This window comes from Carassius carassius, chromosome 7 (assembly GCF_963082965.1).
Source record: "Carassius carassius chromosome 7, fCarCar2.1, whole genome shotgun sequence".
Lineage (NCBI taxonomy): Eukaryota > Metazoa > Chordata > Actinopteri > Cypriniformes > Cyprinidae > Carassius > Carassius carassius.
Genome location: NC_081761.1, coordinates 37,304,274 through 37,365,221, shown reverse-complemented (window position 1 = coordinate 37,365,221; position 60,948 = coordinate 37,304,274). Strand labels below are relative to the sequence as shown.

The following is a 60,948-nucleotide window of genomic DNA, read 5'->3' as shown; positions in this document are numbered from 1 at the left end:
GGTCCTTCTATGCCTATGAGGCATCTCTGAACAAACACAGTGCAGTTAGAACTAATAAATAAACAGTTGCAGTAAGTACATTCATAATGAAAATACATATGTTATGGTTCCTTTTTCTTCCTTCATTTTTACGCATCAGTTGTTTGCAGATGCTTTTGGGTGCAAGGTTGTGTCGTGTGTGTAAAACAAATGTCCAGTCGAGTTGTTTTCTTGTACATTTCCAGCAGATGCTCTCCTCCTGTGTTTAATTTGTTTATCTACAGTTTTGTTATCTGTAATTTCATGTTAGTGTGATAAAATGACTAACAATAGTAAACTGAACGGAGCAGATCAAGTTATAAATGCTACTAGTTTTTTTCATCAATTATGAATTTCTTTCACATTTATGAGTGTACAGAAGGGCAGTTCACTGTGAATATGTTACACTAATCACAAACAAACACAAAGCCACGTAATACTTCTTATTTTGGGATAAAAAAATAAGAGAAAAAAAGTACTTTTTCTGCCTTTCTTTACAATAAATGGTATTTGATTTGTTGTACAGTATTTATTTATAATTTTGTATCTAATGAAATGCTTTTTTAAGTGTCACTGAAGTGTAAATAATGTTAGGAGTCACTGTACACATTAAAAGTTCACTACACTCATCAGCCTTGACAGTTCAATGAAGAGCCTTTAACATCAGTGGAATCTTCACAATGCACAAGCATTAGCTGAAAAAATTCTTTAGAATGTAAGAATGTTCTCTACACTAAGAAAAACACAGCTCTTTTAAGAACAGTTTATAGAAAGGTTCTTTGGGGAACCAAAAAGAGTTCTTCTTTGGCATCACTGCAGAAAAAAAAACACCCTTCTGAACCCTTTATTTTTAAAGAGTGGAATTAGTTGAGTGACATGCGGGGACTGACCGTGGTGTAATTACAGTAAAAATCCTCTTTATTGGAGGATACTTTAGCATCGCTGAGAGACTCATGCTTCTGGAAGTGGACTGAAGCATACAGAAGCCCATCAGAGGGGTTTGTGGGTAACTGTAATTTAGAATACAGTATGTTGTGTGGATCAGACGAGTCTGTGGGACGCGTGGCGGTGGAATATAATACAGTTTCCTCAGTTCCCACGAAAACGCACTGTCTGACGTCTCTGATATTCTCATAGTCACATGCAGCATGAAAGGCCTGAAAATAGATGAGAGAAATAAACTAGAGTGATTAGGAGGGTTGTGTGATTAATTTATTTATTATATATATATATATATATATATATATATATATATATATATATATATATATATATATGTATATATATATAATAGTAATAATAACAGTTTATTATTATTTTTTATTATTTTACATGTATATTTATAATAACAAAAGTTTGACCAAATTGTGCAGCCCTGCAAACAAGCACGGCAAACATTGTAGCTCAGGAGTTAAGTATTAAGTTTTTGTTTTGCATCACACATTTACTAGTGATTTTCTTTGGCACTGCTGGTCAGTCATTTCTCATGTTCTGGAATTCATTAGATTGGTTCTAGTCCTGCATCATCTGCAAATGAAATTCAACAAAATGTTCAATAAACAAGAAACTAAAGCCCCCTCACCTCTCCACCGCTCATCTCTATCCTGTCTGGGGAAGGGTGCTGATCTGTGGATTATAACCAGAGTACAAATGCTCACAACAAAACTTACTTAATACTTTAATATTCAAAAATATACTAATGTTGCTTTAAGAGAACATAATTTGACCCGTATAGTCAATTAGGGCCTGTGTGTGTAGTATTACAGTGTCTTCAGGTATAAGATTGGAAAAAAAAGTCAAATAATTGGTTACAGATAACAATGCAGGCCCATTTTCCAATGAATCAGATGAGAACTGGCTAAACTGCTCATGTTATTTCAATTCAAAACAAATTTGTCTGGCAGGTCACACAAGGCCCGTAGACCATTAAATCGTGTGTGATTTTGATCATCACCTTGTGTCTTGATGTATCCTAATTTGTAAAGTAACAGGACAAACGCTCCCATCAGCAGCAGAGTCCCAAAGATGCAAGAGGTGATGATTCTGTCAGAAGCCCCTGGAGAACAGGTGCCAGTAATACCAGTAAAGTTAAAAAAAACCACATTATGTGCATTAAACCATATTTTACATAATAAACACAGCACCCATATCTTAGCGTTTAGTGTTTTAGTTTTGATATTATGTGATATAATTTGCATCTGTAAATTTCCTAAAATCTATTTGTGGCTGCTGAGTTCTTTCACTTCTGCTTTCATAACCTGAGGAAATCCCAAAGCTATTTAATCTCTAAATCTACCACGTCAAGACAATAACTGATGCTAATCACCTTTTAATAGAAACAATGTAGTTCAAGTAAAGGTAAAACATACTTTTGTTGACTTCTAGAATGACTTTAGTGATGACGTGATCTCCACACCAGTATATCCCAGAATCCTCTTCTCTCAGATCAGTGATGTTCACAGTAAAGACTCCAGCAGATGCTTCATCACTGAAAGAGAATCGATCATCTCTGATTGTCTCCAATGAAACTCCATCCTTCACACACATGGAGGCTTCATGTGCTTTGCAGAAGCTTTTCTGATCTTCATCATGATGTTTGCACTGGATTGACACATCGTCTCCTTCATACTTAGTCAAGTTCAGCTCTGGAAATGATTACAAACACAAGAAGATCAATTCACAGCCGGAGTTTGACATACTCAGATGAAGAAACCTTCCTCACCCTCGTTCATGATGACCATCAGATGAGTGTGAAGATAATTGAGCTCTGTTTCTAATGTCACTGCACACCAGTATTTCCCAGCATCCTCTGCTGTCAGTGCAGTGATGGTCCCAGTGAAGACACTTACTGTGACGTCATCTTTCAGAGTCAATCTGTCAGTCTTGGTCTCTTTCTCTTCTCTCACAGTCTCACTGAGAGGATTTCTGTCTCTAGTGGAGCACTTCCCCTTACAGAGAGACTTTAGCTTTGATTTATAGATTGAATCATAAGGGCAGAAGATCTCAGCAGATTCTCCTTCATGTCTCACTACTGGAGCCACTAAAAACAAACATAATACAATCATTGAACACAAATTATTCTGAATATGTTGCATTAACCATTGGCATGCACAGTGTCTACACTCTATTGCTAGTTGGCACAGAATTGTGGCTGTAGTAAGTGCACAGCGAAGAAATAGAAAACAAAACAGCATTTTTATAACCCAAATGGAAAACACAGATAATCGCTGGATAAAAACAATACTACATATAACACTGATGAGAAGGAAAAACTGAACAGGTCTGGAGAATAATTAACAACCACTGAAACTATAGAAAACCAGCAGGCAACACAGGGGATATAAAACAAAAACAGACTACATGTGACATTACACCCATCTCCCAGAAGGCACGTCTCCTTGCTCCTTAGAAGAGTCCAACTGAGAAGGGACTGAGGGGCTCTAGAGGTGGGCATTGAGCAGGCAAAGGACAGGAACCAAGAGAAGGATATGGTGGAAGAAATCGGGGTGGCATGACAGAGGAAAGAGCCAGGGAAGAGCCTGGAGCAGGAGGAGCCAGATGCGGACTGAGAGTCCAGCCAGGAAGGAGGCCCATGGTGGGGTTGAGGGAGGGAGAAGGCAAGGAGGAGATTTAGATGACGACACCAAGGGGACAACTGACGGAGAAGTGAAATCTCGGGTGATACTGGAGACTGGAGGCTTGGTAGGCCGGGACGAAGCTAGTGCGACTGAGGACCAAGGTGGGAGGAGGAGCCCTATAGGTCTTGAGAAACAAGATGAAACTTGTAAAAGACTGTGGTGGAGGCAGGTTGACGATTCACAGAGTCTGAGTCAGAGGGACGAGGAGGCACGTCAGAGACCAAGGATTGACGGACCCTGGTGGAGCCAAGGGAGTATGGAGGAGCTGAAGGGTTTGAAGGTGGATTCCTGTGACCTGGGAATGGTGGACGAATGAGACTCAGGGCTGAGCCGAACCAGTGGAAATGCAGGAAATACATGGCTGGGAGGAACCAGTGGAGATGGGAGAAACAGGGAAAAATCATCCATTGCATCCAATAAAAAAACAACAAAACCCTATCAGAAGCGGGTGTGTGGGCGGGGCTTTATTTCATACCCTCAATCTCTGCAAGGATTCCTATGGCATCCCATGATAGGCTCAGCCACATCCTCTTGTGCAGGATTATGCTCTCAGTCTGCAGTGGGCATAGCAAATGTTTTTATGCAGGGGGGTGATGGCAGGCTGGGCCCTGGATCAAGAGTGGGGCTGGTGATATCCTCTACCGGGCAGATGGTGAAAGTCAATATATTGTTCTCCAGCACTCACTCCACATAAGCAGCGAAGATCCCTTGAGGTCCTTCCCTTGACAGCTTAATCTTTGACAAGGTGATCAGTCCAACAAAATTAAAAAAATCCATAGGCAGCTGCCCAGGTAGCAAGTCAGGTATGCCATATCTAAATAATCCTTAGTGTGGTTCTTGAGGGAATGATCGTCCTGCTATAGACCAGGAAAGTAAAAAGTGTAAAGGGGCAGGTGGTGCTGCAACAAAATAATCTTATCTAGGTTTGGTCTTCTTTGACAGGACATTGGCTGTAGTAAGTGCATGTTGAAGGAGTATATATATACAATCACAAATAACACTGATGAGACCTAACAATGAACAGGGCTTAAATACATAGGGAACGAAAAAATGGAACAAGAGTGGGGACTGATTAACAACCAAAGAAATTGAGAAAACAAACAGGAATCACAGGGGGAACAAAACCAATGCATACTGCACATGACACACAGCAAAAAATCCAGAGTGAAATGAACTCTGCTGGGAGTACATGTGAGACCACACTCAAGAATGTGAAAGTGTTAAAATAGGAGTGTTAAATTAACACTGAAGCAGAGTTAAAGTTAATGAGATAATTAAGTGATTAATTGAGGGATGATTGACCACTATTGACGAGACCTGATGTTAACATGAAGAATCAACAAAGATGCAAATCACTATTTTTATGTCACCATTATAGTGGTCAGTGTTTGCTTTAGTTGGGTTCTTGAGCCTTACGTTTTTAAAGTCAGATTTGGTTTGGCTATTACAAATAGCAATGAACAGACAAGAAAAAACATCTAAATATGGGCTTTTGACCTTAATCACCCAGCTCAATTAAAGCCTAAACAGATTTGATTGATCTCATTGATTATAACAACCCTGTGATTGTACAGTACCCGCTAATTAAAAGGATTTCTTGAAAGTTGTTCTGATAATAAAAAAAAAAGCTTGTATTAGACACACACATACATCAAAAATTAGTGTAGGAATCTCAACAACGGTGACAAACAGCATATTCAGAAAAACAGAAGAACTCTAAACATTAGAAAACAAACTACTAAAAGTAACATAAAAAACAAAACAAAAATAGATTAGTAAGAATAAAGGAAATTACTAAAACAATTCAGCTAATAATTTATTCATGCCGCAATGCATCATGGGAGCCATGAATGAATTTTGTTAGGTGGCATCCAGAATGCACTGCAACATGCTTTTTGGATTTTCACTATTGTTGAGATTCACAGGTTGATTCTTGATGTTTGCAACTTTTAAGAAATTCTTCAGATTGTATTTGAAATGCTGGAAATACTTTTTTGAAGAATCATAGGGCTGCAATAATCAACAATGTAACTTTAACTCAGTAATTCAGGGATAACAATAGACTTTGCTTGTCCACCAGTTTTTATAACTCAGTTATAACAGCCAATTAAAACCTGATGTTAACATTTTAGGGGTCAAGAGCCCAACAAAAGCAAACACTGACCACTATAATGGTGACAGCATTAAAATAGTGATTTTTGTCTTTGTTGATTATGCATGTTAACATCAGGTCTCGTCAATAATAGTCAATCATCACTCAATGAATCACTTAATTATCTTATTAACTTTAACTCAGCTTCAGTGTTAATTTAACACTCCTATTTTAATACTTTCACACTCTTGAGTGTGGTCTCACATGTACTCCCAGCAGAGTTAATTTCACTCAGATTTCTTTGCTGTGTACAGGGTAATTGGGACATTTTTTCCCAGTCATCTCAGTGGCAAAAATTGGCCAAACGTATATAAATTTACCCTATTCCTATATAAGTTTGACATATATAAAGCATGCATCATCTGGTCACTTCATTATTTACTGCAGTGGAATCATCTGAAGGGACTCACTGATGAGGTTGAGCTGAATTTGAGTGTTCAGGGAGATGAAAGTCAGATCTGTGTCTCTGGTTTCTGCTCCACACCAGTAAACTCCAGCATCTCTCACACTCACATTACTGATGCTCACTGTAACAACTCTCTCTTCATTTCTCTCTGATGAACCACTCATTTCTGTCACTTTAGATGAGCTGATGTTCTGGCAGATGTGATTATCATCCTCTTTACAGAAATGAAATTTATGTTTCTCTGGGATCTGACAGGTGATGTTGACTTCTCCACCGAGATACACAGATTCTGTCACTCTATTTGGATATTTTGCATCTATAAACCAAGACAACTTTAGAAACTGAACAAATAATTTACATATACAATATAAAGTATTCTCTGTTCCTCACCGTGTTTGACGCTCAGCTGTAGTTCAGTGAAGCTCTCAGTATAGTCAGATACTTTCACTCCACACCTGTATGTTCCTGCATCTGCAGCTTTCAGCTCTCTAAAAAACACCATCAAGACTCCTGCTCTGGTGTCGTCATATAAAGAAACATCTCCATTCTCCATCCATTCATCCTGAACTCCTGGACTCTTCCTCTCTGAACATTCGTCTGATTCTTTACAGATGTATTTTGGTTTGGTTTTGTATTGAGGATGTTCACACTTGATCATCAGACCACCTCCAGAGTAGCCGCTCACACTAGACACGCCCACTTTAGCTGTCAAAGTAGATGTTTAAATCATTTAAAATAAACCTTAGTAACTCAACATCCATAGCTGAGTTTCCAACACCCTGCATGTATGTGCATTTTGAAGTATCACATCAAAATCAAGTGATGCATTGCAAAAAGAGATGTGTTTAAAATGAAGTGTAGAATTTTAACACGTGTTGAGTGTGCTCAGGGACAACACATGTTGTGTTGAATTTATCAACAGATGTGTTAGCCATGTTAACACACATTGTGTCAGGTAATTAAATACTTAGAGGTGTTATGTTACAATGAAACAGACAGTTGTAAAAATATTAACCATTTAATCAATAGTTGAGTACAGAATGCATGTGCACAAAAAGTACAATAAAACGTTTCAAATTTGCTCAAAGGCTGGCCAGACTCAATGTGCTGTAAATTATCTAATTAATCATTCCTGAACACCTAATTCACAACACTGCTTTTGCAAAAAGGTCATGAAAAGTGAACAGTTATTCAAATTTGCATTTTACTTTAAATTAAAATGTAGCAATTGGAAAAATATTGTATGCAAATAAGGTATGTTTATATAGGTCTGCTTTTTTGAGAACATAGCAAACAATGCATACAATGCATAATGATGGTGAGTGCATGTTGGCACTTAATTTCAAATAAAAATGCCTTTCTCATTCCACAGCATCTGAAATGTTGTTCTATGTTCATTCAGAAATGCCAGGGCAAAGTCTGTCATCAAAGTATTTGTGTATAATTGCCTCCCAGAACTGTTAAACGACTGCGTTCCCAAACAGCAGCATCCACCTCCGAAAGCAATGACAGCATTTATTGTTTCGTCTGCTCATTCTGAGGAGGAAATTTATTATATATGAAAATTATTATATTCAGTAGCTACTACTTTTCTCAATGATGTGTAGTGGCAGTTTATCAGGAAGGGATGATTTTGTTCTCTTTCACTCGTTGGATGGAAACGGTGCTTTTTCACAAATGTTTTGTGCAATATTCCAATTTTGCGCATAAGTAAAATTTGCAACTTTAAAAGGAAACCTGGCTGCTGTGAATCTGCATAGAAATGTTTGATAGCTACATTGTGATTCATCTGAATGGACTCACTGATGAGGTTGAGCTGAATTTGAGTGTTCAGGGAGATGAAAGTCAGATCTGTGTCTCTGGTTTCTGCTCCACACCAGTAAACTCCAGCATCTCTCACACTCACATTACTGATGCTCACTGTAACAACTCTCTCTTCATTTCTCTCTGATGAACCACTCATTTCTGTCACTTTAGATGAGCTGATGTTCTGGCAGATGTGATTATCATCCTCTTTACAGAAATTAACTTTATGTTCCTCTGGGATCTGACAGGTGATGATGACTTCACCAAGAAATTCAGTTTTATTGACAACCATTGGATATTTTGCATCTACAAACCAAGACAAGTAAACATAAAGATGAGAAAAAATACTTTATATATACAAGATACAGTATTTTATGTCCCTCACCGTGTTTGACGCTTAGCTGTAGTTCAGTGAAGCTCTCAGTATAGTCAGATTCTTTCACTCCACACCTGTATGTTCCTGCATCTGCAGCTTTCAGCTCTCTAAAAAACACCATCAAGACTCCTGCTCTGGTGTCGTCATATAAAGAAACATCTCCATTCTCCATCCATTCATCCTGAACTCCTAGACTCTTCCTCTCTGAACATTCGTCTGATTCTTTACAGATGTATTTTGGTTTGGTTTTATATTGAGGATGTTCACACTTGATCATCAAACCACCTCCTGAGTAGCCGTTCACTCTAGACACGCCCACTTTAGCTGTCAATCACAAATATCACTTCTAATTATAATCAAATTTGACACAAACACAGACTGTAAAAATCTTGATTCAATTTAGTTTTACTCACTAATAATATGTAGATGAACAGTATTAATAATGGAGTAACTGTACGAGTGTCTGTCGATCCAAACTCCACACAAATAAACTCCTCCATCATCTGGTCTCACAGCAGTGATTCTCACACTAAAGAGGTTTTGTCTGTTATCGTAGATGCTCAATCTTTCTTTCTGATACCATTTGTCATTAGTGGATATCATCTCATCAATGATGTCATTTCTTGTTTTGAATATGATCTTTCTAAGATACTTTTGATCCTTCGAGTATTCACAGCTGAAAGCAGCAGTTTCTCCACTATTTACTCTCACTGTCTCTGATGCTCCACAACATGAATCTGTCAACATTCAAAGTTATATTTGTGATCTGAGAAAACTACATAAAAATATGAATCAAAGCATTGAAAAACTGATCTGATTGATAGCTTGTATTACTCACCAATAATATGTAGATGAACAGTATTAATAATGTAGTAACTGTACGAGTGTCTGTCTATCCAAACTCCACACAAATAAACTCCTCCATCATCTGGTGTCACAGCAGTGATTCTCACACTCAAGATGTTTTTATGTTTGTCATCAGAAATACTGAATCTTTCTTTCTTCTTCCATCCATTGTAAATCATCTCAATGGAGTCTTTTCCTTCTTTGAATATGATCTCAGGATCATGTATATGATTGTATGAATATTCACAGCTGAAGGTGGCAGATTCTCCAATATTCACCATCACACTCTTTGACACTTTACAACATGAATCTGTAATTTACAAAATAAGGAAACCAATGCGTTCTGTGTCATAAAACAATTGCTTATTTAATTTATGCATTTAGCAGACGCTTTTATCCAAAGCGACTTACAGTGCATTCAGACTATCAATTTTTACATATCATGTGTTCCTGGGGAATCAAACCCCCAACCTTGCATTTGATAACACAGTGCTCTACCAATTGAGTTACAGGAACACTCTAAAGGTTGATGTCACTGTATTCTGTTTGCACCTATATTTTTATTTGTGCTTCATTTAGGCACATGATTGCTTGTTAATAAGTGGAGATGTTCTGTTTATCTACAGTAGGACGGGATTTAACGATGTAGGCTATTTGTGATGTGCTTCTTTTCCTTATCATTAATCTTTATTGTTAACCATATAGATGAGAAATGTGATGCATATGCAAATGATGTAAAGTGCATAGGCTAATTTAATGCAGTTTTGTTCTATAATGTTGTAATCGTTTTTTTCTGCACACACACACACACACACACACACACACACACACACACACACACACACACACACACACACACACACACACACACACACATACACTACACTTACATGTACACATGAATGCTCTTTCAAACAGAAGCTTGTAATGCACATGATATCTGTCACAGCATATAATGACTACCAGAGGTGGGAGTTTCAAGTCACAAGCAAGTCTTCAAGTCATATCCAAGTCCTCAAAGGGTTAAAGTTAATGAGATAATTAAGTAACTAATTAAATGATGATTGTACATTAGTGATGAACACCTGCTGTTATTGAGAACTACAGAGCATCAGATGTTGATGTTTTATTGGTTAAATAAATCTGATTGCTCTTGACCCTTGACTTTTGCGTTAATTTCTTTTTGTAGCATTTCATGAGGTGCTGTAAATCAGAGAGTAGATAATAACTGCCTGTATGTGATAAGATAGAAATCGTGACCTATTCTGATTACAATCAAATTAAGATTCATTTTATTTGAGTTTTGCATAATCAACCCAGAAAAAACTACAGCATGCAAAAAAATTACAGTGAGTGGATTTTAAGTTTATTAAGATTGGTGACAATCAACAAAATGTTGCATGCTGGGTAAAACCATAGTAAAAACTCCCGTCATGCACTGCAGTATTGTTACCACTGTTGAGGATCGTGTGATAAGTGTGCATGTCTAAAAGCCTGAACTGACAGTTTCCACTTTTGTCTTTCAACATTAAAGCATTGTGAAGGTATTTTTTATTTTTTTTTTTACTTCAGTTCAGTAATAGCTGAGTGTCAGTCAACGATCTAAAGATAAAGACATCATGAGTTATAAGCAGAAAAAGCATAAGATCATCGGTTATTGCAAGGTTTGATTCAGCAATGCATACATGTTTGTTGCGAAAACAATTTTGCAATTGTTATGAAGCAAATTGCTTTGAATCAGTAAAAGGGTCAAGAGACTACCTAAAGCAAACCCTGACCACAATTATGGTGGCATAGTGTTTTTTTTTTTCAGTTGAAGGCTGTGGCTAAATTCAGTTGTAGTTCTTGTGTTTCTCTTTACTTCAGTGATGTTGATTGTTAACAGCAGATGTTCATCACTTATGCACAATCATCATTTAATTAGTCACTTAATTATCTTATTAACTTTAACCCTTTGAGGACTTGGATATGACTTGAAGACTTGCTTGTGACTTGAAACTCCCACCTCTGATGACTACTAAAAATTTAAAATTATATATAATTTTATTTCAAATAAAGGGAAAATTAAAAGTGAGTTTAATCCAAGCAGCTCTAAAAGATCTTAGAATAGTTCTGCATCCTTCTGAAGGCACTCCGTCTGTGTTCGCGGTGTTGCAGATGCCTGTCAAAGTTGAGTTAGTTACTATAGCAACAGTAAAACTGTCATGTTGTTATAATGAGAAAACGACTTTCATTATGTCGAGATAACAAGGAAAATTAAGTCGTTATAACGAGAAAACAAGAAGGAAAAAAGGCCGCTTAGAACTTCCATATATATATATATATATATATATATATATATATATATATAGAGAGAGAGAGATAGATAGATAGATAGATAGATAGATAGATAGATAGATGAGATTATTAGTAGTTTTATAGAGACTTAAAATGACTGACCTTCTTTCACATTCAAAATCATATCAATAGACCATTTGTCTTTAACTTTAATCCAGTATCTTCCAGCATCTCGTTGGTTTAAATCTCTGATGTAGATCATAAGGTTTCCCTCATCGTTTTGAAACAGCGTGAATCGTCCTTCATTAATCCATTTGTAATGTTTCTTATAATTTATTATTGTTCTCCACTCAGATAATCTGGCCATATACTTAGAATTTGCACTCAACCAAAGTTCCTCCGAATCAACTAGAACACTTTCTCCAGAATATCCAGTGACATCAATGTATTTTTCTGCAGCTGTCAATCAGATTAATACTGTGATCAGAAAGCTGATGAACAGAAAACAGCATCATTACTGCAGTGATGAAAGAGAAAAGCTCTGACCTGAGATCAGGAAGAAAGTGGGGAAGATGAGGAGGATCTTCATTGTGACTTGAGTTCAGTCTTCTTTCTGCTGAATGATCTCTGTGTGAATCTCTCTGTCTCTACATCTGTCTGCTTTAGTTACTTCCTCTTTATTCAGCTTTTTATCAGTAATGAGCAGCTTTACTGGCTCCTCCCTCCATCACCATTGACTGAATATCACATTAATCACACTGAAAGAGCGCCACCTAGTGGAGGATACAGTGTCTGATACTGAGAGATCATACAGGCTTCATGTTAGTGATGGCAAGATGAAGCCTCATGAAGCATTAAGATTTTCAGCCAAGTGGTTCACAAAAGGGTTAATTTCTGGAAGCTTAATTTGCTCACAATACCACCTGGTGGTCAACGAGTGTAAAACAAGCAGATATATTACAGACAGAGGTGTAAAGTCCAGGGGTCAGAAAGTAAAAATCCTGCCATATTTTTGTTCCACCCATGAACTCAGCAGCTGATTTCACCAGAGGAGGAACCAAGTCATTCCTTTCAAGTTACAAGGAAGTATTAAGTCAAATCCCAAGTCCTCAAAGAGTTAAAGTCAATGAGATAATTAAGTGATTAATTAAATGATGATTGTGCATTAGTGATGTAAGGTCAAAATTATCAAAGACGGTCAAAAATGATCAAAGACTTCTGTTTTTCCTGTCTCAAACTATCTTGAATAACAAAAGGCCCATTTGACATACCTGATGGCATTAAAGTGATGATATCAGTCAAGGCCTGTAGGCCAGCATGTGTTTACATTGGGGGTCTGCTAATTGTCACACCTTTTGCACAATGGGTGAAGCTGTAGTCTGCTGATTGGTCAGGTTGAATGTCTCACATTTGGGTTTCAGTCACATGGTCAAGGAAGGAATAAAAGAAGACTGTGAATGTTGCTCTAGGCCTTTTTTTCTCTCTTCTGGCTCTTCTTTGCTGACTCTTTCCTTTGCTGGAGCTGTCTTCTCAGGGCTTTGCCCTCTCTCCCTCTATTTCTCCCTCTCTCTATCTCCCCCTCTCTCTTTCCTTCTCAGGTAATATTTTACATACATGTTGGGTACAATTAACTATATGTTTTACCATCCTTCATCTATTTTGTAACCAATTCAAGTGTAACCATAACAAAATATTGCTATTAAACCATTTTAATTATTAATTATGTGCTAACTAGTCTTGACTCAATATTAACTTTGAAGTGCTACCTATTGCAATACAATATAGTCACTTAATAGCAACGCTCTCCCACATATTTAGCTATTGTAACTGCGCTTATTCCCGTCATTGGTGTAAGTGGCAGTGGGTGGTAATAGAGTAGAAATGTACAGTTTTATAACATCGTGCTGATAACGTTTCTTTAGTCCTTTCGGCAATCCTACAGCCTGAACCTCTGTAGGCAAACTCAGTCCCCTACAAATACCTGCCTTTCAAAGACTGAAGTGACACCGCCAGAGCCCTTGTGAGTGGCCTACGGTGCCAAAGGGGAAAAACTGTAAGACTGGAGCCGGACCGTCTGGACTGAGGGACGACTTCTCTCTAAGAGACTAAAGGACTTTCCTGATAATTAACATTTGAACACTCTCTTGAATACCCTCCATCATAAATAACGGTGCCATCGAAGATGCACCACACCTAGCAGTTCACATCTCACCATCACACTCCCTCCACTTAGTTTCACTCAGAATTGCCAATAGTATAACATTCTGCATTAATGCAAGTTATATTTACAGTCGTGTTTGGTGTCATTTGTATTGTCTCAGGGCAACTGGTACAATGGTCTCAACATTAGAAAAGTAGATTAAAAGATACAGATCTTAAGAGTTAAGAGATAATTTGATTACTGTAATGGGAGTGCCCTTTTCCAGGGTCTTCCATGTAAATTACCTTCTGTTCCCATTGAGGTGTAGACTACCCTGGTCTGGCACCTGACCTAATCAAATTCCAATTGTTAGTTTCTGTCTTCATCTCGGGGGATGTTTGTCTTGGTCTGAGGTATTTAAAGGATTGCAGCAAAAGGATCAGGGCGATTTCTGTAGCCAAAAAGCCCGTAGTGTGTTGTGTGTCTCTTCACTTCATACTATGTATTTTCTAAGGTCAGGTATGAATATTTTACTTTTGGATTCATCTTTGAGAATTTGATGTTTTGTATTGATATGATTTGATGTGTTTCATTTGGATATGTAATTGGCAGAATACATATTTACCTGACTGATAATAAATTGTTACATTTGATTTTATTTTGTTTTACTCTGTAATTATTGACTCTAGTAGATTATGTTGAATCCTTGTTAGCGACATGAGCACCCGAATGAACAAGTTAATATAAACTAAAGAGTTAACCAGAATAATCAAATGTCAGAAGAATAGGCCTACTAATTAGGAACAGATGTACAACCAATTTGCATTCCAACTTAAATTCGAGGTCATACTAAAATGGAGTCAGATTAGATAAGAAAATGGATTCAGATTAAATAATAGAATGGAGTCAGATTTGAGTTTAACCTAAATTGAATAACTCTACGCGCTGAAAGACCGAACACGCAGGAAACCTTCATCCAGCACCGGATACCTTCCTTGGGCCGAGTGCCTGGACCCTACAGTGATGAACACCTGCCATTATTGTGTGTTACAGAGGATCAGATGATGATGTTTTATTGGTTAAAATGATGCCACCATCATGGAGATCAGTGTTTGCTTCAGTTGGGCTCTTGACCTTTGGCTTCTTGTGTTAGATGTTTATCTGTAAACGTATATGTGCTGTTATAAAGCAGTGCGATCAGTGCTGTGCAGAAAGTGCTACATGCTGGTTTTACATGATGAAGTAATTATTAGGCATCAGCCTGATTATTTCCAAAACAATTTTTTTTCACTTAAAATGTGTTCAGTTTTTAAATAACCTACCTTGTGGAACTGCCATATGCAAATGAACTGTTGGTTTAATAGTTATAATGAATTAATTTGAAATCTAATGTATGTAATGAATATACATTTTTGAAAACTCGTCTTAATAAGACTCACAGACATCATGACCTAGCATACTGAAGTGCATGCTTGGTAACACCATAGTAAAAACTCCCATCATGCACTGTAGCATGAATAATTATTGTCACCACTGTTGAGGATCATATGATAAGTGCCCATGTCTATAATCCTGAGCCTAAAAATACCCCCCCCCCCAATATTTAAGCATTTTAATAGTATTTGTTTAATAGGACTTTTTTGTAGTTAATAGCTGAACATCATTTAACAAACCAAAGAGAGACACCTTCAAGATGTTCTTTTCAATGTTTTAAAAGAAAAAAAAGGACAATTTAACTTGCTATTTCAAGCTTTTAATTAAGCAATGTGTTAATGCTTACTATGTAACAAACCGGAAGTGTTTAAAAGCAAGTTACTTTGATTTTTTTTAAAAGGGTCAAGAGCCTAACTAAAGCAAAAACTGATCTCCATGATGGTGGCATCATTTTAACCAATAAATTATCCGATCCTCTGTAATTCTCAATAACAGCAGGTGTTCATCACTAATGCACAATCATCATTTAATTAGTCACTTAATTATCTCTTTGACTTTAACTCTTTGAGTTCTTGGGATTTAAAATGAGAGTTGTTTGTGACTTGGAAGGAATGACATGGTTCCTCCTCTGATGAAATCAGCTGCTGAGTTCATGGGTGGAACAAAAATATGGCAGGAATTTTACTTTCTGAGCCCTGGACTTTACAATTCTGTCTGGAATATATCTGACTGTTTTTCTCTTGTTGGCCACCAGGTAGTATTGTGAGCAAATTAGGTTTCCAGAAATTAACCCTTTTGTGAACCACTTGGCTGAAAATCTTAATGCTTCATGAGGCTTCATCTTGCCATCACTACTTCATGTGCTCTATATAAGCAAGTGGGGGTAACTGCAGCCTGGAGCAATGGGCGTGCCAAAAGGTGGGCGTGCCGAAAGGTTTCTCGTTGGTGGAACGAAAGGTAGGGGGCGTGCCTAGCGAAAACTGGCTGTTCCGCCTAAAGGCGAGCCATACTCTTAATCGCTACTGGCCTATAGATTAATAGAAAGCAATAAAATAAACACATAATCCTATAAAACCAAATGAAATTCATCCAAGCTAAAAACAGAGTTAATGATGTAAATAATATTATTTTAAATTACTTTTGAAACTACCTTCAAAATGGCTTACTAACGTCATCACCACCTCACGTTTAGGTCTTAGTTTATCAATTATCAAAAACAGATTACAATTATTTTTGAGAATACAAACGTCTCTTAACACGGTTAGTTGCACTTGCTGTTCTTAAGTTAAAGTCAAAAGCTGTATTTATTAACATTAGTGAACTAACAAGAACAAACAATGAACAGCTGTATATATATTAACTAACAAAGTTTGATTCAATAAACCGGTTGAAGAAAACGGGTTACCGGTTCTTTTGCGCTCGACCTAATGAATTCATTGGCGATGATTGCCCTTGATTCAAGCCCTCAGTTTACCCGCGCTCATAACATTAGCACAGAATCAGTTCGTTTCAGACTCTGAGTGTCTGTCTGCTTCACGCTGAATCACACATGCGCAGTATCATCAGCTCCTCGGTTCTCGAATCGGACACGTCTGACAGAAACGGTTCTTGACTCGAGAACGAGTCAATCTTTTGTTCGTTATCTGGCTCATTGAGTAAATGAATTACTCCGTGATATTGGTTTGTTTGAACTCAGAGGGAGTGTCAGCCACATTAAAAACGTTAACAGCTTAAGTCATTTGTGGATTAATGGGTATTTGAGACGTGAACCTTTAAAAACGATTCAGTTCGATTTGGTGAACTGGTTCAATAAGATCCGGTAAAATCGAATGATTCGTTCGTGAATCGGATATCAAAAACTGCTTTGTTTTGAACTCTCTCACAACAGAGATGGAAGAGAAGACAATGCTGAATAAAGTCATAGTTTTTGCTATTTTTGGACCAAAATGTATTTTCGATGCTTCAAAATATTCTAACTGCCCCCCTGATGTCACATGGACTAATTTGATGATGTTTTTCTTACCTTTCTGGACATGGACAGTATACCATACACACAGTTTCAATGGAGGGACTGAGAGCTCTCTGACTAAATCTAAAATATCTTAAACTGTGTTCCGAAGATAAATGGGGGTCTTACTGGTTTGGAACGACATGAGAGTGAGTTATTAATTACATAATTTTGATTATTGGGTGAACTATCCCTTTAAATATATTTGATCAGTGTAATTTAAATCTTCCACTAGAGGGCATTAGTAAACTGAACATGTTTGTTCACTGAGGTCATCAAGAGCCGATACTAGAAACTCCTGGAGATGAAAATGCAGCTAATAATTTGAGTATCTGACATTTTCATCAGTTGTAAAAAAAAACAAAAACATTAGCAGCCTTTTAGAATCAAACAAACCAGATCTGACTAACATACGACTGAATTTGTTTGCACAGTTTATGCATTAAAAAATTATAGCAATTTGAGGTGGATTCAGCACCACAGACAGCGACTATCAGGGAAACTTCAGCTCATTGATGGCAGTTGAACTTGAGTTTATCTGCTTCCTTCCCTTCACTTTGACTGTGGTCATAAACATCTGCACAATAACTCCATGCAATTATCAAATATTTGGCCCCAGATTAATTATTTCATATTGACTCATTTCAAACATACAGGAGGTGTGTAAATTAAAGTAACATTTACAACTCCTCCAACCAGAACACTAGAAAATAAATGTATGTTCTGTATCAACTAAAATACAATACAACTACATGAAGTTTGTTTTAATGAAACAATATTATGTATGATATATATTATATAACAATAATAATATAATGTATAACAATATAATATAATGTCAAGTATATAATGTTTAACATATATTATTTAGTTACATAATTGTAACATTAATTCGAATTTGCCCCAAGATGGAGCCAGATGTTTTGTGTTCACGGTCTCAGCCATGTGAGTGTTCTTACGTTATCCTCACGTTATGTGGCGGCAAGTTTTCCAAGAGCATACAATAATCCCCAAATTCCATCAGAAAATGTATAAATCGTTTGATATAGTCTGAAATTAGTAATTTCTTTATCTCAGTACATTAGAATACGTTGTTTAATATAATAATATACTGCGTGAAAATCTGTTCATCTTAGACATATTGCATGTTTGTATTTGTGAGTACATTTATAAAAGCCTCAGCTCGACTAAACCAGTGGATTCAAGCTCCAAAAAATACCATATAAATGGTCTGTTCGTTTCGTGGTAATTCCTTGCAAGACTTCTGAAGACATAAAACTGCTCTGTGTGAGGAACTGATAAAAATTAATTGGTTACTCTCTGATCTGCCTGTTCAGATGACGATTCACCTGCAAATCCTATTTTCATTCAAAAGGACGCGTAGCATCAGCACCAAATAAAGAGAAAAGCAGGAGTAAAATAAAGTTGAAATTAGCCCCCTCATTCAGCTGGTCCTGAGGCTCCACAAACAGACTTATCAGACTAACACAACTAACAGTAATCAGCCTTAGGACACTGGCACCCTCATCCACAAAAATTTGGCCCAACCAAATTATCCATGCAAACTACCAGTTTGCAAGGCCACGATATTGATGATCCAGTCGCACAAACCACGATATTTGCATGTTTTATTATTATTATTTCATAAGGTTATGCTAGGCTGACACTTACATCCTCTTTTTACCGGACATATCCTCTTTTTGGAGCTAAAAAAATGCATCCGGACGGGATTTCTAAATCACCCAAAATGTCCGGGATTCGGCTTTTGCTTTCTAGTCTGCATTCATTTTGTGCATCAGATCACTGCTCAAGACTGTTTTCTTAATCCTGGAAGTGTTTTAATTTATTCCTGTGTGTATGAGAGAATGAATGGCGAGTGTGTGACGACTGGGTGAAGGAGGAAGGTAAGTTGTGTTGCTTGATGGTGGTTGCGAAGAGTGGACGGGGTTCCGGGGAAGACACACACAAGAAAGCAAGGCACGGGTTACAAACAGGAAACAATGCTCTCACGAACACAAGACACTAGACAAGCCATTATATAGGGATGAGTAATGAGCAGTGTTGGGAACGTTACTTTAAAAAAAAAATTAGTTATAATTACTCACTACTTGTTCCCAAAAGTACCTGAGTTAGTAACTGAATTACTCTATAATAAAAGTAACTCGTTAACAGGGAAAGTAACTATTTGCGTTACTGTAAAAAAAAAAAAAAAGTTGCTATGTGTCAAAGAATTTTTTTTTTTTAAGCAGTTTTCACAAGTCAGTTGAAATAAGTAGAACAGACAGGTGTTCGTACATAACTTTCGAGATTTATTGCACGTCAACAGACAGAAAGAGTTTAATCCTGCACTCTTTGTAAGAAAAGTGTTTTTGGCCACTAGCTTTGTAGATGCGTGTGTCACACATTACATGCACGTTCTTGCCTTTGACTACAATGAATTTGAAGTAGTGCTTATATCTCCACCTTGAAAATGCCAACTTTTCATCGGATTGCTCCTGACTCGCCATTTCTCCTGCTGCTGCGAATCTCTGTGTAGCTGTTGCGTGTTTGTGACTTTGTGTGTTTGGCGCCGCTGGCGCGTGTGTGTAAAAACACTGGCTCTGATTGGCTACCATGAAACACATGACTCTACCTTAGCCAATCATAATCGCTTATCTCGTTATTAACCCACCTGCTCACTCGCTGTGTGAGCCAGGGGTGCGTTCGGATTGCATATTAAATCAATGCATAGTAACGCACCGCATTTAACGTTCAGTAACGTTAACGCCGTTGTAACGACGGGAAAAGTAATTAGTTAGATTACCCCGTTACTGAAAAAATAACGTCGTTACCTAACGCCGTTCTTTTAAACGCCGTTATTCCAAACACTGGTAATGAGTGACAGCTGTTGCTGATGACAATTAATGGAGACGTCCACAAACTAATCAGTGCTGACGGGTGACACACAGACTTCACCCACAAAGTGCAAAACCCAGAGATCACGGTTTACCAACCGTGACAGAGGGTGTGTGAAGGGCAATCGGTATAAGAGGGGGGAGTCGGGGAATATAGGGACGGAGTAACTCGTCTTTATTATGTGTGAAATGTAGGTTAATGTGATGTTTTTTTCAACAGGGGACACCATTGTATTAATCTATTGCGTTTGAAGATTCACTGTGTGTGTGTAGATGAATTGACGTGGGGACTGTGTGTTCTCCTGTGCCTCTTTCCTCTGTCCTCATACTCGCACCTGTGCCTTTTTTTAGAAGCTTTATTTATTCCAATTGTAATAAAGGAAGTGCTTTCTGTGGTACAATGACTGTAGAGTTTTAATTTCACGTACATAGACTTTAATAAGATTCGTTACACAATTTTAATGACGGAAAAACGGTTGGCGCACCCAGGCGCATGGTCTAAACTAGGGCTGGGCGATATATCGAACGATATGATCATGCACATCTAATCAGTAAAGCTGCTTCCGTGATCACCGCTAAAATCTCCATCACCTGCTTATAATTGGAGTGGCATTTAATAGACAGAGCCGTAGATCGCTGACAAGCCACGCCATATCGCGTTCATTATCGCAGATGAATCGCCTTCGATAATGAACGCGATATGGCGTGGCTTGTCAGCGATCTACGGCTCTGTCTATAAGAGGTGGGACTTTCAAGTCACAAGCAAGTCTTCAAGTCATATTCAAGTCCTCTAAGGGTTAAAGCTAAAGAGATAATTAAGTGTCTAATTAAATGATGATTGTGCATTAGTGATGAACATCTGCTGTTAACAATCAACATCACTGAAGTAAAGAGAAACACAAGAACTACAACTGAATTTAGCCACAGCCTTCAAATGAAAAAAAAGTAAAAGAAAAAAAAAACACTATGCCACCATAATTGTGGTCAAGGTTTGCTTTAAGTAGTGTCTTGACCCTTTTACTAATTCAAACCAATTTGATTCAAAACAATTGCAATATTGTTTTCGCAACAAACATGTATGCATTGCTGAGTCGAACCTTGCAGTAACAGATGACCTTATGCTTTTTCTGCTTATAAGTCATGATGACTGAACATCATGAAATTGTGTTTATCTTTGGATAGTAGACTGACACTCAGCTATTACTGAACTGAAGTAAAAAAAAATCACAATGCTTCAATGTTTAAAGACACAAAAGGAGACAATCAGTTCAGATTTTTAGACAAACACACTTATCACACGATCCTCAACAGTGGTGACAATTTTTCATACTGCAGTGCATGACGGGAGTTTTTACTAAGGTTTTACCCAGCATGCAACATTTTGTTGATTGTCACCACTGTTGAGAGTCATATGCTGGTTCTTGATTTCTGTGTGTGTCTACAGAATGTAGTTTTTTCAAATTTTGTATGCACTTAGTACATTTAAAATTCACTTAATTTTTTTTCCATAGTGTAGTTTTACTGGGTTCATTATGCCAAACTTAAATAGAGCTAATGTTAATTTGATTGTAATCTGACCACCTATCACATACAGATTAATGTCTTCTCTCTGCTTTACAGCACCTCATGCAATGCTACATAAAGAGATCTAACACGACAGTCAAGGGTCAAGAGCCCCACTAAAGCAAACACTGATCTCCATTATGGTTGCATCATTTTAACCAATAAAACATCAACATCTGATGCTCTGTAATTCTCAAGAACAGCAGGTGTTCATCATTAATGCACAATCTTCATTTAATTAGTCACTTAATTATCTCATTAACTTTAACCCTTTGAGGACTTGGGATATGACTTGAAGACTTGCTTGTGACTTGAAAGTCCCAACTCTGGTAAAAGCTGAATGTCAGTCAACAATCCAAAGACTATCTCACGATGTCCAAGTCAACATGAGTTATAAGCAGAAAAAGCAAAAGATCATCTGTTACTACAAGGTTCAACTCAGCAATGCATACATGTTTGTTGCGAAAACAATATTGAAATTGTTTTGAATCAAATTGCTTTGAATTAGTAAAAGGGTCAAGACACTACCTAAAGCAAACCCTGACCACAATTATGGTGGCATAGTGTTTTTTTTTTTTTTTTCAGTTGAAGGCTGTGGCTAAATTCAGTTGTAGTTCTTGTGTTTCGCTTTACTTCAGTGATGTTGATTGTTAACAGCAGAAGTTCATCACTAATGTACAATCATCATTTAATTAGTCACTTAATTATCTTATTAACTTTAACCCTTTGAGGACTTGGATATGACTTGAAGACTTGCTTGTGACTTGAAAGTCCCACCTCTGCTGTCTATTAAATGCCACTCCAATTATAAGCAGGTGATGGCGATTTTAGCGGTGATCACGGAAGCAGCTTTATTGATTAGATGCGCATGATCATATCGTTCGATATATCGCCCAGCCCTAGTCTAAACAGGTTGTCCCTAAGGAGCAATGGGTGTTTTTTGGGCCTAACGTGCAATAAACCAATCAGAGTCTCATCTTCCATTCCTTTAAGAGCCAGTTGCGCTCGTGCCATGATGGATTTACAATTTACACGGTGGAATTTGGAAAGTGCAAAGACAGAACGCATCTCCGAGATTAAACGGAGCTGCTTGTCTGCGACCAAATAGATAGCATAATTCTGATGCATGCGATGACTATCCATTATGACATATAGACATTTATATATATATTGAATTAGTTTAATTTAGCTAATTTAATTAATTAGCCTACAAAAAAATCTTATGAATTGCAATCTTTTAATTTTTTATATTTGGCAGGTTTGTGTGCTGCTGTGCTGTGTGTCCCTGTGTTTAATAAGCAGTGTGTACGCGCGTTGTGGACCCGCCTATGCTAACAAACTCTTTAAAAAACAAAGAAAAAACATTGCGCCAGACTTTAGAACAGGTTTGAGTTGGTCTATGGCTCAGTCTATTTTCAGCTCCTTAAAATAGCATTGCGCCAGCAATGCACCTGAACACACCTTTTTTTTCGACCAGCATGCCCATGGGCACAAAATTGAGCACAAATGCATTTGCTAATTAAACGACATTGCGCTGGATGGGAAAATGCGAACAGCGCCGGACTGAAACTAGCAAACACACTTGCGCTGCGCCTTGCATTGTATGGTGTATTATAGGGCCCATAGGCTTACAATAGCCCAAAGATCTTATTGTCAGGTTTATGTTCTCTTATGTGGATCGTGGTTTTGACATTCGTTTCTGTTTACTTCACTTCATAGTTTAACGCTATACTTAGTTCCAGTTTCATGGTTTAAACATTTGATCTCGTCAAATCTTAACAGACACACACACACACACACAAACACACACACATATTTAATATATAAAATATGTGTGTTTGTCTGTTAAGATTTGACAAGATCAAATGTGTGTGTATATGTATATATATATATATATATATATATATATATATATATATATATATATATATATATAAATACACACACAGTACACAGCAAAATCTCCAGTGTTAATTTAACACTCAATTTAACACTCTGAGTGTGGACTCATATAAACACTGAAGCAGTGTTAAAAGTAACACTGAAGCAGAGTTGAAGTTAATGAGATAATTAAGAAGTTAATTGAGTTATGATTGACCATTATTGAAGACACCTGATGTTAACAAGCAGAATCCCCAACCGAGAAAATCACAATTTGTGTGTCACCATTATAGTGGTCAGTGTTTGCTTTAGTTGGGATCTTGACCCTTCAATTACTAACTTTAGATTTTGTGTGGCTGTGGTAACTGAGTTATAACATACAGACAGACAACAGCAAAGGCAATCGTGTGTACTATTGATTGTGGTTTGAACTATTATCATGGAGTGACCTGAAAGTCTGAGTTTGGGTTTCTTTATTGCGTATCTAAATTAGGTGAAAGAAAAAGAGATCCAGCATTTTTTGACATAATACAAAATGTTTTTTTTTTATTTAGTTCTACATAAAAAAAATTCTTTAGTCTAGACACAAGGACAATAATTAGCATGAGCATTACAACAATGGTGACCATCAAAAAATCATGTTGTAGCCAATGAAAATGTATCTATGGCTCCCATCATGCATTGCGGCATGAATAAATTATGAACTGAATTGTCATGTTAACTTTTTATTCTAACTACATTTTATTTTTGCTGTTTTTATGTGAATTTTTAGTATCTAGTTTTGTGATGTTCAGAGTAGAGTAGCAGCATGATCTCAGTGTTTAACAATCCTGCAAATACAAAACACTGAGACATTTACAAGCAAGTTTATTTAATAACCAAGTAAAGATACCCTTTTACGGTAAACCTGGAGATGCATGACATTAACATAAAATTACTAAATTTAACAGTACATAGGAATAACATGTCAAAATTTTTAAAGTCATTCTGTGATTTGTAGACTCACTTTTTCTTACTATCAAAGTAACACAGTCAAATAACACATGGACATTTTGCTGATTATAAACATTAAGTCTTTTTTTTAAATGTATTACTTTTAGTAAATGCTGAAGCTGGATCGCCGAATGAGCAGCTCTTCTTGATTGTCTTCTGCTCACAATGATCGTCTTCTGTGACTTGTGTGTCTCACTGTGGGTTTCCTGAATAACCTTCACAGACTGTTCACTGTCTGTGTGATCTTCACAGTCAAACTAAACTTAGACCCTGAACTGCTAAACTGTTTTTTCTGTGGCTTTGAGTTGGACAGAAAAACAGCCTGTTCATCACGCAAACATTAAAAAAAACACACACATACACACACACACAAACACACACACACACACACACACACACATAAAAAACACCTCTAATGTACAAGAAAAACTTTAACACAACATCAGATTATAATGTCATTTCCAAGTCTTTGAATATGGAAATCATTTAAAAATAAAACAAACAAAGAAAAAAAGTGAATTAATACTGTCAATAAATTTAATTACCTGATTGCTTGGTAGTTTATATGTCAATATTTAGATCTGTCCTGAACATGATATATAAAAAAAAAAAAAAAAAAAAGAAATTATATATTTCCGGCTTTTTTGCTTTACACAAACTATTCATCTTTCTCAAGGTCTTTCATGACAATAATCAGATCATTAAATTCTTGTACTGTATTTCTAGATTTTTATCTGGGATCTGGCAGTATGTAAACTAGATTCACTCCCTATGCATTTCTAATAATGCTGTCATTGTCTTCCCTATAATCTCTGTGTAACTATTTTGTATTTACAAATCTAAAGCAGGTCAAATAGCATCAGTATATGCAAAGAGATGAAAACAAGCCATTTTAACCGCTCTGAACAGAGTACAAATGAAGATTCTCAAACTTCATGTGTCTCATCATGAAAGTCTGGTAAGTGCTGCTACTAAGAGCTTTAACTTTAACAAAAGCTGCTGTCTCTAGATGTGGAGCGGAAACTTTACAGTATCTTCTAGAAGTGTCACTCAGGGCTTTTATTTCCTGTTTTCACCACACCCTCAGATAAACTGAGATGACAAACTATTTTAAACACGTGAAAGAAGCAACATGAGCAGCAGCGGAAACTTTAAACTGTCTCATGATTCACTGAACTGAACTCATCTACTCTGATCAATAAAAACAAATGTTTCAACATTAAATTATGAGGCTATTTTTTTTCAATGAATTGTGGATGTAAACAATATATAAGTAAAAAAAAACGGTTCTGTTTTTAAAATTTCTTTGGTAATGTAATGATCTGTGATCTGTTATAGTTAGTTGAGTCTCATGTGGTAAATGACTACAGTGTAATCAGAGTGAATCTCATTCTTACTGAATCTGACTGTAGCTTCACTGAGAAACTCTTCATGCTTCTGAAAAATGACAGCAGTGTACAGGAGCCCATCAGAGGGGATTGTGGGTAACTGTGAGTGAGCGTCACCTCGTCTCTTGTGTCTTAATTTGCAGACAGTCAGAGTGAATCCAGCGATCAGCAGCAAAATCACACACACACTAATAATGATGATAATAATGATGATCATGGAGAAATCTGAGAATAAAACACAAAAACACAATCCAGAGATGAATGAAATAAAATCTACACAATTATTAAAATGAATGAATGGTCCTAGTCTTTTTCTATTACAACATAAACACCTGTTTTAACATTTATTGGTTATATGTACACAGCAAAAAAATCTGAGAGAATTAACTCTGCTGGGAGTACATGTGAGACCACACTCAGGAGTGTGAAAGTGTTAAAATAGGAGTGGTAAATGAACACTGAAGCAGAGTTAAAGTTAATGAGATAATTAAGTGATTAATTGAGTGATGATTGACCATTATTGACGAGACCTGATGTTAACATGCAGAATCAACAAAATGAAAATCACTATTTTAATGGTGTCACCATTATAGTGGTCAGTGTTTGCTTTAGTTGGGCTCTTGACCCCCAAAATTGTTAAAGTCAGATTTTAATTGGCTGTTATAACTGAGGTAAAAAATTGATGAACAAGCAAAGACTATTGTTATTCCTGAATTACTGAGTTAACGTGAAGTGACATTTAGCCAAGTATGGTGACCCATACTCACCATACTCAGAATTCGTGCTCTGCTTTTAACCCATCCGAAGTGCACACACACAGAGCAGTGAACACACACTGTGAACACACACCCAGAGCAGTGGGCAGCCATTAATGCTTTGGCGCCCGGGGAGCAGTTGAGGGTTCGATGCCTTGCTCAAGGGCACCTAAGTCATTGCATTGAGGGTGGAGAGAGAACTGTACATGCACTCCCCCCACCTACAATTCCTGCCGGCCCGATACTCAAACTCACAACCTTTCAATTGTGAGTCCGATTGTGAATCTTTCAAAAGTTTTTTAGTTAGACATGCAAACATCAAGAATCAACCTGTGAATCTCAACAATGGTGAAAATCCAAAAATCATGTTGCAATTCATTCTGAGTGCCACCTATCAAAATTCATCCATGACTCCCATGATGCATTGCGGCATGAATAAATTATTAGCTGAATTGTTTTAGTAATTTCCTTTATTCTTACTATTCTATTTTTTGTTTTTTTTATGTTACTTTTAGTAGATTGTTTTGTAATGTTTAGAGTTGTTCTGTTTTTCTGAATATGCTGTTTGTCACTGTTGTTGAGATTCCTACACTAATTTTTGATGTACGTGTGTGCCTAAGACTAGCTTTTTTTTAATTATCAGAACAACTTTCAAGAAATACTTTTAATTAGCAAGTACTGTACAATCACATGGTTGTTATAATCAATGAGGTTAATCAAATCTTTTTAGGCTTTAATTGAGTTTGGTGAATCAGGTAAAATGCCCATGTTTAGATTTTTTTCTTGTGTGTTTGTTACAATTCAGTTGTAACAGCCAAACCAAATCTCACTTTAAAAATTGTAAGGCTCAAGTACCAAACTAAAGCGAACACTGACCACTATAATGGTGACATAAACATAGTGATTTTCATCTTTGTTGATTCTTCATGTTAACATCAGGTCTCGTCAATAATGGTCAATCATCCCTCAATTAATCACTTAATTATCTCATTAACTTTAATTCAGCTTCAGTCTTAATTTAACACACCTATTTTAACACTTTCACACTCTTGTGTGGTCTCACATGTACCCCCAGCAGAGTTAATTTCACTCTGGATTTTTTGCTGTGTATATTTAATAGAATAATTGCAAGCGAATAAAAAAATACACACACACACACACACACACACACACACACACACATATATATATATATATATATATATATATATATATATATATATATACATTAAATATTTATAGAACTCTGTTTGTAATGTTTGATGACCTGTGATCTCTGTCATAAAGGGACCAGTTGTAGAGTCTCCTTCACGTCTCACTACTGGAGGCACTAAAACAATCAAACACAGACATTTAACACAAATGTTCCTGAACAGACAGTGTTTACTGCAGTGGAATCATCTGAATGGACTCACTGATGAGGTTGAGCTGAATTTGAGTGTTCAGGGAAATGAAAGTCAGACCTGTGTCTCTGGTTTCTGCTCCACACCAGTAAACTCCAGCATCTCTCACACTCACATTACTGATGCTCACTGTAACAACTCTCTCTTCATTTCTCTCTGATGAACCACTCATTTCTGTCACTTTAGATGAGCTGATGTTCTGGCAGATGTGATTATCATCCTCTTTACAGAAATTAACTTTATGTTTCTCTGGGATCTGACAGGTGATGATGACTTCTCCACCGAGATACACAGATTCTGTCACTCTCTTTTGATATTTTGCATCTATAATCCAAGACAACCTTACAAAGAAACTGAACAAATAATCCACATATACAATATAAAGTATTCTCTGATCCTCACCGTGTTTGACGCTCAGCTGTAGTTCAGTGAAGCTCTCAGTATAGTCAGATTCTTTCACTCCACACCTGTAAGTTCCTGCATCTGCAGCTTTCAGCTCTCTAAAAAACACCATCAAGACTCCTGCTCTGGTGTAGTCATACAAAGAAACATCTCCATTCTCCATCCATTCATCCTGAACTCCTGGACTCTTCCTCTCTGAACATCCATCTGATTCTTTAGAGATGTATTTTGGTTTGGTTTTGTATTGAGGATGTTCACACTTGATCATCAAACCACCTCCTGAGAAGCCAGTCACTCTAGACACGCCCACTTTAGCTGTCAATCACACATATCATTCATTCTGTTTCAAACTCAGACTTTTTACATTTTTATTTATTTATTTATTTTTGCAAGATTTGATTTAGTTTTTTTTTTTACTTACTAATAATATGTAGATAAACAGTAATAATAATGGAGTAACTGTATGAGTGTCTGTCAATCCAAACTCCACACAAATAAACTCCTCCATCATCTGGTCTCACAGCAGTGATTCTCACAGTGAAGATGTGTTTATGTTTGTCATCAGAAATACTGAATCTTTCTTTCTTATTCCATCTGCTGTAAATTGTCTCAATGGAGTCTCTTCCTTCTTTGAATATGATTTTAGGATTATTAATATCATTCTGTGAATATTCACAGCTGAAAGTCTGAGTTGTTCCAGTGTCCACCATCACTCTATTTGACACGTTACAACATGAATCTGTGATGTTTTACAAAGATAAAAAATAAACCTTAGAAATTGTTAGTTTTATTAAACCTTGATCGTAAAATAACTGACCTTCTACTTTCAGAATCATATATATACGTTGATTGTGAAGAACATCAATTGCGTATCTTCCAGCATCGCGTTGGTTTAAATCTCTGATGTAGATCATGAGTTGTCCCTCATTGTTTCGAAACAGTGTAAATCGTCCTTCATTAATCCATTTAGCATGTTTCTTATTATTTATCATTGCTCTCCAGTCAGGCAATTTGGCCATGTATTTAACAGAGTCACTGAACCAGAGTTTCCCAGAATCAACAAGAACACTTCCTCCAGAATATCCAGACACATCAATGTCTTTTTCTGCAGCTGTCAATCAGATTAATACTGCGATCAGAAAACTGATGAACAGAAAACAGCATCATTACTACAATGATGAAAGAGCAAAGCTCTGACCTGAGATCAGGTAGAAAGTGAAGAAGATGAGGAGGATCTTCATTGTGGATTGAGTTGTCTTCTTTCTGCTGAGTTATCTCTGTGTGAATCTCTCTGTATCTAAATCTGTCTGCTTTATTTACTTCCTCTTTATTCAGCTCTTTATCAGTAATGAACAGCTTTACTGGCTCCTCCCTCTATCACCATTGACTGAATATCACATTAATCACACTGAACGAGCGCCACCTAGTGGAGGACACACTGTCTGTTACTGAGATATCATACAGGATTTGTTTGCACAGTTTACGCATTGAAAGAAAAGAAAAGAAAAAAAAGAAAAAAGGATTGCAATTTGAGGTGGATTCAGCACCATGGACAGTGACTAACAGACAAACTTAAGCATCATTGATGGCAGTTGAACTTGAATTTATCTGCTTCCTTCCCTTCACTTTGACTGTGGTCATAAACATCTGCACAATGACTCCATGCAATTATCAAATATTTGGCCCCAGATTAATTATTTCATATGGACTTATTTGAACCATACAGGAGTTGGGTAAATTAACTCCTCCAACCAGAACAATAAAAAATAAATGTATCATTTGTATCAACTAAAATACAAAACAACTACATGATGGCTATTTTAATGAAACAATATATTTTAATGAAACAATATTATGGATAATATATATTATTTAACAACAATATTAATATAATGTATAGCAAAATTACATAATATCTAGCATATCATGTTATCATGTACACCATTGTAAGATTAAGTCGAATTTGGAGCCAGTTGTTTTGTGTTCACGGTCTCGTCCATGTGAGTGTTCTTACATTATCCTCACATTATGTGGGGGGCAAGTTTTCCAAGATCACACAATAATCACCAATTTCCATCAGAAAATATACAAATCGTTTGGCATTGTCTGAAATAAGTAATTTTGTTATCTCAGTCAATGTCAATGTCAATGTCTGTCACCTTTATTTATATAGCGCTTTAAACAAAATACATTGCGTCAAAGCAACTGAACAACATTCATTAGGAAAACAGTGTCAATAATGCAAAAATGATAGTTAAAGGCAGTTCATCATTGGATTCAGTTATGTCATCTGTGTTCAGTTAAATAGTAAATCTCAGTACATACGAGTATGCTGTTTGATAAAATAATTTACTGCATAATAATTTGTTCATCTTAGACATATTGTTGTTTGTATTTGTAAGTACATTTATAAAAGCCTTAGCGCGACTGCCAGATAAACCAGTGCATTCAAGCTCCAAAAAACCCCCATATAAATACACTGTTAAAAATCGCTGTAAAAAACGGCCAAATTTTAAAAAGTGAAAAAAGTGAACTGACATTCGGCCAAGTATGGTGACCCATACTCAGAATTTGTGCTCTGCATTTAACCCATCCGAGGTGCACACACACAGAGCAGTGAACACACACACACACTGTGAACACACACCCGGAGCAGTGGGCAGCCATTTTTTTTATGCTGCGGCGCCCGGGGAGCAGTTGGGGGTTCGGTGCCTTGCTCAAGGGCACCTCAGTCGTGGTATTGAGGGTGGTGAGAGAACTGTACATGCACTCCCCCCACCCACAATTCCTGCCGGCCCGGGACTCGAACCCACAACCCTTCGATTGGGAGTTCGATTCTCTAACAACCAGGCCACGACTTCCCCCCCCATTTTGACAGTAACATACTGTTTTTCTTTACAACAGTGCATTCTGAGTAATATTAATCATTTTTGAAAAGGTACACTGTAAAAAATAGTGCCGTTAAATAACAGTAATTTTCTGGCAGCATGGGTGCCAGTAAAGTACTGTTAATTTACAGCTCTCAACCATTAATTCACGACTCTTCATTTTTTTTTAACAGTATTTCACCGTAAATTGAAATACCATGGAAATTAACTCCACTCCCACTGCTTCAAAAAATTCGAGTTTAAAAACTAGCATTCCTATAATGTTAGTACTATATGAACTTATTTCATTTGAGTCCGCTGAGAAGGAATATTTCTTAATATAAAACTGCAAAGTTGTAGTAAAGTAACTAAACGCATGCCTTTTACTCAAATCATTGCAGCTCATAGTCAGCTATAGCACACATGTATGTGCTGAAATATTTGACACAGAGATCACCACTGCATCAGCAGCTCCACATTTACTGTCTTTATACAAAGCAGCAAAAGATCAGCGTTTGTGTCTCATCATTGACTGAAGCACAGGCTCTAATCTCCAGCACAATGGTGAACCACAAAACTACATTAAACTAACAGATCTCTCTTGTGCAAACACACATTAATACAGTTGAGTTCAGTATTTACTCTCATTATCAGTGTATGACTTTGCATAACTTTTTTTCTATGGATGTTCACAAATATTTTAGTCAAATTAACTTTTTTTAATTTGGTAAATCTGACTTTTACGTTTTACAGTATATTACTGTTTTGTCCTTGACTTAACGGCAACAAACTGTAGAAAAACACTTTTTTGCTGGCAACTATTAATTAACAGCAACAAACTGTAGAAAAAAAAGTTGTTTACTGGCAGCAGGGGTGCCAGAAAATAACTGTTTTTTCTACAGTTTGTTTCCTGCAAATTAATTACAGTTTATTACTGTTAAATAATGTTTCATGCTGTTTTTTCTTCATCTTAAATCTTTAACCCTTTAAACCCCACAACAAAATCCTCAGTTTTAAATGAACACTTATAATGTGTGCACACTACAGAGTGTTAGAGTAAAACTGAATCAGTGAAGTTAATGAGATAATTCTGTGATTAATTGATGATTGAGCATTAGTGATGAACACCTGCTATTAACAAACAGAATCACTAAAGGAAAGAGAAACACAAGAACTACAACTGACTTCAGCCACAGCCTTAGATGAAATCAACTGAAATTAAAGAATTAACCAAATCTCTCAAGATCTGATTAAACAACTCCTAAAACATCTTCACCAGATTCACATTACTAACCATACTGACTTTATTTCAGTCAGATGTCTACAGAATATATTATTGAGAGTTAAAGGTGAGAGTTTAGATGTTTTTTTTCACTACCATGATGGAGATCAGTGTTTACTTTAGTTGAGCTCTTGAGCTCTTTTTTTAACATGCTGTAACAATGTGTCTTTGGAACTTGTTGTAGCAAAAAATGTCGGCTGCAAAGAAAATCGGGTGTTGTTGTGAAGTACAAACTTTCTCTTATTTCTGATCCAATCCCGTGTCCCTTCTCGTATTGAATTTTGTTACTACACCAAAAGAACACTGCTGAGCCATAAGTTATGAAAGACTTAAGAAAATATCACTCATTTAAAAAAAACTTTTTTTGAAATTTAGACACACAGATCAAGAATCAGCGTATGAATCACAACAATGGTGACAATCCACAAAATAAATAAACAGTTTAGTTCTGAACATCACAAAACATGCTACTAAAACTGAAGACAAAAGCAAAAATATAAGCACATAAGAATTCAAGAAAATAAGTGGACAATATAGGGGCATAATTTATTCATGCCGCAATGCATGCTGGGAGTCATGGATGAGTTTTATCTTGTGCTGGTACCCAGCATGCATTGCATCATTGCAACAAACCTTTTGATTGTCACCATCGTTGAGATTCATATGCTGATGGTTGATGTCTCTCTTTGAGTGTTGCAGACACTGCTGCCCAAAATATTTCAAACCAACCTGCTCTTTAATCCCTATGTTCTGGTTATCACGTTAATGCTCAATCTTATGAAATTAAAGAATAATAATTGTGTAATACACATATATCTCAAATTAAGCTAGCAACACCTATAGCTTGCTACTATATATTGTAAATGAACAACGTTCAAAGTCGACACTTAGTGGCTGTGTTTCAAATCACACCCTACACCTTCATTCACTATTCCCTTCATGAGTTTACTAATATAGTCCACCTGACAGAGCATGCAAACTAATGAGTGAATTCTGACACTGACGAACAGCTGCTGTCAACGAGCAAAATCACTGAAGAAAAGAGAAACAAGACAAACACAGGAACTACAACTGACTTCAGCCACAGCCTTAGATTAAATCAACTGAAGATTTAAACAATCAACAAACAGCTTTACCAGCTTCACACATTACTAACCAGACTGACTTTATTTCTGTCAGATCAGAGATCAAAAGATATTATTGAAAATTACAGAGATTTAGATGATGTTTTACTGTTTCGTTTGGACGTTACCATTGTGGAGATCAGTGTTTGCTTTAGCTGGGATCCTGACCCTTGACTTTTGAACTTCATGTTTTGTTTGATTGCTAAAGCTGTGTTTTTACAACACATCTGTTGTAGCAAATTTTTATGTCTGTGGTCAAGTCGTTATGGCTGTTTCTATTTGCCATTATTTACTAGACTGACTTGAAGAGTTGCTATAATAATAACCAAATAGTAATTTGTTATAGAAATATGACTGAATTGCATTTTTATTTTTTAAAGTCCGGATATAAGAACAGTTTGAAATATTTAGAGCTTCAGAGTATAAAACAAGCAGATATATTACAGACAGAGGTGTAAAGTCCAGAAGTCAGAAAGTACAAGTCCTGCCATATTTTTGTTCCACCCATGAACTCAGCAGCTGATTTCACCAGAGGAGGAACCAAGTCATTCCTTTCAAGTCAAATCCCAAGTCCTTAAAGAGTTAAAGTCAATGAGATAATTAAGAGACTAATTAAATGATGATTGTGCATTAGTGATAAACACCTGCTGTTATTGAGAATTACAGAGGATTGGATGATTTATTGGTTAAATGATACCACCATCATGGACATCAGTGTTTGCTTTAGTTGGGCCCTTGACCATTTTAATAATTCAAAGTAATTTGCTTTTAAACACTTGTGGTTGTGTTATATAGTAAACATTGACACATTGCTGAATTAAAAGCTTGAAAGAGCAAATAAAATTTGACTTTTTTTTCTTCTAAAACATTGATGTGTACATTATGAAAGTGTCTCTCTTTGGTTTGTTAAATGATGTTCAGCTATTACCGAACTACAAACAAGTCCTATTCAACAAATATTATTGTAATGCTTAAATATTGGGGAATAAAAATTGTACAGGCTCAGGAATTTAGATATGAGCACTTATCATATGATCCTCAACAGTGGTGACAATAATTTTTCATGCTACAGTGCATGATGGGAGTTTTTACTATGGTGTTACCCAGCATGCACTTCAGCATGAAGCATTTTGTTGATTGTCACCCTTGTTGAGATTCATATACTGGGTCATGATGTCTGTGCGTCTTATTATGACAAGATTTAAAAAAAAAATATTCATTACATATGTTAGACTTCAAATTAATTCATTATAACTATTAAACCAACAGTTCATTTGCATGTGGCAGTTCCACAAGGTAGCTTATTTCAAAACTGAACATATGTTAAGTGAAATAAAATTGTTTTGTAAATAAACAGGCTGATGCCTAATAACTACTTCATGTAAAACCAGCTAATAGCAGTTTTCTGCACAGTACTGATTGCACTGCTTTATAACAGCAGATGTACTTTTACAGATACATCTCTAACACAAGAAGCCAAAGGTCAAGAGGCCAACTGAAGCAAACACTGATCTCCATGATGGTGGCATCATTTTAACCACTAAAACATCAGCATCTGATCTTCTGTAATGCACAATAACGACAGGCATTCATCACTAATGCACAATCATCATTTAATTAGTCTCTTAATTATCTCATTGACTTTAACTCTTTGAGGACTTGGGATTTGACTTTAGACTAGTTTGTGACTTGAAAGGAATGACTTGGTTCCTCCTCTGGTGAAATCAGCTGCTGAGCTCATGGGTGCGACAAAAATATGGCTGGACTTTTACTTTCTAACCCCTGGACTTTACACCTCTGTCTGCAATATATCTGCTTGTTTTACACTCTTTGGTCACCAGGTGGTTTGTGAGCAAATTAAGCCACCAAAAATTAACCCTTTTGTCAACCACTTGGCTGAAAAGCTTAAAGCTTCATGAGGCTTCATCTCGCCATCACTAACCAGAGCTGGGTAGTCCAGGGGCTAAAGAGTAAAAGTCCTGACATATTTTTGTTCCACTCATGAACCCAGCAGTTGATTTCACAAGAGAATGAACTAAATCATTAATTTCAAGTCACAAATGAGTCTGAAATCAAATCTCAAGTCCCCAAAGAGTTCAAAGTTAATGGAAAAATTAAGTGACACAATTTAATTATCATGTGCATTAGTGATGAACACCTGCTGTTATTGAGAATTACAGAGGATCAGATGTTGATGTTTTATTGGTTCAAATGATACTATCATCATGGAGATAAGTGTTTGGTTTAGTTTGTTTGAGCTCTTTACTTTTGACTTACTGACTCAAATCTCTCTCTGTAGAAATGAATGTGGTGTCGTACAAAGACAAGATATTTACATGTTATCACCTGCTGCAAGCCTTGTGAGCTGACCTAAACTTGCTAAAAATATTTTTTTTATTTATGTGTTTAAGGTTTTGCATTAACAATCCAGCAAAACTACAGCAAAGTGTTGTTATAATAGAATTATAGATTAAAATAGCAAAATAACAAAGTTCTGCTGTGCTTTTTAGATACACTCAGACATCAAGAACCAGTAAGCAAATCTCAACAATGGTGACAATCAACAGAATGCTGAGTTATTAGCAGAATTTGAAAGTTAATCTGTTACTTCAAGCTTTTGATTCATTATTGCACAAATTTTAGCTTTGAAACAATGTTGAAATCACTAAGAAACAAACTACTTTGAATTACTAAAAGGGTAAAAAGACTAATTTTAATTCTAACGAAAACCTTGACCACAATTATGGTGGTCTCTTGTGTGTGTTTGAAAAACATATATAAAAAATAATCAGTATATTTCATCTTAGGCTCAGTTGTAGGTGGGACTTTCAAGTCACAAGCAAGTCTCCAAGTCAAATCATTGTTTGCTTTAGTTGGGCTCTTGATCCTTGACTTCTTGTGTTAGATCTCATTCTGTTACAATGTGTGAAGTGTTGTTCAGTGAACAGCTGTTAGCTGTTTTTATATGACGAGGTAGCAGTCATGGGGTGGTCTGGTTATAGATTTAACTAAACTAAGACTAAACATTTCAAATAAAACATCAACATCTAAACCTCTGTTAATTCTCAAAAAGAACTTCTGTAGACGTCTGACAAAAATAAAGTCAAACTGTTTAGTAATAAGTGAAGCTGTTAATACGTGTACTGACATCCATTTCACTGTTTTTATGTTTTTTTTGGGGGTGTTTATACCAGCATCTGCCCAATGTTGGAGGTTGACATCAACACAATTTTCAACCAAAATCCAACGTCTAACCAATGTTGGAGCCTACATCCTGTGAATGCTGGAAATATTTAGAGCTAATGAATTTCTAATCTGTATAGTTCACATCTAGATTTGAAAACCAGTACTATTCAGACACACAGAGACATCATAAACCAGTAGGTGAAGTTCAACAATGGTGACAATCAACAAAATGGTCATGCTTTAAGGCATGTTGGGTAACAACATAGTAAAAACTCCCATCATGCACTGCAGTATTGAAAATGATCATCACCACTGTTGAGGATCTTATGATTATTGTCTAAAAGCCTAAACTGAAATGGCACTTGTTTTTTCTTTCCAAAATTGAAGCTTTACTGTGGTATTTGTTTGTTAAGAAGAACCAGTCAAATCAAAGGGTTAGTTTGTGAACTAGACGTAACTCTTTCCTGTCAGATCATTAAAGAAAGCAAATTTCATCTGCTACTTCAAAGTTTGAGTCAGCAAAGCAAAAATTTTCACCATGAAAAAAAACACCACAATTGCTTATAAGCAAGTTACTTTAAGCATCAAAAGCCAAACTAAAGCAAACAATGATCTCCAAGCTGAAAATGTGCGTACGCAAAAAAAAAACAGATGTATGAATCTCTGCGTATGAAGGATCCCACGCATATTCTCTTTGTACATCCCAATTAACTTAAAATTGAGTGCACATGCACGAGCACAACGCCCCACCCAGTCTCCTCCCCTAATTAAATCAATTTAAATATGGTAATGAGTCCACTTTTGCAAAATATAGCAGTAAGAAAATGGCTAAAGCAAGCAGCAAGAAACAAACCTTTATGGAAAGTGAATTGGAGGTGCTACTATCGGAGGTAGAAACTAGAAAAAATATTTTATGTGGAACTTTGTCCTCCGGAATTAATAACAAAAAGAAAAAATTAGAGTGGGAGAGTTTGGCTGAAGTCGTCAATGCGTTGGGATCTAAAAGCTGCACTGTAAATGACCTTAAAAATAAATGGTCTGATGTAAAGGTGGACGTTAAACGGAGAACTGCTGCGCAACGACAAAGTGTGGGCAGAACAGACAGTGGTAAATGGGTCGATGAACTTACACCCTTTGAGCAGAGTTGCCTCAATTATGGGTGACACTTCACTCTCTGGAGTAGTATCTGCTGCTGTGGGAGACTCCAATTTACTACAGGACTGACATGAAGGTAACCAATTTCTCATTTGTTTTTACTTTGGTACATATAGCATACTTATTTCATTGTCAAATAAATGCAATGTAGCTGACCAAAAGTACACCAGAGATTTTACGTATCCATTGCATTTATGGCAAATGTGTGTGCCCCTTAAAAATGGAACAGACTCAAATCACAGTTAACATATGCCTGTGTTTATTTGGACTTTTATGGTGCTGTATACAGCAGGAATGTCCACTAGCATGCAATCGGAATCCGCCCCTCCTGAGCAGCCAGCACCCACTGTGCCCAACGTTTCCAGTGCTCCCCCAGTGCTGATGCCCGTGTTTTGGGGTCACAACAGCAAATCTTATAGCCATCTGAGAAATTAACAGTCACCTGAAAAATATCACTGACGCACTCACAGACATAATCCACTCATTAAAGGAATTGGTTAAAAGAATGAACTTTGTCTCTGATTACCATTTATATTGTTGCAATCACATGTTGATGGGCCTGAATGGCTTGTTGGTTGGGCTGCACATACATTGGTCCTGGGTCAGGGTCATCTGGCGGTGCTGCCACCTCATCAAGTGGTATGCCATGCCTGTGCGCGACATTGTGCAGCACACCACAGGCCAGCACAATGCGGCACACCTTGTCAGGCTGGTATAACAGCACCCCCCCCCCAGTCCTGTCAAGGCAGCGCCACCGACATTTCAGCTACCCAATCTCCCACTCTACAACTGACCAAGTGCGAGAATGGGCATCATTGTATCTGCGCTCTCTGTCAGTTTGTGGGTTGGTGAGGGGGGTTAAAAGCCACGCCTTAAGTGGATAACCGCGGTCTCCTGAAGGGTTATTCAATAATTAAATGCAAAAAAAATAATAATTATTATCAATTAGATAGAATCATAACTTTAAATGCATCACTTACCAAGAATCCACCCATTACGTACGGCCCCTGTCAGCTTGGAGCCTCATCCCAACCATGGGATATTTACCTGTTTGTAAGTATGTATGAATCATGGGTTGACCCAGGCCACCTTGCCACAATATTTGTTAGGCGCATTTGGGCATCACATATTATCTGCACATTTATTGAATGGAAATGTTTCCGATTAACATATGCTAATTCTTCTTCAGATGGCACCTTTAAAGCAATGTGTGTGCAGTCGATCACTCCGATTACATTAGGAAACCCAGCTATCACGGCAAATTGCATTTTAATGTTTGGCTGGTCAACTGCATCATATGGGAACCTTAAATACCTGGTAGACATGCGGATGATCCCATCCCATACTGCTGGCATTGCGCAGCTCAAAGACGACTGGCTTATTCCTGAGTGGTCTGCCAGTTCCCTTTGGAAAGAACCAGTTGCCAGGAAACCAAGTGTTGTCAACACCTGCAAGAGAATGGGTATTGCGTGGCTCCTCGTTGTCTCTCTCTCTATATTCGGACCCAACTCAGCACAGAGCTCCAAGAGGATAGCCCTGGGAAATCTGAAATGGCTGATAAGCCAGTCATTAGTGATGGCAAGATGAAGCCTCATGAAGCTTTAAGATTTTCAGCCAAGTGGTTCACAAGAGGGTTAATTTAATTTAAAACTTAATTTGCTCACAATACCACCTGGTGGCCAACGAGTGTAAAGCAATCAGACATATTACAGACAGAGGTGTAAAGTCCAGGGGTCAGAAAGTAAAATTCCTGCCATAGTTATGTTCCACCCATAAACTCAGCAGCTGATTTAACCAGAGTCATTCATTTCAAGTCACATACTAGTCTCAAGTCAAATCCCAAGTCCTCAAAGAGTTAAAGTCAATGAGATAATTAAGGGACTAATTAAATGATGATTGTGCATTGGTGATGAACACCTGCCTGTTATTGTGTGTTACAGAGGATCAGATGTTGATGTTTAATTGGTTAAAATGATGCCACCGTCATGGAGATCAGTGTTTGCTTCAGTTGGACTCTTGACCTTGTGCTTATTGTGTTAGATATTTCTCTGTAAAAGTACACATGCATAAAACTGCTACTAGCTGGTTTTACATGATGAAGTAATTATTAAGGAAGGAATGGCTTTGTGCCTCCTTTGGTGAAATCAGCTGCTGAGTTCATGGGTGGAACGAATATATGGCAGGAATTTTACTTTCTGATCCCTGGACTTTACACCTCTGTAATTTTTTCGAGACACCCCTCGCTGCAGACTGTAGCTTGTGTGCTTGTAATTTGCATTGCGTGATGACGTTAGTTGATTTCGCATCGTGCGTGCATTAAAATGATGCAAATACTTAACAGAAAACTCTAATAAAATGTTTAAGTATTAAAGAACATTAAGGTGTAAAAAAAATACAGGAAAAACAACAGTAAAAAACAGCCCACATCGATTATTTTAACCATGTTTCATCTGAGTTAAAATTATACGGAATTAAAGTTTATTCTGTAATATCTGTGTAGTATCTTACTTAGAATATATTAAAATTAAAAATTTTAATATATTAAAAAAATAGATTTATACATGAAAGTGAGTATTTGAGATGCAGATAATCAACCTGTGTGTTAAACGGAGATTTATTTAAGTGGTTCGTGTGCTCACTTGTATTGATGTTAAATTGCTAAAAAGCTAAAACATGAGTGAAGCATGTGAGGGATGCTTCTGACAATTTATTTACTCGTATGGAGTTTGTGACAAGTTAATGTGAATCTTAAGAGATGTTAACTCGGAATTGTATTGTTCTGTGTAGACTGTTTTTTTGTTTGTTCATTTTTTTCCCATTTCAGTGGTGTTTGCTTGGTACAATACAAGAAATACTAATTTGTTTCTTCTACTTTGTTTATTTTGTTATTTGTGCAATAAATGTGTTGGCTGTTAGCTGCTTCATATCATTTGGCCCAAATTTCTTTTCTTTTTTTTATCCTCCCTAGAGTCGAACCTAGCCCTATATTTATTCAGAGTAACATAACAGTGTTATACTGATAACTTTTGCCGTGTTACAGTAATATTACACTTTAATGGCACCTTATATACTTATTGAGCTAGTCAAAATTACAACAGATAAATTACAGTCGTCAGCGCTAATGGTGTAGATGGTAAAACGTGTATTGTACACAATTTGATGCAATCGATCCGGGTCCGAATCTGCCTTTTGACAGTTTTTTTTTCTCCCTTTTCAAATTTCAAATCACACCAGAAAAGCACTTATTTTAAATAAAAACAAAGGAAATAATCAAAAAGTTTTGATGGAGGTCTTTGTTGTCCTAATATGGTGGCAATCATTTAATAATTTGAATTAAAATTATAATTTACACTCAGTAATTATTGCATACTATTTTATAATGTACTACAATACTGAGGTGCAGATAATTGCCACTATTTGCAATAAGTAATATAAATAACAGAGAATCCTGCTATTTTAACATAGTATAAATAGAATCTATAACCATTTGCACTTAGTGTAAATAGCCACTGCCTTTCTTATTTTAACCTTTCCTTTGCTATGGTTCTTGTTTATCTATTTATTAACTATAAATGTTGACATTTTTCTTTTGCTTTGGCAATTCTGCATGTGAAACATTTTAGCCAATAAAGTAGTTTTAAGTTCAGTTGACTGCATCTTATTTTATGCATGGTGCCTCCAAAAAAAACAAACTGATGACAGTGATCTTTTTTTATTTATTTCAAAGAACAAAACAGAAATTAAAGCTGCAAGCAGCGATGAAAGGGCCCTCGCACTTGGGCTCACCACCACCCGGTGCCCATTGGAGGAACAGAGAACATTGGGCCATATGCTTATAAAATAGTAAATATTTGTGCCACATTTCCTACTGCCAACAGGTGGCGCTATGATTATAACAGAATATTGGCATGTTAATGTCTTCAGGTCAGGACTCTTACCAAACATGCAAAGTTTCAGGCAGATCTGACATCTCATGTTTAAGTTAGTATTAAATAAGTCATTTCCTGTTGCCAGCAGGCGGGGCTATACTTATAATTGAATATTGGCCTTTAGTTGTGTTCAGGCCAGGACTCTTATAAAACGTGTAGTTTGGGTCAGATTGGGAATGGTATGCATGAGTTACTACAACTTACTTTTTCATAGTATTATTTCATATTTATTATTTCATAGTTTCTAGAAAATATTTGAAAATATTTCTAGCATGATTAGCACACAATGTCAATTTTTACTGTATTACAAATAGTGCATAAAAGTGTTAAAATGACACTTCCTGTTGCCAGCAGGTGGCGCTATGACTATAACCGAATCTGGGCATTTTGATGTATTCAGGACAGGACCCTTGTCAAACGTGTGAAGTTTGGGGCAGATCGGACATTGCTTGCCTGAGTTACAGCAACTTCCTTTTTCACTGCATTAGTAGCATGCTTTAGCACTTAGCTAAGTGTTGCTAGCATGTTTTAGTATGCTTCTAGAATGTTGCCAGCCTATTTAACACTTGTTGATTCTTTTTATTATTTTGCAAGTAGTCCATAACCATGTTAAACATGCCACTTCCTGTTGCCATTAGGTGGCGCTATGACTATAATAACTTATATATAACTTGTTCAATTTGGGGCAGATTGGACACTGTATGACTGAATTACATTAACTTCCTGATTCACTGCAGTAATATGATGCTTTAGCATTTAGCTAATTATTGCTAACATGTTTTAGTATGTTTCTAGCATGCTGCCAGTGTATTTATCACTTGATGGCACTTTTTAATATGTTCCTAGGAGTCACTAACAGTGTTACATATGACACTTCCTGTTACCAACAGGTGGCAAACAAGTTTGGGGAAGATCGGACGTTGCTAGCCTGAGTTACAGCAACTTCCTTTTTCACTGCCTTAGTAGAATGCTTTAAAACTTAGCTAAGTGTTGCTAGCATATTTCATTATGTTTCTACCATGTTGCCAGCCTATTTAACACTTTTTTACACTTTTTAATTTATTCTTAGGAGTCCATAACAGTGTTAACCTTGTCACTTCTTGTTACCAGCAGGTGGCGCTATGACTATAACTGAATTTGTTCATGGTTGTTTGTTCAGAACAGAACACCTATCACACGTGTGAAGCTTGGGGAAGATCGGACATTGCTTGCCTGAGTTACAGCAACTTCCTTTTTTACGTCGAAACATCAAATTTTGTCAATTTAACAGGTGGCGCTATCGATTCATTTTGCCACACCCACTTCTGAAACCTATATCAGATGTAAATTATTGCCAGTTCTGATGCGTGTGCAAAGTTTTGTGAGTTTTGGAGCATGTTTAGGCCCTCAAAAATGCGATTCATTTCGGAGGAGAAGAAGAAGAAGAAGAAGAAGAAGAAGAAGAAGAAGAAACGGAGCAATTCCAATAGGGTCCTCGCACTGCAGTGCTCGGTCCCTAAATATAATTGTATATACAAATATAGATTAAGATTATAGACATGACACAAGAAAAAAAAAATCTGAAATTCACCTCCATCACTGATAAAACAATAAGCCAAGCAGTAGCCCTAAAATTCTTTGAATGAATAAAACCCACACAGGACTCTCCTCCTGCGATTCCTCACACAGCCAGGTGGACAGTCTTTAAATATCCCACTGCACCGGAGGCACTGGATCAGAGAACATGACACCCTGAAGTCTGGTTGTATTGTTCAGACAATGCACTCCAGTTCACGACACCTTATTTACATAAAAGAACAAACGATACTAAAGCAATAAATCATTTTGATCAGTATCTATTAATCTTTGATAATGTTAATGAAAAAGATTACAAATATGATATTTTTTGCAATACATGCAACCATCAATGGCATTACTTATATTAATAAAGTCTTTCTGCTCTATTTTAAGACATCTTTAATGGTTCATTTTAGGTGAAATAAGACTTTGAAAGACCAGCATTCGAATACTATATCATAAAACATGTCATAAATGTTTGAAATCGCACACATTTGCAATGACACTCTCTATGATTATGACCAAAGCATTCTTACAATTAAAAGTAATTTGTCATCATCCTGGGCCAGAAAATCATTGTGATCCCTAAAAACTTGTTCTCTTTGGATTCTGTCATTAGCAATGTCTTCTAATAAGGCCAAAGCTGCCATTGCCATAGACTAAGGGTTGTATCAATCTGCATACCGGTATGCTTTTATATGTTCTTATTTAATTTCATAATTTATATAATATTCCCATAAGGCTTGTTTGACAACGTATGTCAATTATTTTATGAATTGCAAATTAATAGCAATGCTTCCCACAGGTGGTGGTGGGATAGAGTTGTAGAACAATTTGTTGTGTAATGTTTGCAACTTCACTTCATTGTCTGTAAGAGTCGCCAATGGACAAAAGCAATGAGAAATGTACGTATGCCAGACATGAAATTGGCTTGGAGGAATGCACATTCTCGCATTAATTTCACTCTTGTTGATTGTTAACAGTAGGTGTTCATCACTAATGCACAATCTTCATTTGATTAGTCACTTAATTATCTCATTAACTTTAACTCTTTGAGGACTTGGGATTTAACTTGAGACTTGTTGGTGCCTTGAAAGGAATGACTTGATTCCTCTGGTGAAATCAGCTGCTGAGTTCACAAGTGGAGCAAAAATATGGCAGGACTTTTACTTTCTGACTCCTGGAGTGTCCACCTCTGTCAACATCACTGAAGAAAAGAGAAACACAAGAACTACAACTGTCTTAAAGCACAGCCTTGAATGAAATCAATTGAAAAAAAAAAAAAAAACTTTGTCACCATAATTTTGGTCAGTATTTGCTTCAGTTGTGCTCTTGAGCCTTTTAACAGTTTTGATAAATCTGCATCTAAGCAAATGCATTACTGTTTCACAGCAAACATTTGTGTAATGCAGAAACAAATCTTGATCTAACAGGTAACTTATGCTTTTGATGACTGTATGATCTTGATTTGAATTTCTACATTATTCTCAAAAAAAGTGATATCTTACTATACATTACCACATAATAATTCAACGTTAAGAAAAAAAAGGCTTTATGAGGATTTGACATTTAGCCATGAACATTTATCATATGATCCTCAACAGTTGTGACAAATAATTATTCATACTGCAATGCATTACGCATTATGGGAGTTTTTCATGTATTACAACATGATGCATTTTGTTGATTTTCACCATTGTAGAGATTCATATGCTGGTTCTTCATAGCTGTGTGTGTTTAAAAAAATGGAGTTCAAATTTCTGTATGTGTTGCACAGATTTAAAATTTATTCCATGTAAATATTAACGTTGTACTTTTTTGCGTGCTGTAGTTTCACTGGTATGATTATTCAAAACCTAAACTTCTGGAAAAAAAACAAAAACATTATTTCGTATATTATCACACCAGCTCATTGTGCCTGTATGTTTATTGTATATCACTGATCTCTCTTCTCTACTACACCACATATAGAGCTACAGGGAAAGATCTAGCACAACTAAATCAAACACTGATCTCCATGATGGTGGCATCATTTTAACCAATAAAACATCAACATCTGATCCTCTGTAATTTACAATAACAACAGGTGTTCATCACTAATGCACAATCATCATTTAATTAGTCACTTAATTACCTAATTAACTTTAACTCTTTGATGACTTGGGATTTGACTTGAAACTCGTTTGTGACTTGGAAGGAATTACTTGATTCCTCTGGTGAAATCATCTGCTGAGTTCATGTGTGGAATAAACATATGGCAGCACTTTTATTTCTGACCCCTGGACTATCCACCTCTGTCTGTAATATATCTGCATATTGTACACTCTTTGGCCACCGGGTGGTATTGTGAGCAAATTAAGCCTCCAAAAATTAATCCTTTTGTGAATCTCTTTGCTGGAAAGCTTAAAGCTTCACGAGGCTTCATCTTGCCATCACTACATATAGGCTTACAATAGCCCAAATATCTTATTGTTATATAGGTTTATATTCTGTTACGTGGATCGAGGTTTTGACATGCTCTTCTGTTTATTTAACTTCATAGTTTAACACTATACTTAGTTTGGATTTCATGGTTTAAGCATTTGATCTTGTTACATCTTAACATACACACACACACACACACACACACACACACACACACACACACACACACATACTATGTAATATATATTTGCTTGGTGAAATACTAGTGGGAAGGTATATTACTGCCTGCTATATTAAGAGGGAAAAGTCAACAGAATTGCTCCCATGTACACACACACACACACATAAACAAAGACACATGAACTCAAACTCTTGTACACTCATTTGTAAATACACACCACTCTTTGTACATTTTGCTGTACTATTGTTTTTCTACACCTGTTCACCATACAATATTTTTTTTAGTAACTTTTAACGGTTCTTTGCTTTTTCATGCAATGTAAAATTTGTCATGCCAATAAAGATATTTTGAATTGAATTTATTAAAAAATTTAAAACTCAAAACTGCACTTAAACCTTATTGGTTCTTGTGTGTGTTGTTACAGTTTGATATTTGAATATTTATATAAACAGGATCAGACAGAAATACAAATATAACATATTACTTTAGGTAACACACCTGCTGATAAGTACAAATTAGCTAACACACTCTAAACAGTTTTGATCATGTGCATCCCTTTGATGTTGTAAAGGCCAAACAAAAGCTATTACAGATGACCAGAATAAAACCTTTTGGAGGAAAAGCTGAAATATATATATATATATATATATATATATATATATATATATAACCATTTGTCATATATTACACACACTCTATTTCTTTGTATGGAGCGGATAATTTGTGTCTATGCAGGTTACAGAAGTGCATCTTGGTTTGATAGAAATAGTTTAAATGCAAGTGCTAAAGAAAACCACAAGGCAGCATGATCCCAGTGTTTAACAATCCTGCAAATACTACTTATAAGCAAGTTACAGTAAACCTGGAAATGCTTACGTGACATTAACAAAAAAATACTAAATTAACAGTACATATGAATAACATGTAAAGCATTTTATAGTCATTCTGTGATTTGTAGACTCACTTTTTCTTACTATCAAAGTAACACAGTCAAATTACACATGGACAGTTTGTTGATTATAAACATTAATTATTTTATTCTCAATTTATCACTTTTAGTAAATGCTGAAGCTGGATCGCTGAATGAGCAGCTCTTCTTGATTGTCTTCTGCTCAAAATGATCGTCTTCTGTGACTTGTGTGTCTCACTGTGGGTTTCCTGAATACACTTCACAGACTGTTCACTGTCTGTGTGATCTTCACAGTCAAACTTAATTTAGACCCTGAACTGCTAAACTGTTTTTTCTGTGGCTTTGAGTTGGACAGAAAAACAGCCTGTTCATCACGCAAACACACACAAAAAAAAACCCACCTCTAATGTTCACGAAAAACTTTAACACAAAATCAGATTATAATGTAATTTCAAAGTCTTTGAATATGGAAATCATTGAAAAAATAAAACAAAAAAATCTAAAATAGTTAATTAATACTGTCAATAAATTTAATTACCTGATTGCTTGGTAGTTTATATGTCAATATTTAGATCTGTCCTGAACATGATATTAAAAAGAAAAAAAAAACAAGAAATTATATATTTCAGGCTTTTTGCTTTACACAAACTATTCATCTTTCTCACGGTCTTTCATGACAATAATCAGATCATTAAATTCTTGTACTGTATTTCTAGATTTTTATCTGGGATCTGGCAGTATGTAAACTAGATTCACTCCCTATGAATTTCTATTAATGCTGTCAATGTCTTCCCTATAATCTCTGTGTAACTATTTGTATTTACAAATCTAAAGCAGGTCAAATAGCATCAGTATATGCAAAGAGATGAAAACAAGCCATTTTAACTGCTCTGAACAAAGTACAAATGATGATTCTCAAACTTCATGTGTCTCATCATGAAAGTCTGGTAAGTGCTGCTACTAAGAGCTTTAACTTTAACAAAAGCTGCTGTCTCTAGATGTGAAGGAAACTTTACAGTATCTTCTAGAAGTGTCACTCAGGGCTTTTATTTCCTGTTTTCACCACACCCTCAGATAAAATGAGATGACAAACTATTTTAAACACGTGAAAGAAGCAACATGAGCAGCAGCGGAAACTTTAAACTGTCTCATGATTCACTGAACTGAACTCATCTACTCTGATCAATAAAAACAAATGTTTCAACATTAAATTATGAGGCTATTTTTTATCAATGAATTGTGAATGTAAACAATATAAAAGTAAAAAAGTGAGTTGTAAGTGAGTTAGTTGAGTCTCATGCGGTGACTGACAGAAGCGTAATCAGAGTGAATCTCATTCTTACTGAATCTGACTGTAGCTTCACTGAGAGACTCTTCATGCTTCTGGAAACTGACAGCAGTGTACAGGAGCCCATCAGAGGGGATTGTGGGTAACGGTGAGTGAGCGTCACCTCGTCTCTTGTGTCTTAATTTGAACACAGTCAGAGTGAATCCAGCGATCAGCAGCAGAATCACACACACACTAATAATGATGATAATAATGATGATCATGGAGAAATCTGAGAATAAAACACACAATCCAGAGATGAATGAAATAAAATCTACCCAATTATTAAAACGTATGATGTTCTTACTCTTTTTCTATTCCAAGATAAACACCTGTTTTAAAATGTATGGGATATAAGTACATTTTATAGAAAAATTGCAAGTGAAAGAAAAAAAAGACAATGTTTGATTACCTGTGATCTCTGTAATAAAGGAATCAGTTGTAGATTCTCCTTCACGTCTCACTACTGGAGGCACTAAAACAATCAAACACAGACATTTAACACAAATGATTGTGAACAGACAGTGTTTACTGCAGTGAAATCATCTGAATGGACTCACTGATGAGGTTGAGCTGAATTTGAGTGTTCAGGGAGATGAAAGTCAGACCTGTGTCTCTGGTTTCTGCTCCACACCAGTAAACTCCAGCATCTCTCACACTCACATTACTGATGCTCACTGTAACAACTCTCTCTTCATTTCTCTCTGATGAACCACTCATTTCTGTCACTTTAGATGAGCTGATGTTCTGGCAGATGTGATTATCATCCTCTTTACAGAAATTAACTTTATGTTTCTCTGGGATCTGACAGGTGATGATGACTTCTCCACCGAGATACACAGATTCTGTCACTCTTTTTGGATATTTTGCATCTATAAACCAAGACAACTTTACATAGAAACTGAACAAATAATCCACATATACAATATAAAGTATTCTCTGTTCCTCACCGTGTTTGACGCTCAGCTGTAGTTCAGTGAAGCTCTCAGTATAGTCAGATTCTTTCACTCCACACCTGTATGTTCCTGCATCTGCAGCTTTCAGCTCTCTAAAAAACACCATCAAGACTCCTGCTCTGGTGTTGTCATATAAAGAAACATCTCCATTCTCCATCCATTCATCCTGAACTCCTAGACTCTTCCTCTCTGAACATCCGTCTGATTCATTACAGATGTATTTTGGTTTGGTTTTATATTGAGGATGTTCACACTTGATCATCAAACCACCTCCTGAGTAGCCGTTCACTCTAGACACGCCCACTTTAGCTGTCAATCACAAATATCACTTCTAATTATAATCAAATCTGCCACAAACACAGACTGTAAAAATCTTGATTCGGTTTAGTTTTACTCACTAATAATATGTAGATGAACAGTATTAATAATGTAGTAACTGTACAAGTCTCTGTCGATCCAAACTCCACACAAATAAACTCCTCCATCATCTGGTCTCACAGCAGTGATTCTCACACTAAAGAGGTTTTGTCTGTTATCGTAGATGCTCAATCTTTCTTTCTGATACCATTTGTCAATAGTGGAGATCATCTCATCAATGATGTTATTTCTTGTTTTGAATATGATCTTTCTAAGATACTTTTGATCCTTTGAGTATTCACAGCTGAAATCAGCAGTTTCTCCACTATTTACTCTCACTGTCTCTGATGCTCCACAACATGAATCTGTCAACATTCAAAGTTTTATTTGTGGTGTGAGAAAACTACATAAAAATATGAATCAAAGCATTGAAAAACTGATCTGATTGATAGCTTGTATTACTCACCAATAATATGTAGATGAACAGTATTAATAATGTAGTAACTGTACGAGTGTCTGTTGATCCAAACTCCACACAAATAAACTCCTCCATCATCTGGTCTCACAGCAGTGATTCTCACACTCAAGAAGTTTTTATGTTTGTCATCAGAAATACTGAATCTTTCTTTCTTCTTCCATCTGCTGTAAATCGTCTCAATGGAGTCTTTTCCTTCTTTGAATATGATCTCAGGATCATGTAGATGATTGTATGAATATTCACAGCTGAAATTGGAAGTTTCTCCAATATTTACAGTCACACTCTTTGACACGTTACAACATGAATCTGTCAATTACATAAAGGAATATATTTAATTTATACATAAAACCTTTGAAATTATTAGTAGCTTTAATACACATAGACGTTGATCTTAAAACTGACCGTCTGTCACATTCAAAGTCATATCAATGGACCACTGGCCATGATACCTAATCCAATAATCTCCAGCATCTCGAAGAGTTAAATCTCTGATGTAGATCATGAGGTTTCCCTCATCGTTTCGAAACAGCGTGAATCTTCCTTCATTAATCCATTTATCATGTTTCTTATCATTTATTATTGTTGTCCATTCCGGTAACTTATACATGTATTTAGCCGAGTCGCTGTACCAAAGTTTCCCAGAATCAACTAGTACACTTCCTCCAGAATATCCAGTGACACTGAAGCATCTCACTGCAGCTGTCAATCAGATTAATACTGTGATCAGAAAGCTGATGAACAGAAAACAGCATCATTACTGCAGTGATGAAAGAGAAAAGCTCTGACCTGAGATCAGGTAGAAAGTGAAGAAGATGAATAGGATCTTCATTGTGACTTGAGTTCAGTCTTCTTTCTGCTGAATGATCTCTGTGTGAATCTCTCTGTCTCTACATCTGTCTGATTTAGTTACTTCCTCTTTATTCAGCTCTTAATCAGTAATGAACAGGTTTACTGGCTCCTCCCTCCATCACCACTGACTGAATATCACATTAATCACACTGAAAGAGCGCCACCTAGTGGAGGATACAGTGTCTGATACTGAGAGTTCATACAGCATTCATGTTACAGTATATGAGAAGGGTATAACTGCAAAATAGGGCATGGCTTCCTCCCATTGAGAGACAGGCACATGACACGCATGCACAATTAATCCACTTCAGTGCAAACTCCGCCCCACAGCTGATTCTGAAGTTTTTATTGGTTGTGTCAGTTAAAGTGTTTCCTAAACTATGCAACACAAAAGCTAACCCCTAAACCTACCCCACACCTTACCTTAACCAGTGAAATTGACTGAATATTGACTGAATGGCAGGATTGGCGCTGAATAGTGTGGTAAAGAAAGTTGCAGTTCAATAGATAAACAGTTAATAAGATTATGCGATATGAGACTCACCGGACAATGGCACCTTTTTAATAACACCCAGCATCTCTACCCACTCCTAGCAAAATATATTTTTATTAGCGGCAAGAAACATCGACGTCTATTTATAAGGATCTTTTTTTATATGCTTTATTCATAAAACTACTTGTAATATGGTATATTTGTGGATTCAGCACCACGGACAGCAGCTCTCAGACAAACTTCAGCATCACTGATAACAGTAGAACATAAGCGAACATAAGATAAATTCTGCTTCCTTCCCTTCACTTTGACTTTGAGCATAACAACATCTGCATTAAAATAATGCCTCTATGTAATTATCAAATACTGCGACAAATTTTCATTCCTCCAGATTCATTCTTTGTTTTTGAACATACAGGAGGCAAGTAAATCAGTGTCATTTATAATGAATCGAACCAGAACAAAAGAAAATAAATGTTTTTTCTGTTTCAACTACCACACATTACAAGTCCATAAAACTAATTTCAATGAAATCAATAAATGCAATGTTTAGGCTAGTCATAGAAATGTAACATTACCTCATAATAATCACTAGAGGGAGCAAGAGGATTCAATAAGACAGCTGGTTTTGCGTTTACTGTGTGCTACTAAACTATAATAAATGCAATGGAGAACAGGCCATCACAAACACTAACAACTAGAGAAATTCAACAGAGGTCGCCTGCACAGATTACAAGAACAAAAATACAAATATGAATAGATGATACTGTAAATTTGTGTTTACAGCCAGACCAAGTGTTCTCATATTATTCTTTCATAGACTATAAAATCCAGTGTCTTTATTGTCTATCCTTAAAATACACTATCCTTAAATACATTTCACAAAATAGTAGTGTTCATCTAGTTTCATATATTCTGAATATGTAAAAATATAGTCTGACACATTGTTTAAAATGAGTCATTTTGATACCTTAAGCACGTGTTTAATATAATGATGTATATAATGTATAATTAGTAAAGAGTTAATTTATTTTAGTATAATGTTGTTTTAGTGTATTAAGGTATTGTGAGACTCACGAAAGATCGTCCACAATTTCGTGATGTATCATTGCAAGTCTTTGAAGACATACAATAAGTTTGTGTGAGGAAAAGAACTAAATGTAACCGATTACTCACTGAAATCTTGTCCTTGCTAATGTGTCTGTTCATTCATAAGACGATTTACCCGCGAACTTTGTTTACATTCAAACAGACTTGCTGCGCTCAGCGCCATATAAGGAGGAGTCCAAACTGCGCTTAAATCTCATTGGCTCTCGAATGTGTTCGTCTTTCCATATTTGAATATTTCTAATCTAAATAAGAACTGAAAGTGTTATGTGCCATAGTGGATCACAGGTTTTATACCCGTTTCAAAACACTGATGTATTATGTCGGGTCTTTTGAGTACAAGGTTAATTTACAACATGAGAAAATCCAGTGAGACTGAGGGGTTCGATATTTTATAATGCACACTTACTTAATTATTACTACAAATGGTTGTACTTGTTAGCAAAAACAGTTTTGAGCTGCCATCTAATAAATATTTCAGATGTCTACAGTGAAACCATTTGGAGAAAGAACTGAGGCATATATATATATATATATATATATATATATATATATATATATATATATATATATATATATATATATATATATATATATATAGATAGATAGATAGATAGATAGATAGATAGATATTATTTTTTTCATATATTACACACATATACATACAGCATATTTATTTTGGAGTGGAAAATTTGTTAAGGGTGTGTACTGAAAAAACTATTTCCTGTTTTTGTCATACATGCAGTGGGTCTTTGGTTTAAAGGCAAAAAGAAAACCACAAGCTGAAGAGCAGCACATTAATGAGGTTTATCACACTGACCACCTTCATAAAGAACCCTGCAAAGACACACACTGAGACTTTTACAAACTTTACCCAGTATAAAAAAAAAAAAAAAAAAAAAAAAAAAAAAAACACATTCACAAGTTAAAGAGCATTTTTATCAAATTACACACCTTGATCAAAAAGATCAAACTTATGTTTTACTTGTTCTTGTAAACATTCAGACGTGAATGTACAGACTCAGATGTAATTTCCCTGTTTGCTGTCTGATGATGATCCCACTTATAATATCACATCAGAAACTGACATTACACATTCATGTTATTCTGTCATGTCATGTTATTCTGTTACCTTATCTTCTGTTAAAGTAGGATTGACATAATCTGTATATTGGTGTGTTTATGTAAAACTACTAAATGCAGTAAACCATAAAACGGCTATTTAAAAGCATTTTTAATTTACATTTCTGTCATTGATTTGTGTTCTCATATTTAGTTTAATCTGAAGTACTGTAAAACACATGTAGATAATTTGTTGATAATGAACATTTTGACTCTTTTTCTCAATGTATTATTTTCAGTAAATGCTGAAGCTGAATCACTGAATGAGCAGCTCTTGTTTATTGTCTTGTGCTCACAATGATGTTCATCTTCTGTCTGTGTTCAGTTCTTGTGTCTCTCTGTGGGTTTCCTGAATAAAGCTGTTTAATGTTTACACTCAAACTAAACTGAGACTCTGAACCTTCACCAGTTTTCTGTGGTTTTGAGCTTGATGGAAAAAATTGTGCATTTATCACACAAACACAAAATACAACTCATAAGAAACCTTGTAACAAAAATGATCTCAGATTGTTATTTCAGACTCAGACTTTCTCCTTTGCAGAAATGCTAACACTTTTTTATTGTTAGAATGATATTCTTAATGTAAGATTTTTAATAAAAGCTTTGGACAATCAACAAGAAATTGTTTTCCAAAATTATATATTTTTCAATAAAATTATTCTATAATAAAGATAAAAGGAGTTATTGAATCAGAAAAAAGAAATGAAATAAAACAAAGAGAACCAGATTGAACTGAAAGCAACATCAGCAAAAGTTTCTGTCAGTAAGTTAATGCAGAAGTTTTCACCGTGCTAAAATAATGACATTATTAAAATCATAAACACATTTATGAACAAATACTAAGAATTGTAAATGTACAAAGATTGAAACTTGAGAAGAAGAAAACAGACATTATAAAAGCTCTGAAAAGATAAATGTGTCTCATAAAGGTTGGATGGAGTCATGTCTTTTATAGAAGAGGTTTTATTAAATCTAATGTCAAAAGCTGCACTGTAACAAATCTAATGAGCTATTTACTTAAAAAAATAAAATAAGGTAACAATATTACACATAATATTTTTGAGTAGTTTTTCAAGCTTGATTTTTTTTATTTAACCTACCTGAATAAATCATGCAAAATCTCCTAAATTAATTAATCTATGACACAATGAATTTTTTATAATTAGGGAAATGTGCTCATTTATTTTAAGTTTATTCTCAAAAGTCTGTGTCTTTGAGTGAGGCCTGTTTGTATTTTGTTATTTTATACGTTTACAAGACTACAGCCAATCAGCTGAAGTAGAAAAGTACTTGAGAAATGCTGGAAAGTACTGCACTAGCTCTGGCTCTAGCAAAGCTACTGCTCATTAAATAAGGCTTAATGCCTTTGAGGAGTGAAAACTTCAATGTAACAGAAACTCTTACAAATGTCAAACATAACTGAATATTAAACATTAACAGATGCTTCCCTTCACTCAAAAACAGAACATAGCATTTCATTTCAAAGTTTACTCTCCATATCCAGACATATGCAAAGCATGCTGGGAACTAACAATCACCTCTAAAATAAAACTGCAAAATTGATCTAATTCTCTAAAATAAATAGGCAGCCTTCTTTCATTAATTATTTTAGTTTAGTCAGTTCCCCGATTCAAGCACCAGAAAATGCTTAAAACAATTAGGAAAACACATCTCTTGGTTTTATTGGTAAAAAGTCCTCATTATTTTCTATACAACACTGAATCACAATTTCTTTTATGAAATCCACACATTATTTTTAATTATTACCTTAATATTTTAATGAAAAATATAAGAGCCATGATTCATTTTTTATGGTGTGCATTTAAATATATACTGTATGTATCTGTATTTGGAGTGGAAACTTTACAGTATATTCTAGAAGTGTCACTCAGGGAGTTATTTTCTGTCTTCACTGAACTACCTTGATCAAACTAAATGTCTTTTTAACACCAAGTTATGGATTTAAAGATATTTTAAATTAATAAACTGCAAAACAAATGTAAAATGTAGGTAACATGAAGATCTATGACCTGTTATATTTAGTTGAGTCTCATGCGGTGACTGACAGAAGCGTAATCAGCGTCAATATCATTCTTACTGAATCTGACTGTAGCTTCACTGAGAGACTCTTCATGCTTCTGGAAACTGACAGCAGTGTACAGGAGCCCATCAGAGGGGATTGTGGGTAATTCATCATTGCTGTTAATTTGGACTGATCCAGGATCTGAGAGAGAATTATGTCTGCTGTCTGCACATGATGACTTGACATGGATATGAGAGAAAAGTCATTTTAAAACAAGAAAATATATCATTAGCACAATATACAAACACACAAAGTGTAACTCACCATTTCATTTTTCTTCTTTCTCTTTTCTGATGTTGAGATTCTTCCTAATTACCCAAAACAAAAAGAATTGTTCAGAGAAAGAGAAACTAGATCAACATTAATTGTCAGCAGCATCTGAGACAGAAACTTATTGAGTGAGATTTACTGAAGCTGCTCAGAGACAATCAAACTATTTAATTAAATGACTCAAGAGTTAAATAATGAACTCAAGCATCACCTCGTCTCTTGTGTCTTAATTTGCAGACAGTCAGAGTGAATCCAGCGATCAGCAGCAGAATCACACACACATAAATAATGATGATAATAATGATGATCCTGGAGAAATCTGAGAATAAAACACACACAGAGTGGTAGTTCAACATGCATTAGAAATACAATTACTTGATCAAATTAAACTAAATTATGGAGGGAAATTAGCACATTTAGTCTCTCTTTTGCAGACATGCACACAACTCTCGTTCATCTCTCTGTGAGTCTCATGTGGGTTTCCTGAATAAAGACTGTTAGTCTGTTAGTTCTCTGAACCTTCAGCTCATCTCTGTGGTTTTGATCTAAAATTAAAACACTGTGTTCATCAAACACTAAACACCTCCTGCATTTATGAGCAATGTCACAAAACGAGATTCAAAGTTTTCTTAAGCAATAAATGATTTTTTTATGAGATTACAAGGAATCACAGACACACACACACACACACACACACACACAGTTAAAAAAAAGTAAAAATATATATACATAAAAATAATACATGTCTGAAATAAAATTCCATAAAAATCCAGAGACTCAGATGTGCAGTAGGTCAATCATTTTATCAGAGGATAAATTACTACATTGATATCTACTGAGTTATGTGAAATAAAACACACCTTTTAGTGCGTTAAATTTAAGAGAAACTATATATCACGGTTCCTGACAGCAAAAACATGGTGAAGTAAAGAAAAGTGGACACTGAAAATAGGGATTCAGATGTGAATGGACTGTACAGTTTTGAGAGAGTGGTACCATCTTTGTTATTGATATTGGTTCGCAGTGAGTTCACAGTTTTAATGTAAGTTTGCTTTAGCCTAATATTATTTTCAAAATCTGAGGTAAAATATCTATTCTTGGTTTCACTATGGCTATAAAGATCACACTTCCCCTTACAGAGAGACTTTGGCTTTGATTTATAGATTGAATCATAAGGACAGAAGATCTCAGCAGATTCTCCTTCACGTCTCACTACTGGAGGCACTAAAACAATCAAACACAGACATTTAACACAAATGATTGTGAACAGACAGTGTTTACTGCAGTGGAATCATCTGAAGGGACTCACTGATGAGGTTGAGCTGAATTTGAGTGTTCAGGGAGATGAAAGTCAGATCTGTGTCTCTGGTTTCTGCTCCACACCAGTAAACTCCAGCATCTCTCACACTCACATTACTGATGCTCACTGTAACAACTCTCTCTTCATTTCTCTCTGATGAACCACTCATTTCTGTCACTTTAGATGAGCTGATGTTCTGGCAGATGTGATTATCATCCTCTTTACAGAATTGAACTTTATGTTTCTCTGGGATCTGACAGGTGATGATGACTTCTCCACCGAGATACACAGATTCTGTCACTCTCTTTGGATATTTTGCATCTACAAAGCAAGATAGGTTTACTCAAAAAGTCAAATAGACACATCATACATGCAGTTAAAGTATTTTCTGTCTCTCACCGTGTTTAACGCTCAGCTGTAGTTCAGTGAAGCTCTCAGTATAGTCAGATTCTTTCACTCCACACCTGTATGTTCCTGCATCTGCAGCTTTCAGCTCTCTAAAAAACACCATCAAGACTCCTGCTCTGGTGTCGTCATATAAAGAAACATCTCCATTCTCCATCCATTCATCCTGAACTCCTGCACTCTTTCTCTCTGAACATCCGTCTGATTCTTTACAGATGTATTTTGGTTTGGTTTTGTATTGAGGATGTTCACACTTGATCATCAGACCACCTTGTGAGTAGCCGTTCACACTAGACACGCCCACTTTAGCTGTTTATCACAAATATTAATTTATATGTACATCAAAGGATATTAAATATATTTTTGTTCAAGTCAAATATATAATTAAACATTAAACTCAGAATTATTGTATTGGGTTACAGAAAAGAAAGGTAACATCTGGATCTACAGTGTACTCACCCAGAATAATATGTAGATGAACAGTAGTAATAATGTAGTAACTGTACAAGAATGTGTTGATCTGAATGCCACATAAATAAACTCCTCCATCATCTGGTGTCACAGCAGAAATTATCACAGTTATGTGTTTTTCTTCTCTTCTTTCAGACATACTGAACCTTCCATTCATTTTCAATGAACTGTTTAGAATCTCTTCAATGGTGTATTTTCCCTCTTTGAATATGATCTTGGGATTATAAATATGATTCTGTGAATATTCACATCTAAAGATGGAAGTTCGTTCCCTTCTTTTCTCCACTCTCTTTGACACTTTACAACAAGGATCTGTCATTTACACAAAAGAGAACATTTATATAATATGTATCTGGCACACAGTAAAAAAAGAAAAGTTGATTTAACTTAAAATTACAAAGTAATTTGCTGCACAGCATTTTTGAGTTTACTCAACTTTTAAACTAATTAGTTCACTTAACTCAATTCACTGAGTAAGGTCACATGTCTCCCTTAAGACTTAACTTAAGATCTTTTGTTCAGCTGATTGAGTTTTTATAGTTAAAAAAACTTTTATGTAAATTCAACTTTTAATGTTATTTTCACTTGACTTAATAAAGTACGTTCAGTTGACTAAAAATGTGTTTTTAAACAGCATCACAAGGTTAAAAAAAACTACTACATAGTTGATATTTTGGTCCAGGTTTTATTTCAAACCAGCAGCAACACATTGGTAACTTTAGCCATACTCATTCTTAAAAAAAGTAATTAAATGAGTAGGCAGAAGAAACAAAAACATTCAAAGTGCTATCTCATTCAATCGGTCCTAAATACTTTAAATGTTCTATGTTTAACATTTTAACACAAAACATGTTACAAAACGAGCAATAAAAGTGCAAGTTAAAGGAGTACGCTGACTTTTTGGGGCTTTAGCCTATTCACCGTATCCACCACAGATAAGGTGAGGCTCATTTGTCTGTTCGGTGTTGGTGCACTTCATTGCACATGCGCCAATTTCATGATTGTTACAGTGCGCATGCTCCAACCTACAACCCAACTTGAATGTTTGTTAACTTGAACTTACAAATTGAATTTTCAATCAATTCTAGGTTGGTCCAACAATTGTAGAACTAATGTCTTTTCACTAGTTATGCCAACATTTTTGCATTTAATTGTCCAGTTAACTAAAATATAATCATTAGTCTAACTTTTTGTGAGTTGGATTTTTTACAGTGCATGTTTTGTTAAGTAAATATAATGAGGTTTTATATAAATGCCATGCCATATGTCTGTGAAATTAGTGCAGCAAAGCACGAACCTTCAGCTAAAGCAGAGTTTTTGTTACTCAAATTAACTTACAACAAAACAAGGTTTAATTTCTTAACATAGTTAATGCATTCAGTATCATAGCAATGAACAATAATTGCCCCCAGCATTTATTAATCTAGTTTAACCCAAACAGATACTCGTACAACATACAGATGTACATTTATTTCTCAATATATGTTAATGAATATAAATACCACTTTATTTTAATGGGTCTTTTGGAACATTCTTTTGACAATAAATAGCATTGCACCTATCTCAATTAACTCTCATTAGAGTATTGTTAAGCTGTCTGATTAATATCTGCTAACTCATGATTGTTATGGTCTCTCAACAGACATTTTTCTAATTATAAGTAACTTTTCAAGTACATCTCAACTTATTCTAACCCTAACCCTAACCCTACCAGTCTACTAAACCTGTATAAACAGTACAGAGTTAGTAGATATTTATGAACAGAATGTGTTAAAGGGACCATCAAATTCATAAAGTGAAACCAATAAATTATTGTTATGAACAAACTTATCTTTAACAATTTAACATTTCTAAATGAAAGAACATTAACCTACATTAATAAATGCTGCAAAATGAATATTGAAGATAAAGTACTTTAACTACATCGCAGCAGCTATACTGTAGGTAAATGGATCCTACAACAACCCTCCAATGTCAAGATCCCTTCTTGCCCCCACAGTCCACTTTTGAAAAAAGGAAATTAAACATTCACTAAACACAGCCCCGTAGTTCATAATGTCAACAATACTCACCATTTATTACATTCAAATGTAATTCAATAACCTCTGAATCTGAAAGTCTAATCTTGTAGCTTCCAGAATCCTGTGCATTTAGTTCTCTGATTAAGAGCATGACGTTTCTGTTTTTGTTGAGATACAAAGTATATCTTCCTTCATTAATCCATTTAGCTTGTTTTTTGTTGTCTATTATTATATTCCACTTCTCACTGGTTTGTTTTGTAGATTGTGATTGTTATCAGGTGAAAACCTGCCAGAATCAACAAGAACACTTCCTCCAGAATATCCAATCACATCAATGTATTTTTCTGTAGCTGTCAATCAGATTAATACTTTGATCAGAAAGATGATGAACAGAAAACAGCATCATTACTGCAATGATGAAAGAGAAAAGCTCTGACCTGAGATCAGGTAGAAAGTGAAGAAGATGAGGAGGATCTTCATTGTGACTTGAGTTCAGTCTTCTTTCTGCTGAATGATCTCTGTGTGAATCTCTCTGTCTCTACATCTGTCTGCTTTAGTTACTTCCTCTTTATTCAGCTCTTTATCAGTAATGAGCAGCTTTACTGGCTCCTCCCTCCATCACCATTGACTGAATATTACATTAATCACACTGAAAGAGCGCCACCTAGTGGAGGATACACTGTCTGATACTGAGAGAATATACAGGATTCATGT

General features: G+C 35.8%; 1 protein-coding gene across 1 annotated transcript; it reads right to left on the bottom strand.

Moving 5' to 3' along the window:
* Window positions 1–843: 843 nt before the first annotated feature.
* LOC132144280 (polymeric immunoglobulin receptor-like) lies at window positions 844–29,621 on the bottom strand. The gene is made up of 10 exons (XM_059555060.1): window positions 29,579–29,621; window positions 28,381–28,695; window positions 8,018–8,326; window positions 6,605–6,919; window positions 6,219–6,530; window positions 2,741–3,058; window positions 2,388–2,663; window positions 1,973–2,074; window positions 1,601–1,644; window positions 844–1,175 (listed from the first exon to the last, which is right to left on the bottom strand). The coding sequence occupies exons 1-10, from the start codon at window positions 29,619–29,621 to the stop codon at window positions 882–884; spliced, it is 2,328 nt and encodes a 775-aa protein (XP_059411043.1). The 3' UTR covers window positions 844–881.
* Between the last annotated feature and the right edge of the window lie 31,327 nt (window positions 29,622–60,948).

Excerpts from the sequence above, each read along its gene's own strand:
- LOC132144280 (XM_059555060.1), bottom strand. The coding sequence starts at position 29,621 with ATGAAGATCCTCCTCATCTTCTTCACTTTCTACCTGATCTCAG. Across the intron at positions 8,327-28,380 it reads ACAGCTGAGCGTCAAACACG|ATGCAAAATATCCAATGGTT; the intron begins GTGAGGATCAGA and ends CTTGGTTTGTAG. Across the intron at positions 6,531-6,604 it reads ACAGCTGAGCGTCAAACACG|ATGCAAAATATCCAAATAGA; the intron begins GTGAGGAACAGA and ends CTTGGTTTATAG.